The following is a 72089-nucleotide window of genomic DNA, read 5'->3' as shown; positions in this document are numbered from 1 at the left end:
CATTCCGTAACTCAAAATGAATGTTTTAAATTATAGAGTCTCATCTCGCTTTCTATATTTAGGAGCGAGATAGCTAAAACTTATAATGGAGAACCACTTAGGAGTTTGGTCATTGGTGTAGCTGCTAAAATATCTAAAAAGCTAAACATGTTCTCTAAAATAACTAAAGAGCTACAATATTGAGTTTGCTAAACATGTTCTAAGAAGTCTACACAAATGAGGCCAATCACAGTTTTTTTTTTTTAATGACAAAACGGGAAAATGCTTTTTCTTGTTTGGTTTACAAAAACCTAAAAGGAATGTTCTAGTTGGACCTCCAAATTTGATATTTGGACCTCTTATACTTATTAAACCTCCAATTCACTTTTTAAAATGAGTGTTGCTATTGGGACCTCCAAATCTGCTCATTTGACCTCACTCTATTATGAATTATTAAATGACATATATAACTTACTATAAAATGACTATTAAGGACAATAATTATACCAAAAAAATATTATATTGATTTTCTCTAGACTTTCCAATTCAATAATATTAGATTGCATTCTTTATTATTTTCCTTATCCATTTTCATTTTCTAATTTCACTACATACTCAATAAAGCATTCATATATATATATATATATATATATATATATATTTAATAAGAATTAAAACTATGATTAAGAGTGACATAAAAATATATGATATACATGTTGAACGCATATTGGTGAAGGAAAACAAAATAAATCATATTATGACTAAATCTAAGTCTAACCATTATATTTGCAAAAAAAAAAAAAGAGCTAGCAATTAAAAAAACTAAACAAATATTTAAATAATTAATCACTAGGTACAGAAAATAGAGAAAATAAAATAAACAATAAGAAAAAGATGATTAATCTTTTTTTTTTTGCATAGCTAAAACAAAAAAAATGTAAAAAAAAAACCCACAGAATAGTTCATGCTAGTTTCTTGTTGATTAGAAATAAAAAAAAATTAGAAATTAATTTTTAAAATTCAATACCTTGTATTTTATTTTTTTATTGAAAGAAGATATTTATGTTGTCTGATTAAGGAATGGATATGTGATTAAGATTTATAGAGTAATTAAATCATTGAAATAATTAAGTTTTTTTTTATTTTAATGATAATATATTGTTTGCAAATTTTATAAGTGAGGTTATTTGAGAAACTTTAGTGAGGTTTAATGAGTAAATTTAGTATTTGAAAATTTGATAAGAGGTGTAAAAAGCATAGGAGGTCAAGTGAGTAAATTTGGAGGTTCCAATAGAAAAACTCTTTTTAAATACTTAAATAACTAAGTAGATCTCCTTAATTTTACCAAAACACTCTTGAACAATTAAATATGTATCTTCAACAATTTGTTGTTGTTTTTTTTTTCTTCTTATCTCTATCAATTCAATCATGAAAAATTATGTGAGTAAACTGCCTATATTTTTAATGTACTTTCAGTGATGAAACAAGAAAGTGATTCTTGGACGATCCGAACAAGTAGATAATTACAAAGATTTTTTTATTAATCCAGATCATAGTTTTTTTTTTTGTTTGTTTGGCAATATGGATGGTTCTACAAAAGACTTTGGTTCTCAGAAAAATAATATATATATCGATTAAATCTAAATAAAAGCTTGGATCTTAATTAGTAATAACTACACTAAGATATTCAATAAATGTAGTTTAAGGAAATTTCAAATTCATATTGTTTTTAATTTACTTTTGTATTAAATGATAGGACCCTGTATAGAAATTAATTATCTTTACTTAATTATGTTAGATAAATTATAAAGTTATATAGGTAATATAAGGAATTTCGGGAAAAAATTGAATGTTATATTAATTTTTTTTTTTTTTGGGGGTGGGGAGGGTAAGAAGAGTTTTTTTTTTTTTTTTTTTTTTTTTTTTTTTTCTCTTTGTCTTTATTTGTCTTTTCATATAAGTTGACAAAATCTATTGATAATTAAAAAAATATGGAGGTCCAAATATCAAATTCAGACATCCAACTAGAACCACCCAACCTAAAAACGTAAAGAAAGAAGGAAAAAAGAAAAAGAAGTCTAAACATACAATAACAGATTCCTACTTTTGGAAAGGAAAAGAAGAGCATGATTGCTAAATTCTTACGGAGAAGACAATCATTGCTAAATGGCCAAAATAAAATGAGTATATTAATAATAGAAATGGGTAATGGATAATGATGGGAGGGTATTAAGATTTAATATGTAAGACCATTTCGTGATTTGGTCGGCTAGCCTAAGATATTCCCGTGTCATTCTCATTGTTGCCGGATTTTATCTAAACCTAACCATGTGCAGCTTTGCAATATGGCGAGGAAGGAAAGTCTGGTCCCATCACTAAAACACGCGTCATTACTTTCGTCGATTAATACACGAGGAGGGAGGATTTGAAAGTGCCTCACATGGACGGTCCCCTCCCTCCCTCAATTTTGAAAAGTTTATTAATTACTACTCGTTTATTTTATGAAATTAAAAAATAAAAATCTTACGATACTCTTAAAAGTTAAAAATATCAATTGAGGAGCTGAAAAACTATTAATGTGATTCCAAAACTTCTTTTTAATTAATTTCTAACTCACTAGTCACAGCCACATAATACTAAATATATAAATCTTGATATCAAAAGGATAAACTTTGTTCCAACTTCAAAATTAGGACAATGAACATCTTGATTTTTTTATAGCAAGCACAATTTTCCTCAATACAGTGAGTCATGAGTGTAAATAATATAGAACAACAGTACAACAACTTAACAAGGGTAACCAATGACGCAAATATTGGATATCGATAAAATATTAATTATCTAAAATGAAATATTGAAGAAATATCGCTATCATTAGAAGAATAAAGATTAAAGAAATGAAATATTGAAGAAACATCTCTCATGAGCTATCTCATTCTGCTAGAAGCTAATTTATTGGTTCAGTGTGGTAGAAATCACCAAAACAATTTGCATAGAGCGGTTGGGATTGTCGTGTTGTTTGGTCTTGGGTTTGATCTTAATACTTGCCACTCGTGGATGGCAATTTCAACTTGTTTCAATTGCAAGTAGCCAGTAGGTGGTACTCGTTTCTCTGTTAGGAGTTTTGTCCCATCAGATTTGATATTACCTTGTAATTGTATATCTTTCAACGTTACTCTTTAAAAAAATAAAAATAAAAACAAAACAAAAAAAGGATCCACGCAGCGTGGTTGTAACGAAAAGCAGTCAAAGTCAATAAAGAGCAGCTTCTTAGTTATTACCGCGTGAGAGCAGCTGGTGATAACTGTTAGGCTCTCTGTGGGCTTGGGCTGGCTCGGTTTCGACGAACCTCAGCTTCCCAACTCCTAACCACCGAGCCTTTCCTATATAAACCCCTTCACCCCTCCCTGGCTCTCTCACGCGTAATCTTCCTCGCCTTCTTCTGCCTCAGATATTTTCTCAAGGTATTCCCAACTTCCTTGTTTATGTACGTCATGCATATTTCTCTTCTTTTATATATTTTGAAATCGATGGATCTGGAAGGATTTGAAACTACTTTGACTCTTGTGTTTGGCTGCTTAGAAAATTGAAACTGAAATTAGTTTTCAATTTCTGAACCAAGTCTTGATGATCTAGATCTAGAACGATTTGATCTGACTTTTCCCTTTCCATTGGTAGATCTGGTTCTGTTTGGAAATGAATATGAAATATTTTGGAGTCATTTATTCTTTGACTCTATCTTGATGATTATGTGTTTCTTTTTTATTGATTCTAAACATCATTGTTTTTTCTGTTTTGTGTAATGATTCCCAATCCTGACTTTGCTTTACACAGTTTGAGTTCTGGTAATGTAATGTAAAAAGCTTGTTGTATTATGAACATGTTCAATTTTCTGGGTCATTGGAAACTGTTGTGTATGATTGTTGATACTGGAGGTGCATGATCCATTTGTTTAAGAACAAATTTGGCGAATGCTTTTAAGATTGACCTAAAATTTGCATTTGAAATAATTTGCAAATGGTTTGACTTGGAACTTGATTGACTTGACTTGTGCTTGTATGGAGTATGGAAATGAAAAACCCTGGAAAGAAGAACTCCGATCTCATTAATCTGCTGTGTTTTGTCCCATTGCAGTTGACTTGTGTCGTTGCTAAAGATGGCCCTGGTTTCAGGAAGATCAACATTGAATCCGAATGCTCCTCTCTTTGTCCCCGCTGCTTTCCGCCAAGTGGAAGATTTCTCCCCTGAATGGTGGCAACTGGTCACCACCTCTACATGGTACCATGAATATTGGCTCAGTCAGAACCAGGATGAGGATGGTTTCTATGATAATGCTCAGGAAAACTATGACAATGTAGCCGATTTGCTTCCTGAGACCTTTGATCTCGATGCTGGAGAGGACTTCTCTAGTTTTGAAGCAGCTCAGTTTGAAGAGTTCCTCCAGTCGTCTCAAACTGAAGGTAAAAATGGTATGTGAATGGATATCCCAAAGCATTGTAGTTCACTGGACATTGTGTTGAAATTATGTTTTTTAAATTAACTATTTTAGAGTGGTGGACTCAAAAACATTTTGTATTGAACAGCAGGGTTAGATATGAGTGCTGCAGTTCTGAAGAATTTGAAAGCATCAGAAGATAGACGTCCCAAGTTGCTGGTGGAGCCAAGGAAGTATGTAGAGAAGCCAGCCAAGTTTGTGAGTCCAAAATGCAGCCCCCGCTTCATCCAGCAGCCTCGTTGAATTAGCTTATCCCTTATGTAGTTTAGCCAGTGGCAAAACCAAGTACTTGTAGTTTCTTTGGCTCCCTGTAATTTCTGTATAGAGCAAGGTTGAAACTCTTTGCTTCCATCCTTGTTCATTCCGATGCTCACTCTGTTCAGTTTACTAAAAATACCCTTCGGGTAAGAAACTTGTAAAAAAAAAAATTGTAAAATTTTAATTTTTAACGGAAGAGAAAATGATAATGTTTTTAGTTCATCTGGTGCATATGATTTATTTTTAACTTTTGTTGCCAAAAATGTTACAGGAGATGTTTGATATAATGAACCAAGTTTTCAACTTTACTTAGTTCTCTATGTCAATGCAGAGAGTTTCATTGCATCTGTTTTCGACAAAAAAAGGGATTGCACAACTTTTAAGACTTGAGAGGAAATGATGAGAGGATCCCAGTTCCTAACATTTTACAGGAACGTTGTTTGTAAATAAATTCAATAAAACTAATTTGGACATACATATTTTTTAAATTAATTTATTTGTTATAAAGTAGAGAAAGATAGAGAGAATAGTTTGGGAGGAAGTAGAAGTCTATCATTCAGTCTCATTAGCCTCCTTTATATAGAGGTAGAGTTTACATCAAAGTACATAACTAATGAGTATTTACATGGACATCCACATAGATAATAATATTTACAACACTCCCCCTTGGATGTCCACCAATGAATGATGGTTGGACGCGCTTATTGTTGCCTCGTTAAAAACCTTGCCAGGTAACAAAAACCCAGTGGGACAAAAATAACCCTGGTCGAAGGACAAAAAGAGCACAACGCGCATATGTCCTAGGTAGCATGCTTCTGGATGCTCTCCCTGATGAGAATCTCCCCCTGATTGTTGCAAGCCTCATTCATATATGCAATAAGCTACATGTATCATGTATAGTAGTTTGATGTGTCTATCACTGAAGTGAGACCATGTGTGCTTTGCATGTAGGGGCTCATCACAAATTTTCATACCTGTAAAGTTTAAGAAATACCAACAAAGCTAGACGATTTTCAATAAGCCTTACCACATATGATAAGGTTAGAAACAATCTCATATGCTCAAATTCATACACAAAGTAATAGCTAAATAATATAAAGAAATTGACACATTTAACTTTGTATGGTTTAAAACATTGAAAAATCATCATGGCATACCTAGTCATACACATCAATATCTTTGTGTATTGATATGTCTCATATAAGCTCTTTAAGAGCTCTAAGTAATTCATAACGTTGCGAAAGTTAGAATATGTTGCAACATTATAATCATAATTCGAATTCGATAGTAGTCTTGTCATAGTACTCATTAAGGCAATTTAGATCTCGTTGACTAGAACGAAATGAGTACATATGAGCTAGCTTTAGACTCTTTGATTCCATGAGTGAGCTTCAGGCTCTTTCAACCTTTCATGGACTTGCATTTGAATTATTCATGTATTTGAATCCCTTGAGGATTTGATAAGCAATACACTTATAATGACACTTTACTTTTGAGATTTTGCTTTTAGCAATGTGTCTTTAAGATCTTCATGATATACGATGACAACATGCCATAAATCTCTCGTCAATATAACAGCTATATGTAACACTGTACTTACAAAAAATTGTCATTCGTATAAGGGAAGATAATCATAATCTCATGTCTCTATAAATAGACATTGTGTCATAGTGATTTATCTTCACTTTTGACAAATACCCTTTTCTACATGTAGGGTTAAAGGTCCAAGAATTCCATCACGTTTCAAATATTCAATTTCATTGGAATTGCCTCTTTCCAATTTGGCCAGTAATATACTTTGTCGACATTTATAATGAAACGTGGTATAGCATCAATACAGCCCTTAATGATTTTTCTTTGGTAGCTACCATTTGTAAATTATCATTGATGATCATTAATCATAGATCCCACACATTCATATGTGCATGCATTAGCTGTAATAAGCTTATTGATATTGGGTACTCATGCCACTTCTGGGGCATATATTGTCACTTCTAGGACAATCATCTCTCATAGATGAGTCATGTAGCGAATGTGGATCTTTTTACTTATAATCTCATGTATGAGCATTATAGGGCTTGTATAATCTTCCCTGTTTTGGGAGCTTAAAACTTTAGACCCGGTGGATACATTCCACACAAATTCATGCCGTTATTCAAATGACAGTACTCTTTCCTCCCCCTAACGGCGGGAAGACTGTCTTATTATGACCATGCGCAATGCGCAAAAGATGCGTTCGAATATCTATCACTTTCTTAGGAGTGAAGATCTTCATTGGTTGGTGGCGAATCCAAAACAAGTTTTAGGTCAAAAATGTTTTGTCCATTAGCATCAACCATATTGATTTATTATAGTATCACTAAGACATCATTTCCGAATGGCGTATTTACACCCTCTGTATGTGTAGCCATATTAGGAGCTGTGATATTGTTTAATGACATTCTCTTCAGGAGAACCATGTCAATTGGATACATTTGCATCCTACAAATCAAATGGAGTCTACATTGTTTGTATTAATATGGTTGGTCTCAAGGACTTTAACCCAAGCAGATGCCTTTGCATTTAGCATATAAATTTGTCACTTTCTTTTATCAATTCACTCGTTTTGATATTTTTCGAAGTCAAAATGAGACGGTTGATAAATATCTCACACCAATTCATATCGTTCTTCAGGAACAATCTTTCTCCCCCTCATGGCAGGAAAATTGTCTCATTAAAGTGACAACTCGCAAATATGCGGTAAATAAATAATTTGCTTGTGTGTAAGGTTAGCAGTCATCAAAACTTGTAAGTGAGTCCACGCAACATGGTAGACAAAAGATGACGTAACTTCACATGCCAAAATAATGTATTTGATTCAATGAACTTCTGGTTCATGACATTATATGCCTAAATTTACTATACAAATTTGACATGAGAGAACAAATGGTATTCTCTAACCACATTGGAGGCACATAATGCAAATGGACAATAATGTGTGCTCTTCTGGAGCCATCAATCAGATATGTAATTTCTGAGATGATTGTTATATTAGCCTCATAAGTCATAAGCATAAGTCTTAATAATGTTTTCTGGACACCATGGATAAATTGCATTCTCTGAAAGTCACTCAAAACATAAGTTTGAAGGTGACACAAATCAAATTTGTAAGAATTGAACAGTGGATCTCATAGGATATATACGAAGCTTCTGGTTCGTGTTATACAGGTAAAACATGACGTTCAATTATTGTATTGTTGTTTGATGTAGATTAACATCAAATGCATTTTGAACTTCTGGCCAAAATGTTATATTCGAAATGTCGAGTTTAAACTTGATGACCATAACTTATGAGTGAAGGACTTTAGATGGTCATCTAGTTAGTTTGATCATTGAGGAACTTCAAGTCCTCATGTAATTAAGGATCAAGGAACTACAGGTTCTGATCTCTTTTAATTACAAAATCCACGATCACAAATTTGGGGTATACTCATACTCATTCGTCATAAACCAACAGTAAAATATCTGCTTACTTTTAAATTGGTGTCAATATAATTCCCTCAAAACTTCTGGTTTGAGGTTGACCGAGATTAAAACTCTTCGATAAATTGTCCATATATCCACTCGAAACTTAAGGCTCGAGTCTGCACAATTAGAACTTCAGGTTCTAAGGTGGAATGCTTTAAGCAGACATAAAGAAGAATGTATCAATCGACATATGAAAATTTACTCGAAACTTCTAGTTCGAGTTGACATAAAGTCAAATAAACTATGAATGAATTGTATGTGTAATCGAAGCTTCAGGTTCAAATATTTTTCTATGAACTACAAGTTCTAAAATTTCGTAATTTGGTTCAAATAAATTTGGTGCTCGAAACTTCAGGCTCGAGGTGATTAAAGTGAAGCTTCAAGTTCACTTTTATAATCAAAGCTTCGGGTTTGATTTTTACTGTTAGAACTTCAGGTTCTACTATGAAATTTTGAACTTCTGGTTCAAAAATATTACATTCAAAATTCATATGTTCGAGATATAGGACTGCTGGTCCGTATGAGTAACAACAAAAATAATTTAAAAGATAAGTACTGTAACGAAAGTATATAACAGAATAGGAAAATTGCAGGGAAGCAAAATAAACAAATAAATAGTGGAAACTTCTGGTTCCATGAATGAATAAAGTACACATAACTTCTGGTCTGCTTAACTTTACAAATGTGATAATCTTGTGCCCCTCCTCTAATTGCACAAGAACATAATATCAAAATAAGGTGAGGAACTTCAAAATCACATTGTCGTGCGGAGGAGGGAACCCCAATACCTAAAAATTTTTGAGGAACTTCTGGCCCTCTTATAATTATTGGGATAAAAAAAAATATGCGAGTTTATACACTCGATTATATAACTCTGAGGATCTTCTGGCCCTCGTAATTGCATAAGTTCTACAGAGCTTCATGTCATAATTTCAATTTACATTTCATGATCCTGGAGGAACTTCAGGTCCCCCATATGACCAGGGATCACTACATGCGGTCATTGTATAACTTTGAGGAACTTCTGGCCCTCGTTAAATGTATAGGCTCTGAGCTTAAATTAATGTCTATTTCCTGTCATCTAATTCAATATATTACTACCATTTAGAAAGAAAATGATAGAAAAGAATTAAATTAAATAAAAAATAATAATTTATTTATTTATTTATTATTATTATTATTATTTTTTTAGAAAAAGAGGTAACTTCATTCAATAATCTAAAGGCAAAAGGCTCGTACATCCAATACTGCCTTATACCAAACTCATAAATGGTACAAGCTACCAGACAAAGGATATGTGACCACTAAAATAGGCGAATAGGGAATCAAAGAGGTCAACGTGGAAAGAGAAAGGGAGGCAACGCCTCTGGCCATGTTGGTAGCGCCACCAACACTAAGAGCCATCTAAATGACGCTTTCAAAGCGCCTTAATCAATGGAGTCTAAGCAGAGAGATGTATGTTCTCAATGTGGAGTATCCGGTCATTTGACACACATTTGTAGAGCTTGTGAAGAAATTGTCACCGCCTACAAAGCATATTGTGAAGTAAGAGAAGCTCACTATGTGGAACAAGAAATAAAGAAGATGATCTAGAGTGAAGGATTGAAGACTACAAATCTGGCTGGGATCAATAGATCGCCAATTTGTTTAAGTATTTATTTTTCCAAGAGATGTAATTGGCAATTACCATATACTTTGTAGTAAATGCCATTGGTTTAGTTTTTCTTCACATAAGCTCATCCAAAGTGAGTATGATGTCTAGGAAGGTTTTGAGATAAGTGATACTTAAGCGAGCTTTGCTCTACCGACATCTCTCTACTCACCTGGTCATATTTATTTTGGAGTTACCGAAAGAAGTCAAACGACTACCATTGTTTTGCATTAGCTAGCATTTGGATTAGATTCTCCTAATGGTTAAGAGACAATGATGTACTCTGTTGGCTTATGAATAAAATTTTGAGTTCTTTTCATTATGACTTCATTTTGATTTTGAGCATAATACTTTGTGACTACAATGACTAGGCCATCAGTATTAATTCAAGGACATGGAATAGCCCAAGTTCCCCTTGTCAAATGGCACCTTGGTTACTATCACATAAACTCTTTATGCTCCTAGGGAAAATCGTACCTTTGAATAGCCAACGGGTTCCATGCGAAAACTCATGTAGAGAACGGAAATGAGTTCCTTTGCAATGCCTCTAAAGATTGCGAACAAAGGTGCATCTTAGAGAAGTTTATGTGTCTCTCTAGTGGACTTTATATCACTATTCGAGCTATTAAATCCAATAAAGTTATGAGAGAAGATCTCTTGGATTTAGACACACATTGGCTTTGTCACGACATGATAGGTCATTCTAGTCATGATATGATGATTCATCTACTAAAGACCTCACATGGACACCCTTTCTCTAGAGCGAAACGAAGCATGAATCAAAAGTTAATTCCTGGATTAAGTGTGACCGCCGCCGTCCACCACCAGCCTAGGGCTGGCACAGTCCCTATCCATGACGCCATGGATGGCATCCATCATGATGATGGCTCCCTAGGTGATGCTGCAATCACTAACTTTGCTTCAAATAGCGTTTCAGATGCTCAGGCCCAACCAAAATCCTCATTGGTTGCTTCTAAAGCCTCTCACTTATTTTACAAAGCCTGTTCCTTAGGGAAGTTAGGACTGAGACCATCCTATACAAAGGATATGAAAACACTCATTTTGTTCGTACATAGAATTAGTAGGGATTATGTGGACTAGTTCAACCAACTTGCGGATGTTTAAATATTTCAAGATGTTGGTTGACAAACAAACACGCTGGTCACGTGTTGTGCCATTGTCCACTTGTAAATGCTGTTTATACTACACTCCTAGCATATACCATATAACAACGGGCTCACTCCCTGGATCATCCTATTCAGTCAATTGGAATTGACAATGCTAGAGAGTTTACATCGAAGACTTTCGATGGTTATTGCATTGGGACTGATATTGGACATCATATTCCCATGAACACACCCAATGGTCTTGCGGAAAAGACTACGATGGTAGCCCGGACATTGGTAATGCGCCCCAATCTCCTTATATCCGCTTGGGGTGATGCAATATCGCATGTAGCTAAGCTAATTCGTCTACGACCCACTGCCACGAAATCTACCTCTGCATTACAGCTAGTGACTGGGTACAAGTATCGTACTTACGTATCTTTGAGTGTGCCATTTATGTGCCAATTGCGCAGCCACAGAGCTCTATGAAGGGTCCTTATAGACGAATGCGAAACTAGTTGGATTTGAGACTCCAACAATCGTCCGCCACTTAATGCTCTTGCAAGGCGATCTCCTTACCGCTAGATTTGTGAGTTGTCACTTTGATGAAACAGTCTTCCCATCGTTAGGGGGAGATAAGAACACGGATGTTCAACAGGAATGACAGAAATTATCGTGGCTTGTCCCCACTATGTCTCAACTTGATCCCTAATAAAGTGACGAGATCATACATATCTGCTGCAAACATGCCTGCAAGGAAGGACGTCCCTACAAGAGGACTTATCGCCACCCTACATGGAGGTAGGCATGGGGCCAACGCTAAAGAAAGTGGCACTCTGGCGTATAGACCTTGGCCCAAGCTAGGATGTGTGGGAGGCCCGTAGATTCGAAGGATACTTTGGCACATTCCTATCCTTTGATCATCAACACTCAAAATCCATCTCATGAGAATCTTCCGGGTTATTGTTATTGTTGGGGGACGCTTCAACGTCAGAATCTATTCTTAAGAATATAGAGCTCTTTGAAAATTACACTAGTGTACATGAGACGTGGGATAGAAACTCCATCATAATTGATGATGTAGTTGTGCATTTCGTTGAGCATGAGTTTGTTGAGTCCGATGATATCGAACCACGCTCTGTTGATGAATGAATGCCAATGTAGAGAAATTTGGCCTAAATGGAAAGATGCAATCCCGGTTAAGATGGATTCTCTAACGAAGAGGAAGGTTTTTGAGCTAGTGATGCCAACACCTCCTAACATGAAACCTATTTACTATTGGGTCTTCGTTAGAAAGCGTGTCGAGAAAAAGAGATAGTAATCTCGCCTTATGGCTCAAGGCTTCTCACAAAACGCCCTGGAATTGACTATGATAAGACATATTATCTCATAATGGATGTCATTGCACTCCATTACCTTGTCAGTTTGGTTGTTTCTGAATAATTGAACATGCAGCATACGAATGTGGTCACTACGTATCTCTATAGGGATCTAGATACGGAAAATACATGAAGGTTCATGGTGAACTTCATTTACCCAAGTCAAGTGTCTCTAGACCATGGAGCGCGTTTACAATAATGTTGAAACGCTCACTAAAGTGACTACTTGATTGGGAAGGGATATGCCTGCTCATTTCCATAACAAGTTTCGGATTCTATCGTGGTTCATGTTGGACATGTTCTTCATTGGAAGCGCTTAAAGAGTTAAGGGAAACCACTGAACACTTGAAATCCGAGTTTGGGATGAAGGATTTTGGGAGAACATGATTATGTCTCAGTTTGGAACTTGAGCATCGTGTTGATAGATGCTTAGGCGTTTTGACAGGTCAAACCTTCAAGCACCCCCATGATCGTCCATAGTCTTGATCCTGAAAAGGATCCTCTTCGTCCAAAGGATGATGACGAAAATGTGCTAGAGGCAGAAGTGCCTTACTTAAGTATAATAGCCTCATTATTGTACTTAGCTCAATGTACAAGACCGGATATCTCATTTGCAGTGAACTTGTTAGCTAAGGTATAGCTCTGCGCCAACGCGACGCCATTAGATTGATGTAAAAGATATCTTTCGGTACTTGAGATGTACGATTGATATGAGCTTGTTCTATCCCTATAGAGAGACGATGGATTCAGACCCATCACACACTAGGAACGCAGCCAACACTGGCCTGCGTCCTCTATCCCCATCCCAAAAAGACAAATGTGTTTTGGAAGGTTTTGTTGATGTTGGGTATCTCTCTGACCCACTCAAAGGTCACTCCCAAACTGGTTAAGTGTTCAACATGGGTAAAGACCATGATATCTGGAGGTCTACAAAACAGACCCTAGTCACTATATCTTCGAACCGAACCATGCAGAGATCATTGCTCTTCACGAAGTGGTTCGTGAATGTATATGGGTTGGATCCATAATTACGCATGTTCGAACTATTGTGGTTTGAAGTCTACCACAGATGAGCCTATGAGCATTTAGGATAATGCTGCTTGTTTTGAACAAATGAAACAAGGCTATATCAAAAGCGACAACACTAAGGATAATCAGCAACAACTGTCTCTCCTCAAGATCAAAGTGAACTGGGTTCGATATGAGAATAGTGTGGCAGGCTTGCTCACTAAGTCATTGCCTAAATTCCATTTTCGAGAAAGATGTTGGTAGCATCGTTTGCAGAAGTTATCCGAACTCCCATGACCGTAGTCATCAGGGGGAGATGTCTACGTGTAGGAACGTGAAGGGTGTGTTGTGCTCTTTTTCCCCTTCGACCGAGGTTATTTTTGTCCCACAGAGTTTTTGTTACTCGGCAAGGTTTTTAATGAGGCAACGAGAGGAGCACCACGTTTGGGTGACACAAGGGGGAGTGTTCAAGTAAAACCAGAATATGTGTTTAGCCCAAACTCTAGGTTACTTAACCTAGTTGTAATAGGGTTAGGAATTAAAGATATTCTCGGAGATATTCATAGATATCCGATTAATTGTATGATAACTTTTCTTGTACAACTCTGATTCTATGTCTTGTAATCCTCTATATAAAGAGGCCCCTATTATCAATGAAAGCACGACTCAATTCTCTCCAAATTTCAGTTTTCCTTAAACAGTTTTCTCTTTGTAATTTATTTCTTAGGAAAATTCTATTCATACCTCCAGAATTTGTATTTGGACCTCGTATAATTTTTAAATGATTTTAATTCCAACTTTACCCTTTTAGAATTGAAGGAAAAAAAAACAACAATCTAGTCTACTTGTGGTGGACTGGTGGGTTCTCTCTCGATGTTTTGAGATTGCTTCACATTTTGAGATTGTGAGTAATAAGGTCACGAGTCATGACATAAATGAAGGGTTTAAAACCATTCTTAGAAATTGAGTGCATTATAACTATCAATTGGAATCCGCCTCTCTTGATCTTAGAGCTTATTGAGAAGTTGAGAACTCACAGGCTCTAGAATAATCAAGGCATTTCTTGCAATGCTTTTTAAATACGATGTGGTGCTCCACTGCTTCAGCACAAATTGATTTGTCCAATCAAGGATAAGATTTTCTACGTGCCTGATTTACAACCCAGTTCATGATTTTTGCACGAATGATATAATTTGAGAATAATGCAGTCATACATACAAAAAGTTCACAATTTACAAAAGTGCCTTGATAATTAATATGTTGGGAGGTGACGATAGAAGGCGATGACTTGAGGTGACACCACCTGTAAATGATCGAGCATGTAGGAGATATGGAAGTGGAGTTGAGTGACGTAGAGGTGTAAGAAGTGAAAAGAGGTCACAAAAGGGCAAAATTGGATGTTTGATGTGAAAAATTGTTAGAGTAAGTCTAAATACCATTTTTGGATGTATGAATAGTAGTACTCTATTTATTATTATTATTATATATATATATATATATTTTTTTTTTTTTTAGAGAATGTGAGTGTGAATCCATTGATAAGTAGAAAATGTTATATAGTAATAGCTAGCTCACCCAAAACCTGGGCTTCGGCAAGATATATTGAGTCATTCTTAGGGAGCATTGTGACCTTAAACCAAATTGTAACAATGAAAAAGGCAACCTAAGATGCAACATTATTCTTTGATAAAAAAAAATGCAACGTTATCCTAAAAGAAGAATAAAACCAAAAGAAAACTAAGAGATAATTTCCTGACACTACTGGGTAAAGAACTGGACCAAAACCAAGCGCTAACCCTAATTTATTCTCTTTGTAAGTTAACAGTTAAAACTATTGTCCAAAAAAAAGTAAAGATTCAAATTTTGTTACTCTTCTTTTAAAAGCAAAAAAGAAAAGAGAAAAATCATCAAAGGAAACCACATAGATTATATGTTTAAAATTAATCTAGCATTTGGTACATCCAGTGACATCTGACATCTCGATTCAAATTATCATCAAACGAAAATGTGTAACTGGTACAAGCCGAATAAAACACAGTAAAATAAAATAAAAACTAATAATAAACATCAATAGCAACAACATTAAGTCGGTAGGGATTGGGTATCAACAACATTATGAAGCAAGGCATCCGTGGCATTTTTAGAAAGCTGCCCTGGATCCCCCAAAGTGCTTGTACTCGCCGGTGAGTTGTAAAAGCTCGGATCAGTTCCTTTTGCTGACATATCAGTGGCTGGACTGGTGAAAGTACTTGTATCGTCAAATTCCCAGTCTGTCAAGTAACTAGGCTTTGAAGTTACTGTCATTACTTCAATATCTCCTGAAAGCATTCCCACCACACGCGACATCGGTGGTCGTTGCATTGGTGATGTTTGAGTGCACAGAAGTCCTATCTTGGTTATTCGTCTTGCCTCTTCCTCATTGAATTCTGATAACCTAGAGTCCACTAGTTCAACTTCGCGTTTGTTTTCATGCAAGTGCCAAGCCTAAGAAGCAAGAACATATTAAACTACGTACGTAGTAGATAACAAGAAGCCACATACATTATGATGAACCTAAGTTTTAGAGGCAGAATCACTAAACAATGGACATATCAGGAATAAAACTGAAAATTTCTAGAGGTACAAAAATAAAGTTGTTACCCATTCGAGAAGATAAATCATCTCGCCATCCAAGCTCCGGTCAGAATTTGGCCTACCACTGACAATTTCTAGAGCAAGAACACCAAAGGCAAACACATCAGTCTTCTGTGTCAAGTGTCCACGCATGGCATATTCCGGTGCAAGATACCCTCTGCATTATAATTGACAATAATAACGTCAACTACTTGTCACTGGCAGAAGAACAATAAGGAAATGCTAAACCATTAATATTTCAAAAGAAAAATAGTCAAGGTGACAAATTAAAGATCTCACATACATTGTTCCCGCAACACGAGTACTGATGTGGGTCTTTTTATCATCATAAAGCTTGGCCAAACCGAAATCTGATATTTTGGGGATGAGATTAGAGTCGAGCAGAATATTACTGGCCTTCACATCTCTGTGTACAATCCGAACCCTTGATTCCTCATGGAGATAAGTCAAACCTTTAGCCACGCCCAAGCATATATCAAATCTTGATGACCAATCAAGATTCGAACTTCTTTTTCCTGCTTTCATATATATGTAAAATTAATATAAATCATTAGTTCAAATATTTGAAGTACCTAAGGCAGTAATAAATCAATTGACAATGTGTTTCTCATGATACCAAATAATGCATGATCAAGACTCTTGTTTTCCAGATACTCATAGACAAGGAGCCGTTTAACTCCCTCAGTGCAGAATCCATGCAAATTCACTAGGTTATTGTGTCGCACGGCAGATATGGTGGCAATTTCAGCTACAAACTCATTTTTTCCTTGCTGGGATGCTGCAGACAATTGCTTCACAGCAATTACTCTTCCATCATTAAGAGTACCCTATTAACAAAGAATCAGAATAATAGTTTAATCTATAAAATTGATATACTCATTACCAGATATACGATTAGTAAAAATGGGACTCTGGCAACTAATGACTTTGGCGGGTTGGACAGGCATGCAGATCAGCAAATCTATATATAAAGCTTACTCTTTTTCAACGCTAAACTAAAATCAATTCGATCTATATTAAAACTTTGTGCTTAATGCATAAATGCTAATGATTTAGATAGAGATATATCAATTCAATTTATATATACACAGCAATCACAAGAGGTTCATGTGCTTTATGTTGATTGTTGATCAACACTTGTATCAAGTAGGAAACATACCGGCATTGACATGAGCATTTACAGCCACACACTATGTCATTCAGTAGGTCAACAACTTAGATTAACAACTTACTTTATAGACAGGTCCAAATCCTCCCTCTCCAATCTTATTCGCTGGACTAAAGTCATCTGTAGCTGTCTTTAGCTCTGAAAAACTGAAAGTGAGTGGTCCAATATCTATTCCCAACAGATCTGCAAATTCAAATAACAAGCTATTATAAATGCCTGTCTCGCAATCAGTTTGTTTTCCTGGCTTAATAGGTCTCGAGCAGCATCTGTTTAAATAGTTTGTAGGCTTTCTTGCAAGTACATAGAAAAGTGATTTACTTGCTAATACACATGCACTCGAAAAAAGAGCAAGCTTGCCAAAATAAACTAAGTTAATTAATTTAACTACCATCTGCTGCAAAGATACAATGAAACTTTATGTTGGCAAATAATAATACTAGAAAATATCTACACACCTTTTCAGAAGTCAAATTTTGTTGAAAAAATAAAAGTAACAGTTTACCTTCATTTTTACTGGTGTTAATCCTTTTCCTTCTTTGAACTATACAGAAAAACAACAACAATAGAATCAAAAGTACTCCACCACCAACAACAATCCCCACAATCAGCCCCGTCCTATTCTTCTTACTAGTTGGATGGTTCGGAACGATAGTAGGTAGGAAATCTGCAAGTATAAAAGCACTGCAGTCAACAAACAGCATGGAAGCACTTTGTAATAACATCCATCAATCAGAACCTAAATGTACATGCTTAGTTTGCAACTGAAATTTGCGTGTTATATTGTTATTACCTGGTGTAGCACTGATGGCTGAAATAACAGGTCCATAAGTACCAACCTCAGGTACGCAGCAAGTCCCCTTTCCAGCCCAAAAGAGATGAATTTCAAGGTAGTTCTGTGAAACCTGGGCCTTATATTCCTTCTGAACGGCTTGCAAAGATTTCCCACCTGCTTCCTTTCGTATATCAAAATCCTTCAAAACTAGAATTCCCTGAAAACAAAATAAATAGAGAACCTATGAACAAAATCAACAAATAAGGGACTAGGATGATCAACTGTGCACAATATGAGAAACAAAAATTTAGAACCAGCACCTATATTCTATGCTCTGATGCTATTAGGAACTATACTCAATTCAAACTTTAAAGAGGCATCTTTACCAGACAAATGGTTTAATTAAGAATAATACCTAAAATATAAAAAGAAATCCTAGACATGATGCAGACCTGGATATATATATCAAATACACGTCTCCCAAGATTTTTTGGAGTATCTGGGATTTTTTGTTCTGCAAACTGAAGTTTGACCGTGTAGTTACCATTCTCCAGCCCCAAGCCATGGTATCTAAGTGATGAAGCAGAGATCCTTGCAGTCCGGAATAGCCCAGGATCTGGAGTATTCGTGAATTGAGATGACGAGGAAACTGTATACTCAGGAATTTTTCCCGTGATATATCCATCTGTTTGAATGAACGATTAGCATGAACAAAAATCTAATTGAAAATGTTCTTGTACAGTTTAATTTATCCACCTAATATAATAACTTACCTTCTGTAAATTCCTTTCTGCAGATAATTAAATTCATTTTTTCTATTTAAGTTAGACCAGTGATGTAAGTAATCATCTCTGAATATCCAAACCTTGTTATGGAAAAGAATAAAAGTGAGAATCTTACCCTGATACTCTGTTTTAATACCAACATTGCTAACTCCCCATCTGCTTGTGCCAGTCACAAAATATGTAGCTGGACCTAGGGTCTCATTTTCCTGATCATACACAATCCCATTGGAAGACGTGAACTGAGGACCACCACATTTAATCCCAATGTAAGGATCTGCAGAAAGACACAAAAGAGGAACTGTATCACAAATTGTTCAGAAATCGTTCATGAAGTTAATATCCAATGAGGGTTGGACTGTACACATACGGATTCCAGGGTTAACATTGCAAGGAAAGTTCCTTTGGAGGCATTTCAACCCTGAAGGCAAAGATCTGAAATGAAATAAATAAGTAAATAAAGTTACATGGAAAAGAAAAATTGAATAAGCACAAACACTTAAATGGGGCATATGACAATTATTTATTGGATAATTACTCCAGTGCTTATTCCTGAAATTAAACATTTGCCTCGATCTTAATCCTCAAATAGGACTAAGAACTTCAACAACCCTCACTACATATATTAAACTACCATCTTTCCACGACAGCAAAGAAATCTGCAAATTGCAAGTGAGAGACCTCCACTCTCTCCTTTTTACCACTGACTGCGTATCTCGATCTGCTCTCTCAACCAACCCTCTCAATGAATCAACTACCAATGTGAATAAAAATTAGATGGTGTATTTCATCCCTTTTGTAGCTGTACGCAGTTTTAACACAGCCTCTTATCCGCTTCACCCAAACAGATCGAACAGTTTTTGCTCCAAACAGTCCAAAAATCCAAATCCATACTATCATATGATTTATAGATTCGACATTCTCATATTGACTTGAGGTATATTTGGTAAATCGATATGATTATCATGCAATTAGACCAGTGATTGACACTGGGATCATGAGTCATGACTGAACCGACTAAAGAATCAACTCAGGCCGGATCCAAGCCAGTAAGACGATCTCTCAGGTGCAGCCTCAGACAGAGGTGAACAGTAGTAGCCTCATTTACCATACTCAAGAGACAAGCAATGACAAAACACATTTAAGTGGCATGCAACTCTCACATGCATTATTGAAGTGTTCAAAACGTAAAAATTGAGCTCAGATGCAAAGAACCACCTGCCGTTTGAATTTTCTGTGCTGAAGTTGTTGGCAACTAAATTACTGCAAAATACACCCAACAAATTTTAATTGTTAATCAAATTTATTATATAACATATAATGCAAACCCCTCCTGCCAAAAAAAAAAATTCTTGTTGGAGAACATGTCACTAACGAACTACAAATATCTAATATAGGAAGAGAAAGCAAAGTTATTAACTAGAAATCTTTCAACTAAAAGAAAAAGGACATTGCACAGCAAACAGATATATAAAAGCTAAGTATATTGTGGAATGTCAAGACATACAGCTGTAAGTCTTCGTTCACCCAAGAAGGAAAGCTTGACCCTACTAGATTATTGTAAGACAGATCTCTGCATTGACAGAGAAAGACATTAAATACCTAGCTCCTACCACAATCCGACAATACAATCATCTGTATCAGATATATGAATTCATACATAAACTGTGATATTTGTTTTTTCACAATTCCAATCTGAATCTAAAGCCCCAGGCTCTCTATATTGAGGAGAAATGTGTTGAATGACCAAGAATGACAGGCATACTTGAAGCCACAACAAGCTCAAACAACATAAGATTACTACTATAAATAAGCGCAAGAGATTTACTGAATGTTTTAGGCTTTTAGCTGTAAGCCTGGAACTCATCATTAGTTCATTACTCTTACTATTTCTTTCATCAAAATATCATCAAGTAGCCCAATTATGATTATTCCAGTGGTGATAAATATCTACTTACTCCTAAATTTAGCTTAACAAATATGAACCTGTACCTTTGTAAAGTTATTTTTGTAGTTGTAAACATTTAGTATCTAAAGTTAACTAGAAAAAGAAAAGTGTGATATTCAAAATACTTCAAGTTATTGTAAAAGCAGATACTGTACAATTCAGATAAACAAAGAGCAGGTACAGCCTGTTCATCAGCACAGAGATGGAAATATAAAAATATATATATCAGCAAACTCCCGTGTGGATTACAGTGATGCTGAAAAGTAATATTGATCCACTTACACATTGACAAGAGACGAGCTTTTATGTTCAGGAAGGTTACCACTCAACTTGTTGTTTCCAAGAAACCTAAATATAATGACAGAAAAACACGCCTCAGTACTTGAAGCGTAAGCTAGGGAGGAATTCAAAGCAATTAAGAGGGAATGCCATATTACAGGGCTTTGAGCGAAGGCAAATTAAACAGGGAAGGCGGTATTACTCCTGCTAAATTGTTGAAGCTTAAATCCCTGAAAGGGAAAAGAATACTGATTATGTTACATGCTTCAAGGACAAAACCAGCTAGTAATAAGAGTTCTTTATTAAAAATAAAATAAAAATCACTATGAAGCAGATTATTATCAATTAATCAATTTAATCTTGTATACATTATTGAATTATATCAGATAAAAAGATGATAAGGTTGCCTTCAGTAATTTACAGTAAAGCAATACAAAAGAAAGACCAATAAAAGGTTCCAGGTTCGGTACATGGGTTTGCTCAAGATGTATGATCATCATCACCAAAGAAAACTTACAGGTGATACAAACTTTGCAACTCTCCAATATTAGAAGGAATTGAATCAGAAATATTGTTATTTCGCAGCACTCTGTAGGATATGAAACAAAAATGTCATATTTCTCAACACTCTCCAGATGTTGTCATAGATTCAGATAAAATGTAAATGAGAAGGATTGTCCTTACAGGACTTTTAGAGATCTTGACTTCATATCCTTAATAAATCCAAGAGAAGAGTTCCCACTGGCAGTAGATATTATATCACTAATTCTCCTATTACCATTTACCATATCAAATATAAGATGGCCAGCTTTATGTATGAATATGTATTCCAGAATAAAAAGTGACGAGTTGATACAGATACTCACAGCTCCTCAAGAGAAGTCAGATTGGACAGTGTAGCTGGTATAGGACCTTCAAAAGAGTTCCCTTGAAATACCCTATTGAAAATTTAGCTAATTATTAGTGGAATTCTTTTGTCAAAAGTCATGGATCTTGTTAAGCCTAATCCTATTATTGTTTAACAGTAACAGAACAGAAATAGAGAGAGTGAGAGAGTATTTCAGTAGAGTATCTCACAAGGAAGTAAGCTTTGACCAATATCCTACGAAGTCAGGTATCCTGCCAGAGAGTTCTGTGTCTGACACCCGGCTGCACAAACAAATGTAATCCTCTTATTAATAGATATACCAATAATAATCCTTCCACTTAATGAATGTTTTTTTTTTTCCTTTCACTTCTGTAAAGGAAACATATATGTAAAGCTCTTACAATATGGTCAAGTTTCGTAGATTAGCAAACGTCGGTGGAATCTCACCGCTAACTCCAGAACTATCCAAGTAACTGCCAAAAGGTAGACCATAATGAATTATCATACATGTACTCCTATGAAAGGAAAGAAAAAAAAAATGAACCTTACATCTGTTGTAAATTTAATAAATTCCCTAGCTCATGTGGTAGACCACCGGAAAGGTTCATAGTCCCAATAGCCCTATAGAATTGGCAAGTAATCAGTTATAAGTTTCCCACGCATATTGTTAGTTAGATGTTAAGATAACCAAAATTAGGACAAATAAGTATATATGACAATTTCTCAAATTAAACAATGCCTAAACTAGGGAATTACTGAATTGCCGTTATGATCAAAGGACATTTCTTAATTTATTATCCATTTAATGTTGAAATAAAATAAAAAAAAGTCCATCTGAAGAAAGCAGCTGCCAAAATTAGAAGAAGCAGAAGCATGATGTTTTTGCTTACAAACGAGAATCCAGCTGATCACACATTAAAATGAATACAAAGTTGTAGTGTTAAATTTTACAAAGGTCAAATAACAATCCACGTAGTCAATGATCTAAATTGAGAAAAGTTAACATGGCAAACGTCATACTGTCTGAGGCTCCTAAATGAGAAAACTTACAAGAATGTCAAATTAGAGAGATTTCCGAGTTCCTTTGGTAGCTGGCCTGATAACATGTTATGGCCTAAGCTCCTAGCAATTAGAATTCATATATTAATCAGGGAGCGCGCGACAATTCAAAATTAATACACAAAATTCCATATAGAAAATGTGGTTTGTTTCAATAAAAATCAGATGGCTTACAAATATTCCAAGCTGCTCAGATTTCCAATTGATGCAGAGAGAGGTCCTGTCAAGTGATTGTGACCTAAATCGCTACAAATAGATCAAAGTAATTGGTCAGTGAGTACCTAGCTAATTAATCTTTGAGTCCAACACACACACACACACACACACACAACAGCCATACAGATGAGTGAGAAACTTCAAAGTCCATAGCTGTTCCGGAATTAGGCCAACAACCTTCAATGTAGAAACTTTCCTGCAAATGCATGGTGTGATGAACCGAAATTGCGTGGGAGTGACGTAATTCAAGTGCAAAACGAGACAGTAATCTTACAGTTGGATAATGTGGCAAGCGGAGTTTGAACAGTTGCATTTGGCGAAAGGGTTGTAAGCTTCGTTGTAGATTTCGATGGAGTCGTCAATGGCCTCTCCACTGCATGGATCTCTGGTTGTGTTCCATTTGGCCTCAATCTGCCATTGCTGGAAGATTGAGCTCAGAGCTCGCGCTGCACCACCAAACACAAGGAACTAATCCATCTTTACAGAAACCAAAAAGTTCAACATTGATAGAGAAACTGCCGCATCCTCGACAGAGGTAAATACTCATTTGAATTCTACAAACACTTTCACCGCTGAAATTTCCGATCACCGGATTTCGATCAGCACAAAATGTTTGACTTAAAAAAGTGCCCTCGCAAAATTAAACCGCGTTGTTTAGGACCTTAAATAGTCAATTTACTCTATTCTATAATGAGAAACACAATTATTGAGTAAAAATAAGAGGTAAATTATATATAAGTGTATATTTGAATATTTTTTTAACTATAAGGTCACTAATTATTTTTTTCCCTCACAAGACCATTAGATTAAAAAAATGAGTTAACTTTTGGATATAAAAACCAACATATTTACATAAATGTTACTAGAGTAAAAAGTCAACAATCATCCTATCTGCTCTCCGGCGAGGTCTCCGGCCAACTTCCGGCGAACTCCAACAACCACAAAAACTATTGTCACTAACACCAAAAGCTACTTTGGTGAGATTTCTGACAACATCCGGCAATGTCACAAAAGCTAATGTCACCAGCAACAAAAACTACTGTCACTAGCAAGAACAGCTACTCCGGTAAGATTTCCGGCAACCTCCGACAATGTCACAAAAACTACTGTCACCAACAACAAAAGCTACACATGTGAGATTTTCTGTGACTTCCGGCGAGGTCACAAAAGCTACTGTCATTAGTAACAAAAACTACTCTGATGATATTTCCGGCGACTTTCTGTGAGGTCACAAAAGCTACTATGACCAGCAACAAAAACTACTGTCACCACCACTAAAAGCTACTCCCACCAAACATTACTGTCACCAGCAATAAAAGTTACTCTGATGAGATTTTAGTAAAGTCACAAAAGCTACTATCACCAGCAACAAAAGTTACTATCACTAGCAACAAAAACTAATCTCACCAACACTAAAAGCTATTGTCGCCAGCAACAAAAACTACTGTTACCAACACTAAAAACTGTTTAACCATCACCAAAAGCTACTCTCAACGACACCAAAAACTACTACTAATTAAGCAAAACAAAATCTATTCGCAGAGATTGAGAAAACTATTATCATAGCCTAACAAAACTACTATCACCGACTGAGAAAGCTATTACCAACCAACACAAAAGTCATAATGAAAAATCAAAACAACCATTAATATACAATGTCGAAGCCTTACACTGCTCAAATTTGAATGTATTGCACATATGATAATCCATCAACATAACTTGTATCCATGAGCATCATTCACTAGAGTAAGTCGTAAAACCCATAGGAATTACCAAAAGCTACACTAGAGCATCGTTCTCTCATCATCATCTAACCCATCTACCATGATTCGAATCATCCACTTGAAAAGCAAAGTGCACGCAATTCGAAAGCCCAATCCAAACCCTCACCTCGTAGACGAAATTGAATGCCAGATCGGACCTAACGACGACGAATCATCCCAAAAACACAGATACGAAGCAAGCTGGAAGCAAGCCGAGCAAATGAACTACCTCTCCCTCACTTCGTGCCTCGACGCCGTCGAAGATAAAGGTGTAAGAAGTTACTCGGCAATAGGTTTTCTGCTCGCGACGGTTGCAGACTAGAGACTTTTCATGGTGGATCTTGCTAAGCAGATCATACAATTGGCTGCGCATTAATCCACCAAGGTTGTAGAACTGCTCGCCAACCAAGTTGGCACGAAGGCCATAACAGTGATGTCGAGGATGGGAGTCGCGTGGCGGAGCTGATTTGAAAGCATCGGATGCTTTAGATCTCAGCCGCTCGCCGCTGCCATTCTCTTATTCAGACGCCTTCCAAACATTGAGACTACGAAATATTGGAGTCAAGGAGAGCGACTTGGCTTTGATTATGAGCTCTTGGCCACCAGGCTCGATGATAGGATTTTATCTTCTTGTGCGGCTGCCATTCATTTTCATTAGAGCGATGATCGGAGCTTTGTAGCCGTTTTAGCTGCGGCTAACGTCATCAAAGTTCTTCAGACCAGAACAGCTCTATCGGACCGAGGAGGTCGATTCCTGTTGAGACTAATTTCTACTATATTTTTAATGAATTTCTCTCTGCATTTTGCTTAGTTATTTCCTTAACATTATCATTTCTAACTTCTTTTGTGTTTTTAGGTGGTTTTGAGTTTGGAAATGGAAGGCAAGGAGTAAAGAGCGCATTAATGAGAAGAAATGGAGAAATGAAGTTCTCCTAGTTCTACCAGGAAAACGAATCCCAATTGAAGTAGGAATCTTAACTCAACTACGAAAGAGCTCAGAAAAATGATGTTCGAAAATGCAGAAATGACAGAGTCCCAGTTAGACTAGGAAACCTGATCACACTAGGAGTCCTGATGCTGTTAGGAGACCTGGTGAGACTAGGAGATGTTGTGTCTTGAAGATGACTCAAGATTGTTCAAGAATGTTCTAGAAGAAGCAATATTGCGTTACATTTGAAGATGAATTTCGAATTGGATCATTTTGAGAAGCATGGCCCGAAGATTGAAGCATGTGACTTGCACATGACTCTCTAGAATTATCTATGATGTCTTGAGGAGTCCATGACCCATTTATATTGCTTTTCGCAGTGAGAAATAAAGGAAAATACCAAGGAATTTCGGCAAAGTCCAATTTGGGATAGTTTTGGATTTATATGGAATTTTGGAGAAAAAAATAAAGGAATAAATATTGAATTTGGATTCCTGATTCCATTCTACATACAAGGACGCCGAAACATGGTCTAGGTACATGGAAGATTTCGGCAATGATAAAAGTGACTTGTTCTCCAATTCTCAAGGAATATTTTCATTGGCCGGATGATGGCACAAGTAGATTTCAATCTTCATACCTTAGCCCTTGCGGTTCACTATATATAAGGCGTTTGTGAAGCCATTCTACACACCACAAAATTCAGAATCAAAAGCCACAAACACTTCCCCTTCTCTTCCAAGTTTCGGCAACATCATCAACTTCCAAAGTTCAAGGCCGTGAGGATCCATTCTCTCCATTCAAGCATCCTTGCCGTGATCCTCATCCATTCCACCACCTTTTGAAGCTTCTTGCATCCTTGAAGATCAAAAAGTGTAACCATGAACACCCTCTTTTGTTTTCTGTTTTGGAACTTTGTAAAACTATTTCGGGTTTTTATAAAATTACTATTTGATGATTTTCTTAATTGGTTTTATAATTTGCGATTTCTTGTGTTGATTTTAGATATGTAATTTTCGAATACTATGAACCATATTTTAGGTTTTAGGTTTTTAAATTGAAAATTGCGATTTCATATATGTTGAGCATGATTGTTAATTTCGAACTTCAATCCCATCTTTTATGTGTTAATTGATCTTTGGATGCATACTTAGGTTGATGAACATGTGATTGAATCCATATTAAGGTGTTAGCATTTTAAGATTTAATAATTTAATTGGAAAACCTAAAATTACTTAGGTAAATTAACAATGAGTCTTGCATGCTTGATTAGCGTTCTAACTTGTGTTCTTGGCTTGAATTGATCAAACTTCCATTATGTTTAATGCATTAAAAGTGTTTTTATTAGTGATTAGCTACCACTAGTAATTGCATGCTTAATAGGGTTAACTATGGTGCGTTCATCTAGTTAATTTAATTCAGGGAAATAAAAAGAACTTTGTATGCGTTTATCTTTATTCTTGATTAATTCTATGCTATAACTTATTTTGATTCGTGATTTGATGTTTGAAACCTTGCCAACGTGTTAATAGTAGTTAATTCTATCTAATTTCATTCCATTCATTAATTCTACTTGATTCAGTATTTTGATGTGTCAACACATGTATATATTTAATTAGTTGTTAAATTAGAAAATAAATCATGAATCCCCTTTACTTATATTTTCATGAATAATGTAAATATGTGTATATACTATAGTTTTGTTTTGTCTAACGTTTTATTTTTTAGGAATTAATAAGTCCCTAATCCCCAGTTAAGAATGATACTCTACTTACTCTTACTACATTGATATAGTTTTAAATTGAGCACTAACTTTGTGCAGGTCAATTCTGTGTCTAGGTTTTGGAATTGAACTCTGTGTGTGTGTGTGTGTGTGTGTGTGAGAGAGAGAGAGAGAGAGAGAGAGAGAGGGGATGATCTATAATTGGCTTCGTGGTATGGTTGGGTTTCTTAGGTAGAAGGGCAAAAACATCAGGGAGGGAATTTGAGTTCTCAAGTGGCCTTATGATGACAAAAAATGTGAAGTGGGCCTTATGGATAATTATAGCGTCAAAATGATACTTATGAGTAATTTTCTATAAAAATAAATAAATCTAACGGTGATTGAAGGGTCCAAATTATTCATAATAAATGACTCATTTTAGAATATTAACAAGAAAAATTCAAGTTACCAAGTGTGTAATAGTAGTTAAACAAACCAAAATCAACACTCTCAATTTTTTTTCGTCTAGTATAAAAGAACGCATGAGTTTCAAGATACCTTTTTTTTTTTTAAATGGAGTTTCGAGATACCTATTTACGTTTGGTTACGATAAGGACACGGATCCTTTCCTGAGCATTTTTTCTTCTAAGCTTCCTAAGCTTTTCTCTAGATTTCGACACGTGGAATAAATGAGGTCTACAATTTTTGGTTTATCTTTTTCTATTTTTTTTTTCTGGATTCCCTTCATTCACACGACTGCCGAAGTCTCTCTCTCTCTGTCTCTGTCTCTGTCTCTCTGTCTCTCTCTCTGTCTCTGTTTCTGTCTCTCTCTCTCTCTCTCTCTCTCTCTCTATAGAAACCCATATCTTAGATTCAACTCAAACCCAACTCAGCTATGGTCTCGTAATCCATTTTCATCCAAACCCATATCTTAGATTCAACTCAAACCCAACTCAGCTATGGTCTCGTAATCCATTTTCATCCACTTAGCTGCTTTGTCTCTGCTCTTAATTTTCATCTAAAGACTTTGGGGTTGAGGATTCCCTAGTTTCAACTTTCAAGTCAAGATCCCTAAACCAGGTTTGCTAGATTTTTGGGTATAATATATAAAAAGATGAAAATTGAAAATGGCTGAGTGATTTTGAGTTCTTTGATTAATTAACCCCTAAACCCTATGCTATTCTGTATTTGCAAACACACAATTTATACAGTTCTTTGCCATTGTTCAAATACCATACTTGAGAGTTAACAAACAGTGGCTAGTAATGGGTTAAATCCTCAGAGCCTCAGCTGCAGACTCAGAGTCCTCATTTTCTTTCACTAAGTTTGGTAAAGATCCAAACTTTGAGTCCAATATTCCTCTGTATGGAGATACCAAGATTGTTACTGGTGTAAGACGAGGTGGCAAACGGCCCGGCCCGGCCCATTTTAAGTGGGCCTAGTCGTGCTTCGTGTCGTGCTTGGGCCGGCCCATTTATTATCGTGTCGGGCTTGTACTGGTCCATTTACTTAAACATTAAGCCTGGCCCGGCCCATGGCCCGAGCTCATATCGTGCGGGGCTGTGCTCGTGCCGGGTCAATAACGGGTCGTGCTCATGCCTACCCACTATAAAGCACGATTTTAAAATCTTAATTTGAACAAATAAAAATTAATTTTATTTAACTATTTAGAAAATTAAAATAAATTAAGTTCTACAATCTTTTTCTTAATCTTAGCTTTTTAAGATTACATTTCTAATAATTTTTTATATTCCACTATAAGAAAGAAAGAAAGAAAAAACTCAAAATATATTGTTTTTAGTATATTATTGTGAGATTAATCTGTATTAATTTAATGAAGATTTAGTATCTATTATTCTTTCCTTCATTCTATAGTTGTATTATTATGAGATTAGTCTTTATTAATAAACATATATTTATTATTTAGAAAAAATAGTTATGTCAAAACAAGGATATAATGTTTTGTTTAATTATTTTGACAATATAAAACAAAACATTGGTAGAATTGTCATGAGATTTTAAATAAAAATGTCTCATATTCAAATCTCATCATTGTAGTTTTTAAATATTTTTTGTAACGGGCCGGCCCATAATATGTCGTGCTCGGGTCATGTCAGCCCATAAAGGGCTCAGGCCAATGGGCCAATATTCTTAGGCCCAGCCCGACCCGCTATTCTAACGTGCTCGGGTCGTACCGGGCCACTAACTGGCTTGGGCAATGCCGGACCCCTTTTAAGCGTGCCGGGCCCGTGCCGTACTCGTACTTAGTGGCCCGTTTGCCACCTTTACTGTGAGTGAAGAACAGTAGGAGAAGAATTTTGCGTCTGGGTTGTTTGATATTCCACCAAAAAGTTTGATCTTCTAAGTTGGTTTAAGCTTTAAGTTGTACCAACATGAGTAATCATCGATCAACCTGCCAATTTTTTCACTCGATTTCAGAGAGAGGGTAAAGAATTCGAAGCTGTATCTGACATTGAACACCACCAAGCTTTCAAGAAACCCAGAATCTCTAAGGTTTGGTCAGACTATATGATCCCGAGAGGAGATATAAGTGGTTGCATTACAAGACCCGATTGTGCAAAAACTTCAAATGGGGTCGTAGACCATTAGATCAGGGAAGGGAAGGAAATCTGGAAAGGAAGAACAGAAAGTTCGATCAGGCGGAGAGAGGGAAGGAAAAGCAGGTTGTGAAGGAAAAGATTAGGGAAATGAGGAATAGTAGACCATTAGATCTAAAAACTGACACATGTCGTTATCTGGTATAAAGCTTAGGAAGCTCAGATGCTTAGCTTGGTCAGGAGAGGATCCTCTCCCTACGATATAATAACGCATTAACGCATGCTGCGTTTTAGTTTAAGTTTTTTTTAGAGAAACTTTAAAGCATATTTGATCCACTATAATTTAAGAAAAACATATCATATTTTGATCATGGAGCCTAATTAGAGTATTAGACACAATAACCCATCCGAACGCGGTCTACTTGATCAAGCTGGTAGAGTCAAGCAGCCAGTTACGATGACTCTTAAAGCAAATATCCCCACTCTTTCATAGCCCTAATGAATCACATGGACACCATGCATATTATAAATCATCATCACATATTCACATTATAGCTAGCTGTTACAATTAAGATAAAACAAAGCTAATAGTTATAAGCAAGATCACCTTCAGAAGGATATGTGGTGGCCTGAGCTTCTGCTATGTCAGCAAAACCAAAGATGAAGATGAAGCTGCAGCTGCCCCAAACTAGCACCCAAAGTTCTAGTGAAGTTCCTGACATGAATTCAAACAGAGAGAGAGAGAGAGAGAGAGAGAGAGAGAGAGAATGATCAATCGATCAATTCAAACACCGTGTGAGAGACAGAGGCTGGCATATTGGCTAGAGCCTGGCCATATATATATTGGTCGTAGCCTAGCCGCCACCAATTGAATCAACTAGACGCCAAGACAATTCTAGATGCGAAATGTCTCTTTTACTCTCGGTGTTTCCTGAATTACCATTTCCCCTCAATATATTAGCAAAATCCCTAATTATTAGGTCTTCGGGAAGAGTCTTTTCACTTTTCTAGCTATCATAATCGATATTTCTTTCTTTTTAGTTTTGTATCTCTTGAAGAAACGCATGCCCAATTCTCAAAGCTCTCTATCAAGAGTAAATCCATGGCCCGGTGAGTGATGTTGGACATATTTTTCTTCTTTTCTCTTTTTTTTTATTTTTTTTTTAATTTTTTGTTAGTGGATTCCTTAATTTATGAATCTCAGGATAATAATCTATGATTTAAGAGTTGGAATTTAAATGGGTATTGTTGCATTTACAGTATTGTGAAGGCTATATATATATATATATATATATATCATATCTAGAACGGAGCTCCGCTTTGAAATTAACGTATGAAGTTCGAGTTTTTGGTCACTTTTCGATCGCACATCCACATCTCGACCGTTCAGTTTTTATTTACTAGTGTATAGATCATCTCTGTAAATTTTCAGCCAAAAAGATTATCGTTAAGGCATTAATAACTGCCTTAAAGCTAGTACAGTTCAGGTTGACAGATTCAATCTGTCCATTGGTTTAAGCGAGTTAGATACCTTAACGATCATTAATATATTCCATTAATTATTACAAAATCTGTGTATGTATATATATGTATGTATGTATATATATATATATATATATATATATACACGGAGCGGATTAAGAGAGGACGTCCGCACTTTCGCTAAAGTGCGGATGACTGCACTGCAGCCCAACTCAGGCAACGACGGTGCAGCGCCAGTTGCCGAAGGGAGGCCAGGGGTCGGACGGACCAGTCTGCAGTCAGGTGGAGTCACCGGTGACGAGGTTGCAGCGCTGTAGGTCTGGTTGTAGTTGTAGGTGAGGTTGCTACCCAGAAAACCTACAACCTCGACTTCCTCCGACCTCGATCGTTGTCCAGAAACTGTCTGCGATGCTTCCGGCCTCCTTCTAGCCCGATTCACGCCGCCATTGAGGCCTGAGCGGGACTGCAGCGGCGATGTCCGCACTTTAGTGAAAGTGCAGACGTCCTCCTCTTGATCGGGTCTTACACACACACACACACACACACACACACACACACACACACATATATAGGGCTTCCACAAAGGGATCCTTTTTTTTGATCTTTTATAGGGATAGGTATTAGACCAACTTTTTGATCATATTTTCACATCTCAACCGTTCATTTTTTAGGTCCTAATGTATAGATCAATTCTGCAAATTTTTAGCCAAATTGGTGATCGTTAAGGCATCCAAAACTGCAATTTACATGAACGGACCGAATCTGTCAACCTGGAACCGTTCGTGTTTATAATGGTAAATTGCAGTTTTGGATTCCTTAACGATCATCAAATTGGCTGAAAATTTGTAGAATTGATCTATACATTAGGACCTAAAATCTGAACAGTTAAGATGTGAAAATATGATCGAAAAGTTGGTCTAATGCCTATCCCTACAAAAGACCAAAAAAATGGATCCCTCACTAGAAGGGCCCTATATATATATATATATATATATATATATATTCCATTAATATCAGAAAAATGATAGAAAAACTGATCATGTTCAATTGTTTTGCATGAAAAAGGAACACAAAAACTATCATTGTCGAAAGACAAGTGATTGATCTATTCTGGTAGGGAGATATGTATGAATTGAAGGAAAGATATGAACACAATCAGTATTGCAATCAAAGTATGGCATACATGCTAAAACATAGATGTGTTTCTTTGATATAGATATATTCTTGGGACTGCAGAAGTAGGATTGCTGTTGTACATGAGGAAATTAAAACTACTACAAATACATTAATATCAAAATAAAAAGAAAAAGAAAAAGGAACATGAAAAGGAAAAGAAGATAAAGACTAACAAAATTATATACCAGAATTGAAATAGAATGTACTATATCGTGTCCCTTAATATACATTTTTCTGATGTCTTCTTTGGTTGTTGTTTATTATATTCAGTTGGTTAATGCCAATTTCTAATGTAGCTAGCGTGGGTGCTTTTTCTAGTGTAGTTGGAACTCCGTAACTCTAATATAGGACAATAATTCTTTAAAGTAATATCCTTATGCAAAACAATTTTGGTCGAAAGATGTTTTTCTCCGCAGGTGATGTATAAAGTTGACAGATGCAACTCACTGAAATCTCCTACCGACCAATCACCAATGTACAACTCCTATTCATCCAGAAACAGAAAGAATAGTAAAAGTTCTTTTAAATATTTAAAGACTTTAATTTACTTATAATCTCCCAGGTTCAAATGACTATTAATTAAGTCGAGACTTTCATAAAGTTTGACTTGGAATTAGATGTTTCGCATTATTAAAAGGGTGTTTAACTCAAAGTACCAAAATAAATAAAATTTATTCCATTTAAAAGGTTGAGACAGAGACAGAAAACGAGAGTAAGAGAAAATTACACATTGCTGGAATTGGATACCGTTGCACTAGATGCAATGCACTGGAAGTACCAAGAATTGGTCAAGAAAATGATGAATATGCCAAAACTTTTGATCAAGTCAAAAAAATTGCACTAGCACTTGAAGCTAAAAGTGGGGAAGTCACTATCATTGACCTTCAATTACATTAGCACGTGAAGCTGCAAGTGGTGATTGCCAATTTTTTTTTTTGGCTACAAGATAGGGCAGAAGCCTAGAAAGAGAGAAAAAAGTATAAAAAAGAAGAAGATTTTATTAGGAGGCAATTGACTTCTATTATTCCAATAGATGTCTATTAGGAGGCAATAAATATTTTGAATTGATTAAATTTCTTCATTTTTGAAATGTCTATTGGGGGGCAATAGACGTCTATTGGGGGGCAATAGACGTTTTGAATTGATATAACCTCTTCGTTTTTTTTTCTTTAATCAAAGTTTTATTTATCTAATTTAAGCAAGATTAGTTCCCATTTCGACAATCGAAAGTTCTATTGGGGGGGGGGTAATAGACTTTTATTGGGGGTCATTAGAGGTTTATTGCCCCTCTATTGGGGGCAATAGACGTCTATTATGGGACAATATATGGCTGATAGTTGTCTATTGGGGGGCAATAGACTATTGGGTCAATAGACGTCTATTGCCTCTCTATTTGGGGGCAATAGATGTCTGATAGTTGTCTATTTGGGGGGCAATAAACTTTTCTGGTGAGATTTTCAGAAAATTTCGGCAGCCGATGACGGGATTCCCACTACCGATGTGATGTGCTCATATTTTTCTATATTTCTTTACCTCTTAATCTTAGTATTTATGCTTAGTCCTCCTTATTTCGAGTCATTTATGTTGTTATAGTGTTTTTGTAGGTTTGCCTCATAAAGAGAAGAAAAGAAGCCAAAATGAGCTAAGTTGGATTGAAAGACAATGTGCAACCTGAGACTGGGAATCTGCCTGTGCAGAACACCCAACTTCACCGAATTACTGGGAGTTACCCAGATCGAATCAGACAATGAGCCTTATATCAATGGAAAGCTACGGATGTCTACTTTCTGTAGAATTTTACGGATCTCGATTTCGATACTTTTGGAGAAAGTTATGATTATTTGAGTGAAGATAGGTCGGACAGGAAATCTGCTCGGGAATTTACAACCATTCGTGGAGAACTCAAGTTTCGCAGCACAAGATCGTCAATCCTAATGGTTCAAGGAAGTTAATTCAGATGAGGATTCAAGAATACATGTATTCCTACTTCTACAAGAGATATTTCAAGGTTTTCCCATTCCAAATGAAGAAAGGAATCCAAATCCAAGTCTTACAAGGAAACTTGAAGCCAAAGATAAGCAGAAATCTTCCCTATATTAGGGAGCACGAATTTACATGAGGAGGGAGTCTCGGGAGCACAATGTAGATGCCTAAGGAGCGGAGACGACTCATCCATCTTCCCTTTATTTTTCCCTTCCATTCTTTTTATGTTCTTTTTCCTATGTTTTATTTAGTTATCTTTTGTTAAACCTTTTTCTAGGGCTAGGATGATGCCCTATCATGATTGTTTATGTACTTTGATGTTTTATTGATGGATTTATAGTTTCTTTATGATGAATGCTTAATCACTATTTGAATTGATGCTTTATGTATAAGTTCTTTGATTGATCACCTTAGGGCTTTGCATATAGTAATTGGAAAACAAATTTGAAGCAGAGATGCAATATAATTTGATTAGCTTCTTGTGATTAAGTGTGGTAAATTACATTTTTACTTGAGAAAGACTAATGGTTTGCTTGATTCCCTTGTTTTCTAAAGCGTAATGAGTCTTGCATGTTAAATTTATACCTGAGAATGATAAACTACATAGTTAGGATATAAGATCTTTACCCGAGAGGGAGAGCATCATACACTTAAGGAAAAATATGGTCTAGAGTACATGAGAAGGACTTAGATACGGGAATTATCATCTAGAGAAACAAAAGAATCTGTTAATTGCAGTGAAACATGAATAGGATTGTTAGTGGTTGATTATGAAACCCTAAGTTTTATCATTATTTGTTTCTTTCTTTCTTTCTTTAATTTTCATATTATTTCTTTATTCAAAAATCCAAAACCATATCTTCTTTAGTTTGATTGCTTATGTGTTTTTGTGTTTGGATTAATTAGGTTAGGATTTAAATTGATTATCAATCCTCAGTTGGAACGACCTCGTACTTGCACACTATACTAACGACGATTCGTGCGCTTGCGAGTTTTAATTAAAATTTCACAACAAGTTTTTGGCGCCGTTGCCGGGGACGGGATTCCCACTACCGATGACCGGATTCCGGCAAAAGTTGGCAGGATTCCAGAGACCATTGACCGGATTCCGGAGATCGGTGACCAGATTCCTGTAAAAATTGGCAAGATTCTGGAGACAGTTGACCGGATTCCTAGCGCCGGTGACCGTGCTCTGACGAAGTCTCATATGGTTTCTCTTTCTTCCATTTTCTCTCTCTCTCTCTCTCTCTAAGTAACAAAGGTGAGGGTAAAATGGTATTAAAAAAAAAAATCTTAATTGGGTATTAGGGAAGACCTAGAGTGTTTTGGGTAAGAGAGAATTAAAAAAATTTAATGGAGTAAGTGAGAAAAAAATATCTAGAAATTGAGTAAATCGACAAAAACCCTTATTTAAAAGATGGAAAAGCCTTGGTGTTGAGAAAGAACAAAAAAAGAAAAAACCCTAAAAATTAGGCGTTTGCAGCTATGGGACTGAGGACAGTCGCAGCAAGATTAGGGTTACAATTAGCGAGTGCAAGGAAGGATCCGAAGCAGAAATTGATGATGATCAAGAAAATTAGCAGCAGCAGCCTTTCACAGTTTATGAGAAGATCCAGTAGTTTAGCAAGGGCAGCAGATAAATGGGAGAAGAAGGGTATGAAATCGGAATCGGAAATGGAATTGGAATTGAATAAGGAGAAGACTGTATACTTGTGTTTCTTTGAGTGGAGTCAATGCGGTGCTGTTGAATACCTGAATCAAGTTATTCGCCCCATCAAATTGAGCCAGGTTAATAGTAATGATGATGCTGATGATGATATTGCCGGGGAGTTGCGCGAAGCAGCTTATAAGAGGTCCAAGGTTAATTTATGGTATTCCAATTGCAGTCGCTTCGGCTCCCAAATTCTTGTCGCCGGTGGCCGTAGAAGGCCCCCGCCAGACATTATGGGTCCTGCTATTGCCCGTAGAGATATTTATTGGTTTGACACGGCCCAGGGGAAATTCCAGGTTTCCTCCCCAACGAAAACCAAAATCAAGAGCTTCTCAACTGGTAAACAAGCCGTGCTGTTGGGGGAGCTGAACCGCAAACTCTATTGCATCGAGAACGACCCCTTTAGCACGACTCCTCCCTCTCAGCCTTTTCAGGTATTGGACCCCGAAAACGACCTCAAGTGGCGGTCTCTGGAAGCGCCTCCCTTTATCCGCGGCCAAGAGTCGGAGGACTTCACTGCGTCTTTTTTTGGAGGGGAGCAACAAAATCTTAGGTTGGGTGTGGCAGCAGCCTGGAGTGTTTTGCTTTGATGACACCAAGCCTGAAAATGGATGGATAGAGTCACCTTCTTGTCTAGGAAACAGCCTTCCCTTTCTTGACCATGGGCATTTCTTCGTCCGCCACCATCATCCCAATCTTGGTGCTTTCAACATAATGTTTCACTATCATTCCAGACAATGCACCTCTCCTTGTATCCACCTTTTTTCATGCCAAACAACTGTGATTCTTTCCATCCTATCAACAAACCTCTTCAGCTGCCAGAATTGTGTTATGAATTTCGAGAGGATGAGTATGATGACACCTTCTCTATCGATTTTCAATTTGTCCATCTCGGAGCTAAAAAAGTATGCCTTGTTTTGCACAAATTCTTCTTCCCATCAACAGGGAAGGTTCAATGTGGAAACATGGGGAGTCTTCTTCTCATAACATTTGAATATGACGTTATTAGTAATACTATTGTCGACTCCAAATCCACCTTGGAGATCCAGACCTGATTTCGCGGGACCCACCGCCGTCGATACTTTATCAGGCAGCTGCGTAAACCAGATTATACATGGACCAACACATCATGCCTAACTGGTGCATTTCTGATCTAACCATCTGTAAGTTTTGTTTATCAATTACTAGATTTTCTCTAATTTCCTAATATTTATTTGCATTCAGCTTTACTTCCATGCTCATCATTTATCTGCATAATATAAATAAATAGTCTAACAGGTTGGCCAATACAAAGAATTTTGTTCCCTGACTAGGAGATTGTAGTACACAACTCAAGGATGTGATTCTTCTCATTCTGACCATCTATCTCGAGCAACATATATAATTATTATAGACACACACACACACACACACACACACATACACACATACATACATACATACAGAGCTTCTCCACTGCGGACGTCCGCAGTTTTTCATAGGTACGGATTTCCAGTTTTTACCCACTTTTTGATCATATTTTCACATCTTAACCGTTCAGTTTTTAGGTCCTAATGTATAGATCATCTCCACAAATTTTCAGCCAAATTGATGATCGTTAAAGCATTCAAAACTGCGATGTACCATTATAAACACGAACGGTTCCGGTTCGACAGATTCCATTCGTTCGCGTAAATTGCAGTTTTGAATGTCTTAACGATCATCAATTTGGCTGAAAATTTGTAGAAATGATCTATACATTAGGACCTAAAAACTGAACGGTTAAGATGTGAAAATATGATCGAAAAGTGGGTCAAATATGGAAATCCGTACCTTTTTGCTTAGGTGCGGATATCCGCACCTGAGCATGGTTATATATATATATATATATATATATAGTTTGATATTTACTGCTAAAAATTTATTTGTTTCACTCATTTCTTTCCTGATTTCTTAATGTTTGTGTGCAGTGGTGTTCTCATGTATATCAGTTATAAGTTTAGATTCCAGATTTCTTTGCCTCAATTCTTGCTTGTCAGTGAGATGGCCTTAAGTAAAAGTAAATTAACTATATAGAAAATGAAGGAAAGCAATTGAAAGCTAAAATTGAAATCATTGGCTTGGTTGAATAGGGTCTATAAACATTGTGGGTCTTCAATATAAACATTACCGAGTGGATCTATGACATTGCTTTCTCGGTGTGTCAACATCTACTGGAAGTTGCAAATTAGATCGACTTGCTCAGTTCAACCGACTTTGGCGGTTTGAGGATGGCAATGTTTATATTTGTATGCATGCATATGTTAGGCAGTTTTTGGTCTTAGCGAGTTTAGTCTTTTGACTGAATAACGAATCTCATTGTAAATGAGATTTGCATTTGATTAGTAAAGGAGATTGTCCAACATCTTAAGCTTAAACGGATGCTACTAAACTTGGCCTTTCTCATAATAGGCTAAGGTTGTTGGTTGGGGAGTGGTATCTCAAAAGCTTGTTTATAGAAGGGAAAATATTTGGCATATTTTTTCTTTCTATCATTTGCTGCTGAACCTTGTGAGATGCAAAGATTTATCTTTTTTTTTTTTTTGTTACAGTTTGTAACTAAACAATAGCTGTTGGACTACTTCATCTTCTTCATGGGCTTTTCATGTTAATCTTTATGTTTTCTCATCTGCTGTCACAAAAAGTGCTAAATTACAATCTTAGCACCTATAGCTTGTGTCGATTTTCACTTTGGTTTCCGTAGCTTTAATTTTGTCAATCTGGTAACCATAGTTAGTTAATAGTTGTACGGCTTCTTCAGTTTGTGTAAAGGCCTCGAAATTTATCATAGTCGTCGCCTGCTTAAATGATTGAAGTAACCCAAAATGTGGTCTTCACTTTGCCTTGATTGCTTTTGCTAATTGACTACATCAGATGGATACGATTGACAAGATTGAAATTGCGACTGATGGACAAATTGGCTTTAACTACAGGAAACCTCCATGTAATTTGCAAGGAAAATGTTAGAATTTTGCTAGAAGCAGTCCTGAAGATGGATGAATTCATGTTTACTAGGCCCATTTTGTGAAAGTTGATGGACTATTCATTCTGTACTCATCTGATTATGATCGGTATAATGTGGATTGTGATTTATCTTGTTCTACATAACAGGAAAATAGCATCAAAGGAACTTCTGTTGAGGATGACGATCAGGAAGTATGAAGATCTTGTCTGGGATTTCCCAAGTTGTTTTGGTGGCCGGCCGACTGGCAGGGTTTTATCTCTTAGGCCAAGTTATATTACCAATGTTTCTGTAAGATATGTTGTGTGTTGGATTTTATTAGGAGGCTGAACTGGTTAATTTATCTTATACCGTTTCGTTAGGAGTGACCATCCGGAGGGATAATAACTAATGAACGGGGGTCAGTTGGATGCTATTTAATATATTGGTAGTACTATTAATGAGTGAAGATGAACTACTTTGCAGTTAGATCACTTCTGTGTTCAAATTTTCACTTATGCAGGGAGTAGTATACTTGCTTGACTGTGCTGCTCACGTATATGCATGTCTAGTGCAGTAATGTTTCTGTGCTCATTGCTCAAAGTCTTCCTGTAGATGCTGAACAGTGCTAACTGCTTGCGTATTTGTAATGTCACTTTATTTGGTTTGGCAGTAGTCTCATTTCTAAATCACAGCTAGACTGAGAGTGACTTGTTATGCTTATGAAAGACCACCAGTCGCTCTTGAGACTCTTAGACAGAGCATGAGACCTAAGACTGTCTAATGTAATCTTTCTAAGCCAATTGACATGTGCTTAAAGGGCTCGTATAAATTAAAGCAGTTCTTCGTCAGAGTTAGTAAACCCAGATAAAAAAAAATTAATAATATGTTGTAAAGAATTATGGATAAATCATGTAAATAGATGTTGAGTAATAGGTGCCTATCCCTATAGATTGGTGATTGATAGAATTGTCAGTAGGAGTAAAAAACGTTGCTATTAAACGTTACCTTTTTGTGTACACCATGTGCTCCTATATAAACCTCCTCATAGTGAGATGAATACACATATTCTATTCTCTACTTCTAAACTCTCTCTCTCTCTCTCTCAAATTCTTTCACTATTGTTTCACAACACGTTATCAGCACAAAAAGCTCTGAAATTGCTGATAAACCAAAGGAGGATCATCGTTGAATCTGATTTAGGATCTGAATCAGAAACGGGCTCTTAGATTGGCTGAGAAGACAACATTCTCAGTTATGCACAAATAAGTTGAAGATTCATCCGTTCTTCATCAAGTAATGTTTTCCAAAAGGGAAAATCGTCCGTACAGTACCTGACCTTTGCCCCATTCTAAACTTCAGTACCTCACGTTTAGAAAATATCAGAACGGTACCTGACGTTCTAACCTTGACCGAAGATTGGTACCTAGAGCCGTTAGCTCCGTTACAAAAACTAAGAGTTAAAGGATATTTTCGTCATTTCATATTTTAATCCATTTTTGTTTTATCTAATTCATTTTTTTTTCTCTCTTCCCTACTGTTCGTTTTTTTCTTTCTATTCTCTGTCTCTCTCTCTCTCTCTCGTCTGCAGCCTCGACTCTATCTCCATCGAGGACCCGCTTCCTCCGCAGCAGTTAAATCCGCTCAGATCGTCGCCGAACTCGGGAGAGACCATCAGGCCATGGACCGCTCGGAAAGATTGGGATCCGAAACGGGGAAGGAGTTGACGGCGAAAGTGGCAGCTATGTACTGGGTCTGATCGGGCTCGATTTTGCTAGGAAGGATGAACATGAAGCCAATTTGGTGCTGTGGTAGTGGCGGAAGGCGGCTAGCTGTTAGGGTTGCGGACGACAATGTATTGGGAGAAGGTGAAGTTGATGGTGGAGTTAAGGATGGAGAAGGAGGGGAGCTGGACGGAGCTGATGGAGATTTTGGGGTCTTTGGGTCAAACCCACCAAACCCAAAAACAATTTTTCAGAATCTAGAAGAACCCTTCTCTGTATTCTACAGCATGTCTCCTCTTCTCCTAAATCTCTCATTGATGAGAACCCTTTCCAGCTGCTTTACCCTTTGCAACAGTGACCCTAGTAGTCGGGTGTGTTTTTTCGGTGAACCAGTTTAATCACCAAACCCACCATCCTCTCATTCTCCTCCATTATCTTCTCTAGCTAGTAGCTCCACTTTCTTCTTGCTCTGCGTTGAATCAGAGTCGGACCCAACTCTAAACCTGGTCAAGAAGTAAACCCAATGACTTGCTCAAGGACTTGGCTTTGTCTAGGTTTCGGGAAATCAAAGTGATCAAGATGGAAATCTTCTCAAGTTGTTTTCCTTTAACCACTTTGGTCGTGTTTTGGGTTGAAATTTGCTACGGGTGTTGTTTGAATCAAAAAGTTCGGGGACGGGGTCGTGTGGTTGTGGTTTTAGCTGTGGTGGTGGTGATGGTGGTTGATGGATGATGACTTTCCAATTCCTCCGCTACCTTCTAACGAAGCCAGCCACTCTCGCCTCTTGAGCGACTCTGTTGGAGTGTTGTTGTGGTAATGGTGATGGTGGTTGTAGCTGATGGATGATTGCTCACCGACTTTGTTGTAGTGCTGTTGTGCTGCGCCGCCGCCTTGAAATTGCTGGGGGCAGATCACAACTTGAGCTTTCCCGCTGTCACCGCCTGACCCCTTCCTACCTACGGCCCTCCTCAGTCCTCACCCTTTCATTTTGGCATTTTCGTAAAACAAAATTTTTTTTGCTTTATTTTATTATATGAGAAAAAAGGGAAGAAAAAAAAGGGTAAATTGGTCATTTAATGATCAAAATATGGCAGCTGTCAATTTTTGTAACAGAGCTAACGGCTCCAGGTACCAATCTTCGGTCGGAGTTATAACGTCATGTACAGTTCTAATATTTTCTAAACATGAGGTACTGAAGTTTAGAATGGAGCAAAGGTCAGGTACTGTACGAACGATTTTCCCTTTCCAAAATCTAATTTTATATTCATGCTTATTGAGCCTATTGATTGAATATCAAAAATCACCATAATGCATGAACCCTTATCTTATAGGGATGATGACCATTTACACAATTTTAGCCTAAAAATTGCTCACTTACTCCACTAAGAATTTTTTACTCCCATTTACCCATTCTAACATCTATTGACAGTATTGCCCTCATTTTAATTAATAAATTACACTCATATATATATATATATATATATATATATCTCTCTCTCTCTCTCTCTCCCCTTCCCTCTTCGATCTATTCTCTCTCTCCTCCCCCCTCACCGATTTCTCTCTCTCTTTCTCTCAATTTGTCTCAGACTCTCTCTCTTCCTTCTCGGCCGAGTCGACTCAGTGACAACCGTCAACCTCAAAGATGCATAGTTCACCAACCTCCGCCAGCCTCGAAGATGTCGAATGAGGAATTGACGGCGATTGACGTATGAGGCAGTCGGGGATGGAGATTTCGACGTCCCCGCACCATATCCAGAAGGGCATATTGATCAAGAAGCAGCATGCCCAAATCCCCTACGCGGTGGTGTGTTACCACAAGCATGGGCTTCTAGGACCTGTAGCTGTTCTAGGGTTGGATTCCATCGGGAACTTCGCAGCTGAGTTGTAGAGGCGGGTTGGTGATCAATATAGCAAATCATCCCCCTATTGCGTCAGTCGGGCTTCGTCATCAACCCACTTCTCTTCTTCTTTCTTTCTTTCTTCTTTTTTTGTTTTTGTTTTTGTTTTTGTTTTTGTTTTTGTTTTTGTTTTTGTTTTTGTTTTTCCCCCCTCTTTCTGGTTGCGTAGGAGGCCTCCAACGTCGTCCATGTTGTTGCGGTGATTTGTTTCTCCAAAAAATTGGCCGATTTCAATATGGGATGTTGCTAGTAGTGATTGTTTTTATAATTTGGTTGGGCAATAATAAGATTATTGGGGGGCGAAAAAACAATTATTGGGGGATAATAATAAGATCATTGGGGGGCAAAAAAATTAATATTGGAACGTAATAATAATATTATTGGAGGCCAATAAAAAGATTATTGCCTGGAATTAGAAGGAAAAAAATCTAAAAATTAAAATTGAATTTTCTAGTAGACTTTGAATCGATTAAATTTTAATTATAAATTTAACATTTAAGTGTTTAGAAAAACTAACTGCAAATATTGTGATGCCCCGGAAATTCGTATTTATTTCCGAGGATTTTCCGGAATCTAAATTGTGATTATTGGACGGTTTTGTGGCTCGTGGATGGAGCAAAAGTGTTTCGGGCGAATAATTATTCGAAGAATATGATTTTAGGGGAGTTGCAAAGGTTGATTTTTTAATCGTTGGGATTCTCCAAAACCTTCCTTCACAAAATTTGTAGAGCGTGTCGATACGAGTTCGTGGACATGTGGAACGAGAAAATTAGAGCTCGTATGAAGAAGTTATGGCTTTCGGAAAAAGTTTTCATTTTAGTATAAATAGAGGACTTCCGGAAATTATTTCATAATTCCAAGTTTCCTTTTCCGGAAACTCTCTTCCTCTCTCTTCTCTCTCGACTGATACCTTCAGTATAGATGAAACCCGGTTGACCAGACCTGAATCCGGACTATCCGACCCGGCTTTTCTGGCCAACTCCGGCGACCTCTTTCCTGTGAAACCTTCCAGATAGGTTTGTTGTTGTCGTCCGCTCCTCCCTGTGGTGTCCTCTAGCGGCGATTTGAGGTGGACGCGGCACTAGAAGGTGGCGAAGTCTGGTGTAATAGGACCCGATCGGAAAACACAGTTCCGGCGACGGCATGGCTCCAAGCTTCCTTCTTTGGGTTCGTGGGAGCCTTCTGGATCGATCTATGGTGTTTGTTTGATTGATTTACATGGAAATCAGTTCAACTCAGATTGAGCTAAAATTCAAAGCTTGTGATGTAGTTTTCGACCCTTTATGCTTGTTTTCTGACTTCGAGATAGTTATGAAAATTCACAAGCATGCTTAGATGAACATCTTTGGTGTTGGAAGTATTGTGAAATATTGACTTTTGGCCGGCGGCGGTGCGCCACCGCCTGTGGCAGCGTTCTGGCCATATTAGGAACTGTTTCTGGTATTATATATCTTCTACTCGTCGATACGAGCGTTTCGATATATAATATGTAAATTTTGGAGTTTGTATGGATTTGTTCTGATTTTTACGGTTTCATATCAGTTGATTATTCGATCCGTGAGGATCCGAGCGTCCGATCGACTTGTGGTTTTGACAAGGTTTCGCCTCAGACGAGGTTTCGCCTCGATTGGCGTTGCTCATGGGGATTTAGTTCAAAACGAGGGTTTCGAACTTTAATCACTTTGTGATTCGTGCACTGAATCAAGACCCTATGTGTTCAGGTGCTTGTTGGACTTGTTGAATGGATTGAGGCAATTGTGCTTGCTTTGGTTAACGTGTGAAGACGCAGCGGGATTCTGAGGTGAGTAAACCTCACGATATTTGTTATGAGCATGATCGATATTTTTTTTGAGCAAGATTACCCTATTGTCTTGGAGTTATTAGGTTAACTATGACTATAGTTGGTATTAGTGGTATTCCTGAGTGAATGACTACGTATATATATATATATATATTTACGTGAAATATATATATGCATTGATGAATCTTTGTGATGATTGCCATGTGAAGTTTGTGTAGGAATATTTGTGTAATGAATTGTTGGAATCAATGTGATGAGTCTTTGTGATAATTGCCATGTGAAGTTTGTGTAGGAATATTTGTGTAATGAATTGTTGGAATCAGTGTGATGAATCTTTGTGATGATTACTATCTGAGTGATGACCGGCGAAATCTGTGTGATGATCAGCTGGACAATTGCTATCTATGTGATGATCCTTGAAATCTATGTGATGATAAGTAGGACAATGGCTATTTGTGTGATGATCGGTGAAATCTGTGTGATGATCAGCTGGACAATTGCTATTTATGTGATGATCCTTGAAATCTATGTGATGATCAATAGGACGATGGCTATCTATGTGATGACCGGTGGAATCTGTGCGATGATCAATGTGACGACTGCTCGATAACTGAGCTGAATTGTTATTAAGTTAACAATAATCGAGAAGACTAATGTGATGGTCGGGGCTACCTACAGACGTCAGAGTATGGGATTACGTTGATTACTATGATTTGAATTGCTTGACGTAGTGTGACCTCCTGAACTAAATTATATGCAGGGGTTACTATGAATTGTTTTGGTTGTTTTGAAATGTGATTGCTTTGTTTCTTCTTGATTGTATTGATTGATGGTTTGTTTTATCTTAAGAGCCATAGTGGTGATGAATTGTACTCTGTGGTGAGGATAGGAAGGTGATTCATTGATTTTTTTACCATTGATGTCATGTTGATAGCAAAAGCTCCTAGGGGGGAGGGAATGAGTGTGATTTGGAATTCACAGTAGTGCGTTAGAATGGCGTCAAACATTGCTTGAGGAAGTCTTGTTTGATTGAATTTGTGTAATGGGATGCTAGTTGAGAATCTGAGCATGAGGCTTTATTCACCAGTTGACTTATGTAGGCACGATATGGAAGGTTATGGAATTGATGGCCGTAGGTGTGGGATATGTGCATATCGTGTTTAGGTTGAGGTGACTTAAGAAATGTGTTTTTCTTTGTGGTTTTGAGTTTACTCATACGGGCTTGTAAAAGCTTATCAGGTTTGTTGTGTGGCAACTCGGTGCACCATTCAAACGGTGACAGGACCCGCCCCGGATTTCACCCTGAAATCTGAGGCGGCCCTGCGGGGCCCATCTTAGAGATAACTTTACCGAGAATTGGCCGAGTCACCCGTAAAGTGGACTACCCAAAACACTAACTCACAATATATCAGAGCCAAATGAAGAAGTGCGGAAGCTATTCATCAACTATGCCTCGAACCACGTACGCCCGACCTCAACTAATAACGCCTGCAAACTGGGCATTAGAAACCGAAATGCCCAGGGGAAAGTAGACGAAAAAAACGTTAGCGTGGGTGGACAAAAATAAACAATTTAAAAGAGAGAGGATTTCATACTTTCCCACATTTATTCCTTTAAAAACTCGATGCATGCACAAATGGTAACACACATTTAGCTTTAAATCCAAGGATTTCAAAACGATAAACCGACTAGCCTCGCTAGTCACAACATTCGAAAAATATATTGTAAAACTGAAATCTCGTTTCTCAAGAAGATAAGACCAGCCCCGCTGGCTGTTGTGAAAATCAGACTAGCCCCGCTAGTCAAGCAACGATAAGATATGGGGAAGAAGTTTCACCATACGAAAGAAGGGAGCCTCTCAGGCTCGGGTCGGAGTGTCCCACACTCTGGAGCATCCCATGCTCTACTCTACTCACCCACGAACACATAGTAAGCAGGGAGGAGTACTAATAGGCTAGCTAGCAATAAAATATGGCCCCCCAGGTATGGCGGGTAAAAACCATTCAAATCCAATAAATCTATAAGGCTTCCCTACAAGTCCCGCGAATAAAGAAAACACAGGTACGATTCCCAACCGTACCCGGAAATTCTCGTAAAAAGTTACATAAATTAACAGCGTGTCCCACACGATAAAAGAATAGTTAGATTATCATCAAGGCATTCCCAATGCCAAAACCGAAAGTCGATAGATAAATAAGAAATAACTTCACCGAAATCCCATTTCGAAAATCTTTCCAAAAATCTCAAAACAACGAATAGAAATATAATTAATTCCGGAAATCACCTCAGAAAATTACTTCAACGAAATTTCGCATAAATCACAAATTCAAAATTGAGCATAACAACTTCAATTCGAAAATCTAATTGACATAGTAATAAAAATATTTAAATCCGTTTAATATGCTCGATAAATTAAAATAATAATTTAAGTCACTAATTCATTTCCCAAAACAAATCAAGACAAATCAACAATAATTTCCCGAAAGCAAAATATAATAACATGGATTAAATAATTAAATAATTAATTCGGGAAAAACATTTGAATGCATCCATATTTAAAAGCAAAGGTCCACTCACAGTACTATTGGCCGACCACACAAACAAGTTCCTTCACTTAACCGTAGCTCGCGACATCGTCCTGTACACAATTATATTTCCGTAAACGGCAATCTGATAAAATAATTACGAACCTAAACGAAACCTGAAAATCCCTATCTCCATTACTTCTCAAATTCCACCCAAATCTCTCCCACAACACCAATTCCTCAATTAACATATTCCACAACGAAAACGAGGGAAATCCGACCATCGGATTTCCCACAATTCAATCTCAAAACTCCAAACTTCGGAAAATCACAAACAATTCCAAACTCCTCCAAAATTCACCAAACTTCACATACAAGCTCTACAACATTTCTACAATTTAATGGGCTAAAAACTGAAATTAAAACACTGCTCTACACGCCTCCACGCGCCAGAGGCCACCACCTCTGATGGCCACCAAATTTTGGTAGCACCACCTACTTAACAGACCCAACATATTTCACAACTACAACAAGTTCCAATTTTACCTTGAAGGGCTCCAATTTGGCCGGTGAAATTTTTCCAGAAAAACCCAAGAACCCTAGAATTTGAAATCGTCGATTCGACCTCCACACTGCAAATCGTGGCTCAAGGATAGGGGCGAAATGATCCTTGACAAAAACCGAACCTTCGACGCCAGTTTGGTGGCCGGAGACGGCCAGAATCACCAGAAATAGATGGAAATCCCGATCTGCTACAGTGACCATCATCTTCTTCTCGTTGCTGCACCTTCCACAGTCCAGAATCAATCACCAAACCGCCATAGAAATGAAGAGAGGGAAGAGAGCTTTCCAACGACATCTTATACATCAAAATCCGTCGCCTGATGAAGAAGTTATGGCCGGAAGAAGGTGAAGAGGTCGGAGAGGATGACATAATCGGGGAGAGAGAAGAGAGAGAGCTCGGTAAGTTTCAAAAAATGGAAACTTACCACATTAACTCGGCTATTTATAGAAACTTACCATGAACAGTAATTTTAGTATTTTTTGCCATAACAATTCGCATATGAACTCCAATTTTTACGTACCACATATGCACGCCCTCGGTTTAACGTCCTCTACAACTTTCATGCAGAACATTTTCTCAAATTTTGACCCGAACAAAAAGTCAACTTTTAAGGCCACTAAAAGTATCGAAACAGAGTAAAAAGTGAAAGTAATTGTCGTTTACCGTCCAAATGATTAGTAAACCGATAAATTTAGGTTCGGGACGTAACAAACGGTGTAGGGGTTAATCTTGCAGGTCAGGAAAATCGTGGTTGATGCTGAGGTAGCGCCAATTGCAACTTTACGGTAGGAAGCCATTTTGTGACTTTACCGTTATTAAGACTTTCGCTTGTGGTGAATTCTGAGGAGCATTTACGTTTTATTTTGTTGTTGACAATTTAATTCGTAAGCATTGTAATATATGACTCTGTGGAGCGGGTCAATATTGACATAGTGGGGGGTTCAAGCCATCAATATGTATTTGGGTTAAAAGGGAAAAAGTTTCTAGGTATTTTGTATTGATGGCTAAACGTTCACGCATATATAATTATGGGATTGTATATCGATTTTTATTTGTTTAAAAATTAGGGGCGTGACAAATATTAAGTCTCTTGACTTCTTGTACATGAGTAATGGTACACCTCCATATGAGAAATGGTCATGAAAAGTGCTTTGACAGTATTAGTGACGGATTGGCAAATTGTGTCTTAGTATTAGTAATAATGAAGACATTGTGGTTGACCGAGTAGATCATTGTTGACACAGAGTCGCAAGCGGATAATATTTTGAAAATGAGCATAAAATATCTCAATCATTGCATGCAACGTTCTGTTTCCCTAAATTCTTATGTCTTAATGGGATTGCCTTAATTTAGAGGAATATAATTAATAAATAGTGTTATAAATGTATCATCGGTTGACAATATGAATCGAAGTCAAAACGATGATGAAATTGGTTGATCATTTTACAACAAACATAAAATATTTTAATCATCTCATCCAACGGTCTATATTGATTGCACAAGATCCTTATATGCATATACTAATCCAATCTAACTTGTTTGTTAGTTATATCGAAAAGTATACCTTCCATGAGCTATGTGAAGGAAATATAATTTATCAAAACTGATCGGTAGACGTTATCATGATAAGAAGGAATGCTTATGGTCAAAATTTTAGCTATTTTCATCAACATTTGGGTCTCGATCTACTAGATCAACTCTAAGCCCTAAATACCACATAAAGTGATAAAACCAATATGCTCATTACCGCTCATTCGCAACTTCTTCTTTCCATCTGTCAGCTCTCACACTCTCGTGGGTATGAGCTATATAAACTAATTTAAAAATTTAGGAAGCTTATCACATCGTGGTTTAGCTCCCTTAGGGAAGTATAAACGTATAAAGAGTTGCCCACAAAAATCCTAGCAAAACAAGGGGGTGGGGAGGAGATTTGACATTTAATGTTTTTTAGCTTCAATCTTATAATTGCACATTAAAATTCTAGTTTGTGTGCAAGTAAATTGCTCCTTTTCACTGATTTTACATTTTCCCTGACTACAAGTTTGTCTTTTTACCCCATTTTATGCAATTGTTTTTTTTTTTTTTTGGTACTAGGGACTCTTATATCTTTGAGGCACTTCTTACTTTCCATTTTTTACTTTCCCAACTTGTTTGATTTTGATGTAAATACAGGAAACTGTTGATGATGAAGATCAAAAGTTGAAAATTTTGAAGACTGAGCTGGGGGATGAAGTATTCAAGGTGGTGAAACCTTTGTTAGTGGAATTGAACGAACAAAATTTGAGTGGGATAAAATACAAGAGCTTTGAATTTTAAAGCAAGGAGGAAGGCAACACTTAAAAAGGGAGTTGCTTACATTCTGAAGCAATGGAACGCGCTTAAGAACACAAAGAGGCGAAGAAACTAAGAAGTAAAGGCATGTGCGTTTAGATTTTACTAACTTTAGCAAATGTATGGCCATATATGCACTTTCAACTTGCAAGATTGTTCATTTTGGATTCTTTCAAGTTTCTAGTCTAATTTTAGTGTAGTATTGGATGATAGAATGTATTGGAATGTACAGTCAGCTACGTTTTCATACATCAGTTACATACTTGGATGAAACCAGTGGTTAAGAAGATAATTTCAATGAAGTACTAGATGTAAGGATGTTTTGGAATGTGTAGTAAGCTATGTTTTACTTCAGTTACATGCTTGCATTACATTCGTTAACCCACTAGCGAACACTGACCATTGTTCGCAATTCTGAAGGCATGTCATAGCCATATTGCTAGTTTTGCATATATGTCATTTTTTCTATGAGGGAAATGAGGTTGAGGGTCAGCTCCTAATGAGGACCTTATAATAAGGACCAAGTGAGGACTTTTTAACAGTTGGATGGATGTTTCAAACTTTAGTTGACATTTTAAAAATTTTGAATGAACGGTTGGATGGATGTTCCAAGGAAGCTGCTGAAAAATAAAAAATTTCTGCAGAAGCAGTACATGGAAAAGCTGACATAGATGAACAATTGTATTAGCATTTTTCTCTGTATGTATCACCTTCAAATTGGATTTAGAATCAAATGTAACCACCGTTTTGCAAAATAACGGGATGCATATAATTTACCAAGTCCCGACGTTTCTTGTCGGGACTATTGGTAGGCATAATTCAGGATGAAGATTTAAAGATGCTTTGATATTCAAGTGTACAAAGATTGTTGTTTGTAGAGGTTGATACTCCAGAAAACTGTTCTGGCTGACTTGTTAGTTCTATACGGCTCTAGGAGGCTGCTAATATAGTCAGTTTACATTTGAAGGTAAAATTTCTTGGCAATCATGGCTTTGTTCTCTAATTGCTGCTAGATGATAGATGGTCTTTGAGGCATATAATTCCCAAGATTGAAGCATGGTTCGGGTGTTGATAGCACGAAGGAGAACCAAACTTTGTGCAAGTTTGATATGCATTGTGGACTAAACTCACCAGTTTTTAATTTGTCTGACTTTTGCTATAAAGTGATCCCTAATCTCCTTGTTCGGGCCTTGACACTCAGGAAATATCAGCTCAAGTTGCTGTATTGTTGTGTCAATCAATTGTGACATTGTGTCACATGCCTTCAATTGCTCCATGAAATCAATAAAGAAGTGATTAGGGCGGATGCATTCTTTTATCATGTTGTTCTGCAAACGGAAGGCGGAGTTATGCAAGATGTTTGTTGCTGCCTCCTGATACAAGTAGTGTGGGAGGACAGCTTTTTCATCACCCCACAATGCATACTCACTTCTCGTCCTAGCAAAGGTGGAAGGAATGATGAAAGAGCGAGTTGGACTTGGAGTTGTGCTCCTGTAAGCAAGCAGCAGAAATTGTAAGCAACTACTCGGTATCATAAATAGATGAAAAAGTAGTATTGATATTATCAATAGGATATCAATATTAACTTCATATCAATAAACGCTCATGATAAACTTAGCATTAACACTCGCATCATAAACACATCAAAAAGTTCATTTCAACAGAACACATTTCAACAAAAACACATCAAAAAGTGTTGAATATTGATTTAGTTTCTCAAATTCATTATTAATCAGGTTGGAAAAGTTGCTTATAAGCTTGACATGCTCTAAAGATAGCTTAACCACATCTAAAGTTTGAAGCTTTGGTTGAATTTCAATTGTAAAAACTGAATGGGGAGGGTTTTAGACTTGCTTAATTTGACACCACATTTCAACAAAAACTTCAAATGCAGTACAGATTTAGGGCGCGTTCTGCACCGTTTTTAAATATTGTTTTCTGTTTTGCAAATTCAAAAACAGCCCGAGGTCGCGTTTGGTGCATTAGATTCCTAATCCATTGAAAACTGTATCTTAAATATAGAATCAATTTTAGTCTATCTTTTCCAAAACAATATATCAGTGTTTCCTTCTTTTTCTGAAAAAAAAAATCCTAAATTTGTGAAACGCAGGATACTAATGCGAGGAAGAGAAGAGCGGGATGAGAGCGCAGCAATTTTTGGCTCAAAGACTCTGTATATTAATCGGTTCATTGTTCTTTGACAATCCATCTAAGTCGTGTTCATCTTCTTCCCCTAAATATTGAATTGGTCTTTGCTATTCTTCTTTCACAATAACTGGGCATGATCGATTCATACTTTTGCTGTCAGAAAACATGTCGATTTATGTTAGATTTTATGTCACTACTTGGAATTTACTCCTGTGTTAATACCAAAAATCAGGTAGCAAGATAGAAGCAAAGGTGGCTTCTTCTGCCCGCATCGGTTCTGACACTACTGCTCCTGGTATACTTTTTCTTTTTGTTTAGGTTTTTATTTTTTATTATATTGCTTGGAACATGATCTGGAGTTTTCTTGGCTGTTTCTTTTGTTCTGTTGATGTATTAGAGGTGTTGTGAATAGATTAGATAACAACTAGATATTGTTGATGGAATCAATGTTCTCATTGCACCTGCAACTTCATTTATTTATAGCTTCCGTTTAAGAATCAACATGTGTCCTCTTTTGTTCTTCTTATGTATGACATTCTCTTAATATCTGTCTGTATTTCAGTTTTTTTTTATGGGTGAGTTGATATGGGAGAAGATATCTTTGGCATCCTTTAAATTGATGGTGCATATATATATTGTTGGCTACTGGAACTTTGAAAGTACATTTGATTCGTTGGAACTTTGAAGTACATTTGATTCATTTGATTTGTTGTTGGCTACTGGTGCATATATATCTTTGGCATCCTCTTGAAGTTTATATATTATCTCATTAATGTCACAAGAGAACCTTGCACAAATGACTAATGTTAGAAATGAAATTGCAGAAGACTCGTGGCAAGATTTTATCCCTCACCCTTAGAAGTTCGGTGATAGTAGATTTTTAATGCAATTTTTGTTGGGATGATATGATGATATGACCACTTTGTTTCGAAGATTTTGAGGAAATAATTTTAAATTAATCAGTTACATTTATTTCTTAAAGTAAATTTGTCACATTTAATTTTTATATACCAAACGCGTTTTCTATTTTTCTTTTTCAAAAAACTATTTTGAAATTTAGCCACCGAACGCATTTTCAAATCTAGAAAATACATAATTTAATTTCCCATTTTTGTTTTATAAAACAGTTTTAAAAAAATTGTTTTACAAAACCTTACATGACACACCCTTAGTTTCTCAAATTCATTATCATGTCAGTAAACTTGCTTATAATCTTAACATGCTCTAAATATAGCGTAAACACATCTAAAGTTTGAAGCTTTGGTTGAATTTCAATTGTAAAAACTGAATGGGTAAGGTTTTAGACTTACTGGTAGGAGTAGGAACAAGTTTGGAGTCTCATTGCTCCAGGGAGCACCCCTTCTTACCACCGCCGTCGACCTCTCCGTCACCGTCGCCTTGGCCGATCGGAAGAACCTGATGAACATGGTTCTTTGGTTCTGGTTTTTAGTCTGAGCCTTGAAGAAAGAAGTCTGTTTGTGAAGTGAACATGGTTGTAGGACTTTACAAAAATCAGGGTTTTCTTTGGGGTTTTAGACCAAACGTAGTCGTTTCGGAGATAATGTCAAGTCAACATTTTTTTGACTCAACCCATTCACCAACAGTCACTCACAGACATATTCCCTTCTTATTCCTCTTACTAGAGGTCTTTACCTGATTTCTTCAAAATCAGTGTGAATCTTCATATGTGATTGATTTAGGCTTAGGCTTGGGCTCTGCGATTACAGTAAGTATCTAGGGACTCAGGTAGGTATGAATATGATAAGTTAGATTGCTGTCTTTTTCCCTGGGTTGTCTTGCACATGTGTACTCAGATTCCATTCGGCAAGGTGATTGAGGAGGTATTCGCCAATCTCACGAACTAGTGTACCATAGCTGGTGGTCTTCATGTTGGTCAGTCTATTTCTCACTTTTTATTTATTCAATCCCATTTGATTGTGCTGGTTAGATTGTTTCTATGCATAAAGTTTCAGTCTTTTTTGTTGATGGAAAATCTTTGTTGTAGTATTTACTTCAGGCTAGGGGATGTGAGTATGGAAAAGCTTGCAGTTACAACACGGAAAATGGAAACCTTTAGGTGGCGTTCGGTAACGTTTTCAAGTCATCTTTTTCATTTTATAAAATGAAAATGGCTTGAAAATGCGTTCGTTGGTCTGTTTTAAAAAATGCAGAAAATAATTTTTGAAAATATTTTTTTATTTTACTCGTAAAACAGGAAAACGACAAATAGACGTTTTCACCTTTTCATTCTCATATTTTAGAAAACACGGAGATATTTTAAAATCATTTTTAAAAAAGTTACCGGACAAGCCCTTAGTAGCTCCAGTTGTGGAACTTAACTTTCAGAGACTGCCAATTCGAAGTGTGTGTGTGTGTGTGTGTATATATATATATATGGATTGGACACATCTGAAGCAGTAGTTAATGCTTTGATTTGGCATGAAATCTGGTGGCATGGATTGGAAATTGCCGAAAAGGTTTTAGAGCAATGTGGGACTTCAGAACTCAAATCTTATAGCTTTTACTGCCTTATTGGATGGATACATTAAGGTTGGGGATGTTAACCCAGCGAGACAGTTATTTGACTCATTGAGAAATACTCCAGATAACAGTATGCTGAGAATTATGAAGAACCTCAAAGTTTGTAATGATTGTAACGCTACCATTAAATTTATATATAAGCTTGCGGGCGGAGAAATCATTCTGAGACACGCTACTCGTTTTCACCATTTTAAGAATGGGACGTTTTCTTGTCGGGACTATTGGTAGGCATAATTCAGGATGAAGATTTAAAGATGCTTTGATATTCAAGTGTACAAATATTGTTGTTTGTAGAGGATGATACTCCAAAAAAATTGTGCTGGCTGACTTGTCAGTTCTATACGGCTCCAGGAGGCTGCTAATATAGTTAGTTTACATTTGAAGGTAAAGTTTCTTGGCAATCATGGCTTTGTTCTTTGATTGCTGCTATATGATAGATGGTCTTTGAGACATATAATTCCCAAGATTGAAGCATGGTTCTGGTATTGATAGCACGAAGGAGAACCAAACTTTGTGCAAGTTTGATATGCATTGTGGACCCATTTACTATTGACTTAAATTTTTAGGGTCCGTTGGTAATCCAACATGGTTAGTTTGAATTTCACTTCTTAGCGCATTTCTCAACAAATCTGATTTTGGCACATACCTTACTTTCGGTAGATTTAAGCATTTATTTTTCAATACGATCTTGGAATTATATGGGAGCATAATGATTTGCTCACATATGACTTTCCTTTTTCGTTCTTTCTTCATTTTGATGTTATGTAGATGGTTTTGTTTGTTTATCAAAAGACTGAAATTCATTTTGTTTATCACATGAAGGTTGTCACCATAACGCAGCTTAGCTGAACCTTAAGAAATAAGAAGTGTGTTTAAGGAAAATTTGATTTGCAGAGAGATTGTTGAGAGAATTGTGTGTTCTATTATTGATAATAGGAGCTCTTTATATAGGGATTTACAAAGTACATAATCTTGTCATAGAAGGAAATAGAATTCGAATATACTTAGGAAATCTAGAACTTTCTCTCTTATTACAACTCTAGAACTAAATCCTAGTTTGAAGAGGCACACTCAATGTCGATATCCTTCAACACTCCCCCTTGTGCCGCTCAAACTTGATGATGATGTTTTGATCGTTACCTCGTTAAAAACCTTGCCAGGTAACAAAAACCATGTGGGACAAAAATAACCATAGTCGAAGGACAAAAAGAGCATAACACGTCCTTCACTCTTCGAGATCGATCATGTAGACATAATTCCTCCCCCTGATGTCGACATCTCCCCCTGATTGCTATAATCATGGGAGTTCGAATAATTTTCTCAATCCGAGGCTCTTCACATGTTTCTCGAAGGTGGATTTAGGTAACGACTTAGTGAATAAGTTTGCTACATTATCCTCTGATCGGATTTGATTCACTTCAATCTTTAGAAGTGATTAATGTTGTTGCTAATTGTAAAAGAACTTAGGCGATACATGCTAGGTGTTGTTGCCCTTGATGAAATCTAATTTCATTTGCTTAGTTCATAAATGCATGTAGGTTCATCTGTGGTAGACTTCAAACCATAAGCTCCTCGAATGTGTCTAATTACAGACCTTATTCATATGCATTCACGCACGGCTTTATGTAGAGCAATAATCTCTGCATGATTTGTAGACCTCCAAGATATTGCAGTGCTTCCTATGGTAAAGACATAACCGGTCTGGGAACGACATTTGTGAGGGTCAGAGAGATACCATACATAAGCAAAATCCATCAAAACATCATCATCGTTTTGATGTAAGGGAGGAGGATGGGTGGTCGACGGTTTTGCCGATCACAGCGTCTTGGACGGTGCCACTTGGGCTAATCAGATCTGTTCTCATTCTTCCGTCATTCTTTTCTCTCTGCAGGGATAGAACAAGCCCATATCTATCGTACATTTTAAGTAACGAAATATTGTCTTTATACCAGTCCAAAGGCATTGCGTTGGCACAGGGCTACATCTAGCCAACAAGTTCATAAAAAATGAGGTGTCCAGTCTTGTATTGTGTTAAGTACAATAATGCGCCTATTGTACTTAGGTAAGACACTTCTGACAATTAACACGTCTTCGTCATCATCTCTGGGATGAAATGTATCCCTCTTAGGGTCAAGACTACTGACAACCATGGGAATGCATCTTTGACTTTATCAAAATGCAAAGCATTTATTGACACGGTATACAAGTTCTAAATCTAGACAAAATCGTGTCTTCCCAAGATCCTTAATCTCAAACTCAGATTTCAGGTGTTCAACGGTTTCCCTTAACTCTCAAGGGTTCCAATTATGTTTATCAACATAAACTGTGACAATTGCAAATCCAGAACTTGTCATGAAAACGTAGGGGCATAGTTCATCATATCCCTTCTCAATCAAGTAGTCACTTTGTGAGCGTTTCACCCTCATTGCAAACGCGCTCCGTGGTCAAGAGCCACTTGATTTGGGTAAATGAAGTACACAAGACCCTTCATTATATTCCGTATCTAGATCCCCATAGAGATATGTAGTGACCACATTCGTAAGCTGCATGTTTAGTTATTCGGAAACTACCAAACTGACAAGGTAGTGGAGTGCAATGACATCCATTACGAGAGAATATGTCTTCTCGTAGTCGATTCCAGGGTGTTTTGTGAGAAGCCTTGCACCATAAGGCGAGATTATCATCTCTTTTTCTCATCATGTTATCTAACGAAGACGTATTAATGTCAACAAGTTTTATGTTAGGAGGTGTTGGCATCTCAGGCCCGAAATTCTTCCTTTTCGTTAGTGAATCCAATTCAACCTACATCTTTTCATTTAAACCAATTTTCTCTACGTTGGCATTCTTCAACGGAGTAAGGTTCGGTGTCATTGATCTCAATAATTCCACGTCTTCATGTACACTAGTGTAATTTGTAGAGATCTCTATATTCTCAGGAATTGGTTCTAACATTGAGGCGTCCTCCAACAATGTCTCTTGGACATAACCACAATCCAAAATATTCTCATGAGACGGATTTTGAGTATCAATGATCAATGGATCAAGTTGTGCCAAACTCGCTCTCTTCCTAGGGCGAGAATCTATCGAACCTATGGGTCTCCTACGCTCTCTAGTGGAACCCATGGTCTATGACGCCATTATGACAGCTTTGTGGCATCACCATACCACCATCCATGGTAGTGGTGCCGTACCCATCTCCTCTGGGTAGCACCATGTCCTCTTGTGAGGACATTAATCCTTGTAGACACGTTTGCAGCAGGTATATGTGATCTCGTCACTTTTATGGGATCAAGATGAGACATAATGGGGACAGATAGACCACGACAATTCCTGTTGTTCCTGTTGAACATTGACGTTCTAATCTCCCCTTAACAATGGGAAGACTGTCTCATCAAAGTGACAATTCGCAAATCCAGGGAAAAAGAGATCGCCTATCAAGGGTTCTACATAGCGGACTTATAGTTGGAGACTTATGTCCAACACAAATATATATATATATATATATATATATATATGCATTCGTTGCAATGACTCATTTTGATGAGCTGTGGAGGTGCAATTGGCACATAAACCGTATACTCAAATATGCATGAGTACGAGATATTAGACTCGAACCCAGTCATTAGCTGTAATGCAAATAAAAGTTGAGCGGCTGCTATGAGTCGTAGATGAATTAGCATAGCTGCATGCGATATTGCATAACCAAAGTGGAAATATTGGTGTGCATTACCAAAGTCCGGGCTACCATCGTAGTCTTTTAATGGTGGCTTTTCCGCAAGACCAATTGGGTGTGTACATGAGAATATGATACTTGATATCAATACACAATGATATACAATAGTCATCAAAAAATTTTGATGTAAACTCTCTAGCATTATCAAGTCAAATTGACTAAATAGGATGATCTGGGTAGTGAGCCCATAGCCATATGTTCTGGGCCAGGAGTTCATCATAAGTAGCATTACTAGTGGATGATAGTGCGACACGTGACCAGCGTGTCCGCACCTTAACCAACACCATAAAACATCTAAGCAGTCCACAAGTTGGTTGAATCGATCCACAAAATTCCCTTGGATTCTATGTAAGAATGGAATTATTTCTTTAGTGTCCTTTGCATAGGATGGTCTTGATCCTAAAAAAATAGGCTTTACAGAACGAAATACTGGTCTTAAAATCAACCAATCAAGGTTTTGGTTGAGCCACAATGTCACAATTTACTTTGAGAAGTAGAGAGATGAGCCAAGTCTCCATACATGGCATCAAAGCCATGATTTTACCGCAGGGGGGTCACGGTGCCAGCATTGGCCGGCCGGTGGTGCATGGCGGCGATGTTCTCTTTGAATCGACTTTTGATTCTCACTTCTCTTTGTTCTGAAGAAGAGATGTCTGTGTGAAATCTTTAGTATCATGGATCATCACATCATGACCTGGGTGTCCCAAACGGTCGTGCCAAAACCTATATGTGTCATAATCCCATAAGTCATCTCTCATGACATGGTTGGATCTAATGACTCGAATAGTGGTTGAATACAACACACTAGAGCGACACATAAGTTTCTCTAATACTCGTTTATGTCTGTAGTCATTAGATGTGATGCAAAGGAACTCTTGTCCATTCTCACAATGCGTTTCTACATGAAAACCCTTGGGTTTTATATCTTTCAAATAAAGTTCGAATTAAGGTATGTCCAAGACATTAAGTAAAAGAATCGACACTTTATTAATAGCCAATGATTACATCAAAGTTTCTTAACCAAAGTCTAATCCAAAATAAAAATCAAACTTAGACAAAACATAGTCACTCAATCCGTTTGATAACTCCAATCAAATATGACCAGGGAAGTAGAGAGAGATGTCGGTGGAGTGAGGCTCTCTTAAGTACCACTAATCTCAATCACTTTCCTAGACATCATACTTCATTGGATGCGCCACTTGAGAAAGAGTTAATACAAAATTGTCATTTATTGATTAAGGCATAATTGCCATTACATAATTCTTGGAAAAATAAAAAACTATTCGAAATAAAAATCTGTGGCATTTTGTCTTCATCGCCAGATTTAAAATCTATTTGAACTCGATGTCTTGATCACCATGATGCGGCTACCTTCTTAGGTACATTGCAAATTAGGGTCCATTGATCAGACGTTCCATATCAGAAATAGACACCTTAAAGATGATTCTCCCTTGATTGAGGCGCATTGGCGCAATCTGCATGGTCAGTAGGACCGGTGGCGTTGGAAAGTGATGAACATTGCCAACGTTGGCTCCATGGTGTCCAACCCTTCTTCCCTCAAAATCACGGCTCCTACAGTCGCGTGATTGTCGCCTTGGGTGATTACCTTCTCGAGCATTTAAATCGTATGGATCATGACGTCGATGGCGACTTTCTCTAGCCATGGGACGATGCTCTTAATGGCCATCTTGAGGCCTATCAATTTCTCTGTTCATAACTTCCATAAGTTGTTGAAAACTTGTGATCCGTCTTGCATTTACATGAGTCAAGAATAATTCTGAGGACCTCATTGCATAGACAGGGAAGGTATTGAGGATTTTCTCAATCAATAGGTTTTCTGTGATTGTCTTTCCACAAAGACGCATCATTGATCTGATGCGAAGACTTCCGAATAAAATTGCATGACCGTGTCAGATTCAAAGAAGCGAAGATCATTCCATTCTGCTTTTATATTCGGAAGGATGGAGTCACGAACATTGCCATAACATTCACGAAGCGCTTGCCAAAGCTTTATTGCGCTATCCTCATTTATGAACTCAAACTGGAGTTCACTATTCACGTGACGTTTCATGAAGGCAAGTGCCCTGGAATTATATTTCTCAGTTTGAGGATCTAGAGCTGTTTCTATAGGACAAAGCTCTTGGATTGTATGCAATAAATCCCAGGCAGTAAGATGGATCTCAATGTCAATGGCCCAGCCTAAATACCCTTTGCCTGCACAATCTAATGGAACAAAATTGAGTTTGTTCGTGTTTGACATCCTAAAAAAGGGTGAAACAAGAACGAATTAGTTTCGGAGCTAAACTTCCACGAAAACTAAAATAATAAGATTTCCGAGCTATGCTACCAAGAAATCAATTTCCAATAATATTTGGATTAGACCGAAACAATGATGTTTAATATGGTCACAATTTGATGCTTGCGGACGCTCTTAGTCTGAATATTATGAACACTCTTAGGGCAACTTGACGCGCTCAAAGCAAGCGCACAATTTAACCCTGAAATGTCGTTAGTAGTATAAGTAAGTAGGGATCGTTCTATTCCGGGGATTGAGGGTACACTTGTAATTGTGAAACAAATAAAGAAAAGTATTATTTACAAGAATAAAATAAAGAATATAAATATATACAATTGTATAAACATATAAAGAATTAAAATAATAAAGTATTATTTACAAAAATAAAATAAAGAATAAATATATACAAGTAAACACAAATAAGGGGGGGGATTAGGATTCTTAAAATTAAAATTAAAATAAATAAAATAAAGAAAACGTAAAAACATATATACAAGGGTGGAACGCAAGGAACAAAGATCAAAATCAATTCCATGTAATCAAATTCGAATCAAACCCTATAATTGTTCTTCCAAGTCATGAGAGAGGAGTTGATCATGTGAAACATTCGAAAGCAAATGATTTCCCATATTTTACTTTTCAATGCTAATTAACCTAAGCGAAAGCACCTAGATTAATCCTATCAAACATGCAATCAAGCCCTAGAAAGCTAGTCAATCATGACATGTTCAACGCATTAGACATAGAGAAAGGCTATCAACTCAAGTGTACAACTTAGTTATGGAAAAGTCCACCTAATTGCAATCCTCTTCAATTAAATTTGATTCTTGTCCATCATTTCTAGGTAATTATGGACGTAACACTCATTTCTTCTTCATCTACTCCAATGTACCTAAAAATAGAAATTAAGTTAAAAATCGATTCGTTAAGGAATAACTAAGCAAAATGTGAGGAATTAACATTTAAAATATCACATTAAAATGCGCCTATCAAATTCCCCCACACTTAGCTTTTGCTAGTCCCTTAGCAAAATCAAAACACAAAACAAAATAAAGACTCAACAAAAAGTAAGTAAATGACTCTACTGCCCCTAACTGTTGTCTCAGAAACTCTAAACTCATGGCTTTCACGTTAAACACTTAATCAAAATCACATAGATAATTCCAAAGTTAATAAACGTGTGACACTCATATGACTAAGTAAGATATGGAGAACTTAAGTTATACAGTGAATGATAGCATATTTCGAACAAGTCCAATCCAAACTCACATGGCATACTCTCGATTTTTCTCTCAGAAATGGCTATGCTTAAAAGCTTCACACTCAAGTATATGCAAGAGAACAAATTGTAAGGCAACAAACAGCTTGCATATTTCATCAATAAAAGCATTTTGTGAAGAATTTTTATAGACCTCAAGAAATGACTAAGTGCACAAATGAACCTAAACCATAAGCTCGACTGCGTAACTGACTCCACTAACCAAAGACTGCCCATCTCAAGGATCAAGTCAGCATTTAAAACAGGTTGTAATGGGGCTAAGCTAGGGTTTTCGAAATGAAGATTAAGGATACAAAAAATCCTAAGGACCTAGCAGAGCATAAAAGGACCACCTTATGCCATCATTTTTGTAGACCAAATATCATTGTTTTGGGCCAAACCTTCACTCTAACCAACATGGGAATGGACAAAGGCATAATTTTCAACTTTGAGCCTTCTACAAATTTGCAAGTCCAAAACCACACTTCAACATTTTCCCAAGAGTTTTCTTTTCAATTTTTCTTCTCTTTTGCCGCTTTTCTTTCTTTCTTTCTTTCTTTCTTTTTTTCAAGGCAAATTTTTTTTTTTTTCTTGGATTTTCCCCACCCCACACTTGTCTTTCATCGTCACCCCTACATACTATGTCATGCTCTACTAAGTCCTTAAGACAAGGGTAGAGATATCCTGTACTAAGCTCATGGTAGGGTAGTGAGGGTGATGAAACAAAGGTTTTCAACGTAGGCTCAAAGGGGTTCATTCTAAGGAGTCCCACGACGGGCACAATTGGGGACACATGCTTGTTTGGCTTTGGTGGTTACCCTAATGCCTTCTATCCTATCCAGGATCAGTGCATATTATGGCATACAAGTTTTGACAGTCACAACAGCCGAGTTCTAGTACTCTCTAGTCCATTAAAATCTATGGCACATGATCATTGGATTTCCAAAGAATGATGAGGTTTTGCAAATACAGCCACGAAATTCTAGAATTATCAATAAGCACTCGAAAAGAAAGTATTTTAGCACAAAAGCTCACTTGGGTCAAATGAATCAGACTTAATCCTAGCATGCTTAATGAACCAAGTTACAATCCTATCTCAAATCTTCATACAAGCATCACAATGTCGATTAACCACAGAATTCAATTAAGTCCTATTTTGATTGTGAAAACCTTCAGCCATGAATTCAGAGACATGTTCATCCTAGACGTTAGGAGCATCCTAAGACTCAAACACACAAACAAAAACACTCTAAAACCAACAATTTTTTTTTTTTTTTTACAATTTAATTTAATTTCAACACTTAGGTACGGGAACAGGGAGTCTCGATGTGCAATGGGACTGAAACAGCTACCCTTTTTCAAGACTATGTTTAATCCAATATACCTTAGTGTATCACAACATCAATTAAAAACACAATAAAAACACAATCCAACATCAACTATTTTTGTTTTTTGTTTTTTTTTTTTTATATATACTAACTACTAAAAACACAATAAAGCAATAATCCGTCCCCCATACTTAATTCATGCATTGTCCTCAATGTAGAACAAATATAAATCATGCAAAGCATAAATCAAGCATAGAAGAGAAAGTTAACACAACGAAACCTAAAACAACTTAAAATTCATGAAAATAAAATAGAAGGAAGAGTTCAAGAAAGCAAATCTGCGTTTGATGGCTCCTCCACAGATACGGTTGAAATGGGTTGCCTCCCATGCAGCGCTTAATGTTTAAAGTCTTTCAGCCTAGACTTGTACCTCCATTTACTCCTTTGGAGGAGCGGTGTGCGGGCGAGTGGCTCTCGCATTTCCCTTGAGCTCAGCCTCAACTCCTACGGAGATGCAGATATGGCTTAGTATAGTGTATAAATTTTTTTTATTTTATATTTATTATTATTTTTTTATATATATTTTTTTTAATTTTTAAAATTTTTTTTTGTAAAAAGCTGAATTTAAAAAGATTGAATAAATGCAGTTTTTTTTTTATTTTTTATTTTTTTTTATAAAGGACTCAAAAATAAAAGACAAAAATATATATAGGACTCAAAATGAAAGACAAAAATATAAATCTCTTCCCCCACACTTAAATATTGCATTATCTTCAATGTAATCAATTAAAAGCATGCAATGAAATAAGTAAGCATAGATAGAAGACATTTACGAAAACAAATCCTAAAATAAAAACAATAGAGAAAAATTGAAAAATAAAAAGAAATAGGGAAAGAGAAAGCAAATCTGATTATATTCTGAATTGGGTTGCCTCCCAAGTAGCGCTTGTATTTTACGTCTTGCAGCCAGACGGTACCTACATTAAATAAAGTGAGTAACTATAATTAACAAAGAAATACAAAATAAAAACAAGTATAATTATTAATTACAAACTACAAGTATAATTAACAAGTATATTGTACAAAAGACACAAGTGAGTATAAAACGTGAAAAGTATTTTTACAAGTTTAAAGTGTGAAACAACAAAATAATTTACACGTATAGAGTATTCACAAGTATTTCTTTTATTATAAACATTATTGATATCGAATCAAATTCCAAGTGGTAAATCAAGTGGACGTGCGGCCCAAGTATAGTCGCCTAGACACAAACTCCCTTTCAAATTGTTTGGGCAACCTTACTGAAATGGCCAGGTGGGGAGGACGAACACGAGAGGAAAAATCCATTTTGGCATGAGCTACTCCCACATAGTGGTTTAGGCCCATTTGCAAGCACTTTCTGGATTCAAAAACCCGTCATGAACATTGTCCCCTTCCTAGACACCATTCCACATAGGCTATACTTACTAAGATGAAAAAGTTCATAAGTGTCAAGACAGTTCAACAAGTGTTAATAAAGGCCGCCCTCAACCTTAAGGGACCTGAGCTAGGTACCAATAAGGGGTTTAGGCCAATATTAACAAAAGAGACTTCACCTATTCCTCTCAATTTACAACCTACAATTAAAATTCGTGTTCAATAATATAAATAACATCCTAGTTAATTTAAACTAAGTTTTAAACAATTTATATACAACAAATATATACAATAAATGACACAATTTAGCAAGTGATTTTTCAATCCCCGGCAACGGCGCCAAAAATTGACGCGCTCAAAGCAAGCGCACAATTTAACCCTGAAATGTCGTTAGTAGTATAAGTAAGTAGGGATCGTTCTATTCCGGGGATTGAGGGTACACTTGTAATTGTGAAACAAATAAAGAAAAGTATTATTTACAAGAATAAAATAAAGAATATAAATATATACAATTGTATAAACATATAAAGAATTAAAATAATAAAGTATTATTTACAAAAATAAAATAAAGAATAAATATATACAAGTAAACACAAATAAGGGGGGGGATTAGGATTCTTAAAATTAAAATTAAAATAAATAAAATAAAGAAAACGTAAAAACATATATACAAGGGTGGAACGCAAGGAACAAAGATCAAAATCAATTCCATGTAATCAAATTCGAATCAAACCCTATAATTGTTCTTCCAAGTCATGAGAGAGGAGTTGATCATGTGAAACATTCGAAAGCAAATGATTTCCCATATTTTACTTTTCAATGCTAATTAACCTAAGCGAAAGCACCTAGATTAATCCTATCAAACATGCAATCAAGCCCTAGAAAGCTAGTCAATCATGACATGTTCAACGCATTAGACATAGAGAAAGGCTATCAACTCAAGTGTACAACTTAGTTATGGAAAAGTCCACCTAATTGCAATCCTCTTCAATTAAATTTGATTCTTGTCCATCATTTCTAGGTAATTATGGACGTAACACTCATTTCTTCTTCATCTACTCCAATGTACCTAAAAATAGAAATTAAGTTAAAAATCGATTCGTTAAGGAATAACTAAGCAAAATGTGAGGAATTAACATTTAAAATATCACATTAAAATGCGCCTATCACAACTCCAACCATAGGCACCATTTGGGGGTGTTATTCTCATTTTAGCACCCCCTTGTTGCACTATTCATATATGACTCAATTCTCATCTCCAACCATTAGACCTATATGGAGGTGTTATTTTCACTATTCTTGACTAAAATATAATATAAGTATAATTTTGATGAATATTATATTAAAAATATGTTAATTTAATGAAATAAGGTAAAAAAAAATCATTTAACATTTTATCATAATATTTAAAAATTATTCTTATTATTTAATGAATTTTTAAAAAAAAATTGTAATTTTTTTTTTGTCGGCATATACGACAAAAGTGTCGGCACATACGAGTAAGAATCTAACTATTTAGATCATAATTTTAAAAAATTATTCTTATTATTTAATGAATTTAAAAAAGGTTTTGAAATTATTTTTTTTGTCGGCATATACGACAAAAGTGTCGGCACATACGACAAATAATCTAACTATTTAGAAGATATTTTGATGTTTTGTGTCGGCATATATGCCAAACATACGAATTTCGATGTGATATCAGCGCCACGTGTCAATCTCTAATTGGATGTCCTAATTAAGGTCGAGTCTTCGTTCGCCACGTGTCATACATTATCTAATAAAATAAACTCAAACCGTCCATAAATATGGGGTCATTATCATCCTCATCTCTCACAAATTCACAAACACTTCTCATATCCAAATCATACAAATCTTTCTTTCTTTTCCGTTTTGATTTTGTCAAACCATTTCTACAATGAATCGTTTGACGAAATGGTTGCAAAAGATCAAGAAGAGGCCGTCACGAGAAGCCGTCGACGAGCCTTGATGATGTCTGCTGCTGCCTTGCAAATACAAACTCTGGAAGATGAGGATTCACAATGGGGTGGTTCTTCAGAAGGTCGTACCTATAAGGCCAGGGATCGAGAGCTGATGGATCTTCGACTCAAAGCTCAATACTTCACGGATCCGTGCAGGTATGAACCAAACATATTTCGCAGGCGATATAGAATGCAACCTTGGGTCTTTGACAAGATGATGCGCGATGTGGCCAACTACGACCCATATTTTGTTCAAACAAGAGATGCTTGTGGGAGACTCAGCTTATCCACTGAACAAAAGCTGACATGCGCCATGAGAATGCTCGCGTATGGCATCACAGCTGATTTCTGTGATGATTATCTAGATATTGCGAAGTCCACTGCCATTGAGATTTTTGAGCACTTCACAAAAGCAATCTGGAATGTGTACCATGAGACTTACCTCTGCCGACCAACACCGGCAGATTTGCGACGGCTGCTTGACAAAGCTGCAGAACGGGGATTCCCGGGGATGATCGGTAGCCTTGATTGTATGCATTGGCAGTGGAAAAATTGTCCCACCGGATGGGCAGGGCAGTATACTGGCCACAAGGGGAAACAAAATAATTTGTGTGGTGTGCTTTATTATGAAAATAAAAGTTCAATGCTTTTTTACGAAGATGATCTACTAAACAAAATAATTTTTATTATCATAAATTAAAACACAAACCATTCAAAGCAACTAACAATATTCATTACATCCAAGATGTCTCGCCAAGTGGATCATAAGTGGTCAAGGCTGTGTTGTCTCCTTCAGGGGGTGTAGGATCTTGAGAGTGTTCCGGGATGCTTGAAGTTTCTGCCTCCTTATCAATTATTTGTTGTTGCTTCCTCTCCCAATAACTCCTCTTTCTTGGGGTGAAAATTGATGGATCCACCTGCATCGTGCGAGCATCCTCAGCGCGTTGCTCAATTAGTTGACCTTCCTCAAACTGTCTTGCCTTTGTTGGTACTCGCGTTCGGTTTGTTCATAACATTTCTGCATTTGAACTCGTAGGCCATCCGCATCCTGCTTATTGCCTTTTTTCTTAGCTAGCTTCTGTGCTTTTTGTCCTTGAGGACGTGCCTTTCTTGATGACGGAAGCTCATCCTCGGGCGTGGTTGTTCCACCGTCATCCAAGTTGACATGATTAGGAACACTAAAGTTGGTGTTTTCCATTGATGGTGTTTTCCCAAACTTTTCCGTATTTTTCAAGTATTGCCAACAATGCTCAAACACAAAATCGCAACCTTCCGAGTCGTAGTACGTTGATTTAACATTCATGAGCTACATATAATATTAAGTAAATAAAATATTAAAAAAAATATTGGCTTAGTATAAATCGATGAATAAACTATATAACAACATTTTACTTTTAACAACTACATGATAAATAAATCAATAATCATTATTGAACATATTTCAAAATAATTACCTCGTCCTCCATATTTTCGCCGCTTCTTCGTTGAAAGTGTTCGACCTTGTTAAGAGCTTGGCGCCACTTCATACATGCCGGACTTATTTTCTTCCAACGAGCGTGGCAACTAGAATGTGTTCTATCCATGCAACCGGCCGGTTTGTGAGCATTGTACTCCTCCGCCACACGACTCCACAATAAGTCCGACTTTTGATCTTTTCCAACGCAACCATCACCCCCAACGGTGATCCAAGCTTGGCAAAGAATAACTTCTTCATTGTGCCTCCAAGAATCCCCTCTTGGAGCCATTTTTTCCAAGACAAAAAAAATAAAAGGAATATATATTTAAGAACAAGAAGATGTAACAATGAATGGAAAATTGTGAAGGAGATGGAGGATATTTGGTGTGAGGAAATAGAAAAGAATGGGTAGGTATTTATAGAATTTCCCATAATTTACTGTTCCAACGGGTATATTTTTTCCCCCAATTTTCTGGTAATTTTTTATATTTTTTTTGGAACAAAAAGGAAATAATAACTCGTCAATTAATAAGAGCCGTTCATTACTTTTTTTCCAAATAATCTGAACCATTGGATCTTGAATAGATCCGTTACAGTCAAAAAAAAAAAAAAAGGTAACATCAGACCGTCCAAATTGATCAGGGAAACAAGCTGGACCGTGCATTTCATGACCGTTGGGGGTTCCAACGGTCACCAGGGGACAGTTTCACAGGCGAGGGGCCCACGGCTGCAGACGGAAAGCAGTCTAAATTCTCTCTCCAGCGCGCGTTGCGCGCGTGCTGTCTCTTCCTTCTTCCTTTGGCGCACGTTTCCTTCAGTTTCTTCCTTCCGCGAGTTGGTTCGGTGTGTGGGCTGAGGCAGCAAGTGGGCTGGCCCCCATGCACAGTGATAAGTTCTAGTCTTGGAAAAGTCTCATATTTGAGACTACAAATGAGTCCAAGTCCTATATTTATAGGACCAGACCCCCCAAAAACAAAAGGTTGGAGATCCAAAGTCTCAAAATAGCCCAAAAATAGGTTTGGCACCCCAAGGTTGGAGTTGCCCTTAGTTCATTGATTACGAACGCTCTTAGTTCGAATATTATGAACACTCTTAATTCATTGATTACGAAAGCTCTTAGTTCGTTTAGCGTGAATCCCCACAATTCAGCTTATTAAATAATTGAACCCATGTTCGTATATGGAAAATCCTGTACAAAATAAAGAAATTTAAAAGACAAGAAAGCAGGAAATTTTATCTTTAAAACTTACTTGTTGAAATTCGGAGCAGATTTGCTTCTGAACAGCTTCCACTTTGAATGGTGTACAGGTCTCAAAACGACTCATATGGAGCTGAAATTTGGAGGTCAGATAGAAGAGACAAAGACGAACAACTTTTATGAAGGAAGGATTTTGATTGGAGGTCCCGATCAAGACATTTTGGGGCGTGCAAACAGGATGATCGGCACATGAACTAGCGTGCTACTGTGCTGCAGTGGCAGTAGGCGGCACACAGGTGTTCAAGGGCTGTAGGGGCAGCACATGGTATGGCTAGCTAGGGCTAGGAGCTTGCGGCAGTTGGTATTGGCCGAAACAGGAAAAACTGGGCAAAAAGCCATTTCTGCCAGTTTTTCTGCTGGAGGACCAGTTGGTTTGATGGCCGGCTCAGGGGCATCTGGACTGGTTCTTAGTGTTTCACTTTAGGTTCCTGAATCCTAGGAGACGGTGCTTCTGACAAAATTTTGTGGCAATTCGGTGTCCGGAAGGTGGTGAACTGGTGGAGAGATCGCAGCGAATGGTTTGTGGCTTCCGGCGGTCGGTTCGGTAAGTTTCCGGCCGGTTTTGGTTGTGTTACCGCAGGTTCCGAACTCCTTGGGTCAGGGGCTACTAGTTGGGAGGCGGAGGCAACTAGAGTTTGAGGGTTTTGACTTGTTTTAAGGTTTTGGTTATTTGTTACAGGGTTAGGGTTCGTGCTGATAATGTGTTTAAGGAAAATATGATTTGCAGAGAGATTGATGAGAGAATTGTGTGTTTTGTTATTGATAATAGGAGCCCTTTATATAGAGATTTACAAAGTACATAATCTTGTCATACAAGGAAATATAATCCGAATATAATTAGGAAATATAGAACATTATCTCCTATTACAACCCTAGAACTAAACCCTAGTTTGAAGAGGCATACTCAATGTCGATATCCTTCAACAAAGTTCTCTTTCGTAATTGTTTGGTTCTGATGCTTTTGTGCTGTCTTTTTGGCTTCTTTCTTTATGGTGCGTTATGAATTCTGCTGCTTTTGTTGCTTCGCTCTCTCATTGTGTTTTTGCAAACTAATAAATACTTTAACGTACACTGGTAGCATTGATTTATTGTCATTACAGACTGCACCTAGGCTAGTCCTCCCTTACCTGAAATTAAGCCGACCCTTAGACTTCTCCTGCTCAAGTACAAAGTGGCTGTTGGAAGGTCTAAAATTAGAGAAACAACTCCACATTTGTGTTCATATCTGAATGGGGTTGCATACTATATGTTGGTACTTTTAACTTTCGATAGTGTCTGTTGTTAAATATCTCAAATTATCACCATCACTTGCATCTATTTAGCCTACTGCTGGCAATAGAGTGGTTTTAACTGTTGCAATTTGTTTTCTTGGTGAAATGCTTACGAATTTGCATAGAAATAAAACTATTTGAGTATTTGGAAGTCTAGGCACAGCTCACCAACCTCTAATATTGGTCTTAAGACAGCAGCTCTTATTAATCAAGCCTCACTAGACAAGTCTGTGTGGAAGGGTAAACGCTTGAAGTACAGATTCTTATGTGTGCCAAGGATCTGAAAGTTGTATTTGGTGAGGGGATGTTATATGATGCTCACATTCTTCCTAATGGTCTGAAATGGAGAATTGCGATTGACAATTATCTTTCTGGAATGATTCTTGGACTGGTTGTGCTCCTCTAGCCACTTGGATTTCTCAGAACAACTTAGTGCAACTGTTCATTATTACTCATCAGAGTTGGAGTGTTGCTAGATTCATGGCATGGATTTCCTCTTCTCAAGGTAATTCCGAAAATTCTTAGCATTCACACTTGTTAGTGAGGACTATCCTCAAAGGGAAAGTTTTCTTTTGAATCTGCTTATCCTTATCTGACTTTACTTATGTGGTTGAGGTATCCAAGTGGAATTTCTGAAAGGTTCATAGTCTCAAGGTTAAAATTCATTTCTGGACTTTCATGGCAAGCTGCTCACTGGTTGGCGAATAGTTAATTAAAAGTTAATTATGACCCTATATGTCCTAGATGCTCCTGAAGTATTGAGTTCTGAAGGAAGATTGGGATTATGTGTTCACAGATTCTCTTGCTGCTAGTATTGCACTGGATTTTTCAACAGGTATATATATTTCAAGCATCTTTGATTTTTCTTTAGCTGATAGCTATAAAATATAGATATTGGTAAGACAAAAGGAGTAGTTGAATGTTTCCAAAATCTAATTCAAAGAACTAAAACAAACTTCTGGAACAGAACTACCTAATCATAGTAAGTAAGAGTGTGTGCATTCTAACCTTATTGTTTTCTTCATCTATTTAGGACCTTTGTACAGAACAATGCAAAGTAAAATAGGCAAGTGCTCTCTACCCTCTATCAGGCCAGATTTACATGAAACTTTGTTGTTTTCACACAACGTATTTGATCAAACCACTTGACTAATTTGATTGATTGTCTTCACTTCTCTTGTAGATAT

The 72089-nt window shown here is 36.9% G+C and overlaps 5 protein-coding genes across 9 annotated transcripts; 3 read left to right on the top strand and 2 right to left on the bottom strand.

Annotated features, from left to right (window-relative positions):
- The first annotated feature begins 3284 nt into the window (after window positions 1–3284).
- On the top strand, window positions 3285–4952 carry LOC112190014 (protein EARLY RESPONSIVE TO DEHYDRATION 15). Of its 4 annotated transcripts, none has more exons than XM_024329427.2 (3): window positions 3285–3443; window positions 4114–4439; window positions 4566–4952. In XM_024329427.2, the coding sequence occupies exons 2-3, from the start codon at window positions 4136–4138 to the stop codon at window positions 4715–4717; spliced, it is 456 nt and encodes a 151-aa protein (XP_024185195.1). In that variant the 5' UTR covers window positions 3285–3443; window positions 4114–4135; the 3' UTR covers window positions 4718–4952. The 4 variants fall into 4 exon arrangements, with proteins under 4 accessions (XP_024185195.1, XP_024185194.1, XP_024185193.1 ...); XM_024329426.2 differs by having other exon boundaries at window positions 4563–4952; XM_024329425.2 differs by having other exon boundaries at window positions 4114–4448.
- A 10337-nt stretch (window positions 4953–15289) lies between these two features.
- On the bottom strand, window positions 15290–30854 carry LOC112190653 (probable LRR receptor-like serine/threonine-protein kinase At1g56140). The gene is made up of 25 exons (XM_024330106.2): window positions 30668–30854; window positions 23384–23555; window positions 23234–23305; window positions 23068–23139; window positions 22885–22956; window positions 22384–22455; window positions 22236–22307; window positions 22044–22115; window positions 21833–21904; window positions 21651–21737; window positions 21484–21555; window positions 21125–21196; window positions 20970–21035; window positions 20247–20312; window positions 19958–20002; window positions 19110–19174; window positions 18858–19016; window positions 18410–18642; window positions 17976–18174; window positions 17688–17849; window positions 17250–17368; window positions 16634–16844; window positions 16301–16532; window positions 16024–16174; window positions 15290–15867 (listed from the first exon to the last, which is right to left on the bottom strand). Exons 1-25 carry the CDS (start codon window positions 30780–30782, stop codon window positions 15466–15468), a joined length of 3132 nt encoding a protein of 1043 aa, XP_024185874.1. The 5' UTR covers window positions 30783–30854; the 3' UTR covers window positions 15290–15465.
- A 5263-nt stretch (window positions 30855–36117) lies between these two features.
- On the top strand, window positions 36118–39502 carry LOC112190306. Of its 2 annotated transcripts, none has more exons than XM_024329742.2 (2): window positions 36118–37575; window positions 39364–39502. In XM_024329742.2, the coding sequence occupies exon 1, from the start codon at window positions 36187–36189 to the stop codon at window positions 37000–37002; it is 816 nt and encodes a 271-aa protein (XP_024185510.1). In that variant the 5' UTR covers window positions 36118–36186; the 3' UTR covers window positions 37003–37575; window positions 39364–39502. The 2 variants fall into 2 exon arrangements, with proteins under 2 accessions (XP_024185510.1, XP_040371691.1); XM_040515757.1 differs by lacking the exon at window positions 39364–39502 and having other exon boundaries at window positions 36118–37262; window positions 37358–37727.
- Window positions 39503–66870: 27368 nt separating this feature from the next.
- On the top strand, window positions 66871–67730 carry LOC112184251. Its single transcript, XM_024322518.1, has 2 exons — window positions 66871–67447; window positions 67714–67730. Exons 1-2 carry the CDS (start codon window positions 66871–66873, stop codon window positions 67728–67730), a joined length of 594 nt encoding a protein of 197 aa, XP_024178286.1.
- Window positions 67578–68596, bottom strand: LOC112184250. Its single transcript, XM_024322517.2, has 2 exons — window positions 68372–68596; window positions 67578–68223 (listed from the first exon to the last, which is right to left on the bottom strand). Exons 1-2 carry the CDS (start codon window positions 68498–68500, stop codon window positions 67870–67872), a joined length of 483 nt encoding a protein of 160 aa, XP_024178285.2. The 5' UTR covers window positions 68501–68596; the 3' UTR covers window positions 67578–67869.
- Between the last annotated feature and the right edge of the window lie 3493 nt (window positions 68597–72089).

Source organism: Rosa chinensis, chromosome 2, assembly GCF_002994745.2.
Source record: "Rosa chinensis cultivar Old Blush chromosome 2, RchiOBHm-V2, whole genome shotgun sequence".
Lineage (NCBI taxonomy): Eukaryota > Viridiplantae > Streptophyta > Magnoliopsida > Rosales > Rosaceae > Rosa > Rosa chinensis.
This window is presented reverse-complemented; position numbering and strand designations above follow the sequence as displayed.

Bases quoted from the DNA above. Each gene is read 5' to 3' on its own strand.
- LOC112190306 (XM_024329742.2), top strand. From the start codon at position 36,187: ATGGGACTGAGGACAGTCGCAGCAAGATTAGGGTTACAATTAGCGAGT.
- LOC112184250 (XM_024322517.2), bottom strand. From the start codon at position 68,500: ATGGATAGAACACATTCTAGTTGCCACGCTCGTTGGAAGAAAATAAGT. The intron at 68,224-68,371 runs GTAATTATTTTG...TATTATATGTAG, and splicing joins GCGAAAATATGGAGGACGAG to CTCATGAATGTTAAATCAAC.
- LOC112184251 (XM_024322518.1), top strand. From the start codon at position 66,871: ATGGTTGCAAAAGATCAAGAAGAGGCCGTCACGAGAAGCCGTCGACGA.
- LOC112190653 (XM_024330106.2), bottom strand. From the start codon at position 30,782: ATGTCAGGAACTTCACTAGAACTTTGGGTGCTAGTTTGGGGCAGCTGC. The intron at 21,197-21,483 runs GTAAGTTTTCTT...TTTCCCTTTCAG, and splicing joins TTGCAAAGTTTGTATCACCT to GGATTTAAGCTTCAACAATT. The intron at 19,017-19,109 runs GTATGTGTACAG...GTCTTTCTGCAG, and splicing joins CAATGTTAACCCTGGAATCC to ATCCTTACATTGGGATTAAA.
- LOC112190014 (XM_024329424.2), top strand. From the start codon at position 4,136: ATGGCCCTGGTTTCAGGAAGATCAACATTGAATCCGAATGCTCCTCTC. The intron at 4,449-4,562 runs GTATGTGAATGG...TGTATTGAACAG, and splicing joins TCAAACTGAAGGTAAAAATG to CAGGGTTAGATATGAGTGCT.